Source organism: Protopterus annectens, chromosome 1.part2 (genome assembly GCF_019279795.1).
Source record: "Protopterus annectens isolate FY-2018-M chromosome 1.part2, PAN1.0, whole genome shotgun sequence".
Classification (NCBI taxonomy): Eukaryota; Metazoa; Chordata; order Ceratodontiformes; family Protopteridae; genus Protopterus; species Protopterus annectens.
The window spans coordinates 643,957,427-644,029,515 of record NC_056727.1 but is presented as its reverse complement, the minus strand read 5'-3'; positions in this window follow the sequence as shown (position 1 = coordinate 644,029,515).

Sequence of the window (72,089 nt, the reverse complement as noted above, 5' to 3'; positions counted from 1 at the left end):
CTGTACTGAGTACATCAAATACGTTGATCATGGTTCATGGCCTTACAGACCAGACTCAGCAGGGTAGTTGTGCACTATTTTCCATTATCAATGGTGTCTCCCCCTTTGTGGGGTGTGATAACTGTTGCTGTGCACTATTCCGAGTGTACACAGCCTGACATGGAGCTATGATTGAACATGATGTGTATGTGGATAGCTGACTGTTCTTACATTTGTGTAGGATACACCCTGGGATGTTGACAGGTCCCATGAAAGCTGTATGTATAGCTTTAGAGAGTGCAACTTGTACCTGCATAGTTGTTATTACAGGGGCCCTGTAGTGCACATGGATATATTACTAAGTGTACCTGTTGGGGGTTGGGAGTGGGTTTAGGTTCTCCAAGACCTTATCTGGATGAACAGGTGCTATTTCTGTAGGTACGGTACTTCCCATGCCATAGTGCTGTGCAGCACAGCAGGTCTTGTCATTGCCATTACAATTAATGACACAGCTATAAAATGCTCTGTGCTTGACCTCGTAATATGTGGCTGATTAGTTTCACAGTAGCTTTGTGTGGTTTTATATGGTGTATCTGCATCTTATTGAGGCTGACCAGGGATCACCTACACTCATGTGTGTTCACTCTTGCAACAGTTACTACCTTCTGTGGTACAGTTTAAAGCATGGTACCACCAGTTTGCCTTCTTGTTTGTGTTTGGTTGAATCTTGGTTCTGTTTCAATGGCACAATCACTGCACATATGTGACTGCTTAAGGTTAATTTGTGTAGGATTCAGCATTTGCACATGTATTGTCCATCTGCATGGGTGCCATGACAGTCACCACTTTGCTCTTAGGAAACATAACATTGTCATTGGAGACTGACTATGTGTAGCATACTGTTAGCCCTGTTTGTATGACTACAGTGATCCAGGTCATTGGGGTTGATGGAATCAAACATGCATTAAACATAGGTGTTGGTACATGAGGAGTCTTCCTAGTTCATAATGGAATAGTTGAGAGTAGCCATTATTATGGTTTTCTGTCTCAGACCTAATCTTCCCTATTACAGCACATTATGACAATTGGTATATCCACAGCATGGTGGGTGATCTGTTGCAAGGTGCAATTTGAATTCCACTTTGGCACAAAGGTAGTTACTCAGCATAATGCATCTGAAGTTATGCAAGTGCAACTAGAGTGGGTGTGTATATATCCTTTAGGAATATGTATATACTTGCGGCCCGTGTGTTCCAGTAAAGGATAATGGGCAAGAGGTGAGGTATGTGTTATAACATGGTCATGCAGATGTGCTCTCTGGAATGTTGAAACATGTCTCAGCCACCGCACAGATATGTTCTCCATGTTAGGGATTGACATTTGTGTGTCCATATAGTGTTTCTGACATGTATCATTGTGTAGCGAGACCCGCAGTTTATTGCTTGGCTGTCCCTATAACAGCAGTGGACTTTCACTTGAACTGTGCATGATGAAGGCACTATAGGGGAAGCATGAGCCCTAGGCAGTATCCAGATTCCCAGTGGTGACAGGTGCAGGCCCTGTCTGGCAAAGCATTATGGTCTATCAACCATGTTATCCCAGGCAGAGAGATATTGGATACCCTTTGACTTGCACCACTACACTAGACAATTGTGGAATACAATCCTTTTGTCCCAGTACTGCAGTATCATTCTGGCCAATGGCAGAATGCTACCCAGGCCTTGGGACATACCTGTATGGGCTACAAGACCTGACAGTTCCTACATGTGTTTCCATGCAGTCCAGGCTACTGCATCACAGGTCCTGCACAACAACATGGAATATGCCAGAGCCATGTGTATAGTTCAAAAAATAGTCTGAGTGTATGGGTATGTGGCTAATCATGGCAGACAGGCAGCTGACAGTATGTATGCCCTCATATAAGTTGGTGTGTAACATAGTAATAGAGTTTGCATTCAGAAATGAGTACTGTTGGGCATGTTTCCAGCCACATGTTCTGAGGTGTGGCACAACTATGCAAACTATGTCATACAGTTTGTGTTTGTCTTTGTCTGTCTATTCAAGCTTGGAAGGTCACTTGTTTGGCCAGATACTTAATAAGCATCTGTGAATGTGTGCAATGTCTGGTAGTGTGTGTGGGTGTCCTTATTGTGTTCTGTTAAGGGTATGTGTTGGTTGTGATGATGAGATGCATGTGTTAACCTACACCTCATGACTGTCCAGTCCAGTCATGGCTGTAGACTGGGCTGCCTTCCAGCTTACCCCTGGCTGCATCCCAAACAATGTGTGGGGTGTGGTGTTAGGTGGGTTTGGCAGTGTACTTTGCATAGAGATTACATTCCCCAGGATGGCCACATACACAAAGCTGACATTGGAAAACACCAGTAGCTGACTAGTGGACATGCCTGTATGAGCATTCAGTACTACAAGTACCAAGTACTGTATTTAGTTTACTTATTGCTTATGAAGATGTTTTAGACAGTGATACTCACATGTAAATATTTGTGTTATGAATGTGACAATACTGGCTATTATGGAAACATTGTAGCTACCTTTAGCAGCAATCCTCCTTTGAGGAGCACATCACATCCTGTTAGTTGATTACAGATGATGCAAGTGTCTACAGGTCTGTTTCCTTCTCTGGGTATATACTCACATATCCACCAGGACCATGAGCTCTGTTGGGCACAGACACCCTCTCTCTCCAAACAGAGTCATGTATCAATAGACTCTGATGCCACTATCAACAGGATCAGGATATAATCAGATAGTGTAAGCCATCACCTCTTAAGTGGCTATTACACATGGGCAGCAGTCTCCTACATCTTACACTCCTACTGCAGATGTTACACTGGAGTTAAAGATGATATGCAACCTGTTTCATTACCAGTACTGTGCACTACCTTACATACAGTATGTGCAAGTGGCTGTTAAGTTGGCGATGAGAGGTTAGGCTGCACAAACCTGGTAATTCAACCAGTGTGTCTCTATTCTCAATATCCACTCTATGTAGATGTGCACAAAGCCATGTGGCCTAGCCCTGTAACAAGGTTCACTACACATTTGCATAACATGTACACATACACAGCTGTTATTGCTTGCAAATGATACTAGAGAGGACCAGCCCTGTACCAAGGGTCACTACACATTTGCATAACATGTGCACATGCACAGCTATTATTGCTAGCAAACGATACTAGAGAGGTGGATATTACATGTGTTATGTGCATGGACAGTTACCTAGCTCTTCCAATTATCTTTGCTATCAGGCTGCTAAACTGTCAGATGAATACAAATTATATGTATCCTGTTATTGAGTATTGTAATTGCCAATAGACCTAACTACTGTTTGCATAACATAACAGAACTGCTGTGTAGAATGGAATACAGATCTGCCTAAAATACTGTACATTACATAGTTATTGGCACAATATCCCACAATGCACACCATATTTGCACAGTAAGCCCACCTTTGACATGTTCATCTTACTTATACACCCATGTTACAATATATCGACATATACTATCCCCTGTTATAGCACATACTTATTGGACCAGTCCTGACACTGACAGTGGCTGGAAGTGAATTGGTGAGTTCCAAGCCCATATCATCCCTTGTGATGTATGCGGAGTTTGCCTTCTGACCTACAGCAGTACGCACATAGAATACTACAAGCATTACTACTGCTCAACAATACATCACTACAAGATAGCTATTTCCACTATATGCATTGATTACACTGTAATTCTTACAGAACAGGTACTTCATACACAGACATACTACATGTTATACATACCTTCTTAGTAATTGGAGGTGTTATTGACTAGTATAATACTCATTTTTGGTTCATCTTTCATTGTTTTGTACTGTCCTACAGGTAGATACAGATGGTTTGAATGTGTGACAAGGCAACCTTTTATAGTTACGGATCAGTAACATGTGCTATCCCGATAACCAGTTGGTGTTCCTAAGTAGCTAATTACATGCACATCAGATGTGCTGCTACTGCCTTAGCCAATACCATGGCAACAGTGGAGTATAACTGAGCACTCAACTTGGCCATTGTCCCTTTGCCTTACTTGTGAGGCAGACAGCCTGGAAGTGTTGTTTGCAATCTATTGCAACAACTGTATGGAGAAAAACAATAATATATATTGTGTGTAATGCCTAGAGGATTTGGTCTAAATGTGAATACTGCAGTTATATTTCTGAACATTGCTACTTGTGCAGGGTTTGTCTGTACCTAATACTTCTGCATATGTTTCAGTCTGGCCAGGTTGTCTGAGCAGCTCAAGGCTGCATAGCTATGCATATAATGTTAGGGGGTTTACAGTGTGTTTACCAGACATATTTAGTTTGGTGTTACTGTGTATCATACTGTGCTAATAATCAGTACTCGGTAACACTTCCTGGTGTACGAACCTTTCAACCCTCTGAAACAGGATTAGTTCATACAAATCCTGTTACATCAGCAGCTGTTAAATTGTATAGCAGCAACTATTTCACATAAGGCCATGCTAGTGTCCAGGTATGTTAAGGTTTCAGCAGATGTTGTACAGTAGTTGAATAATTGGTTATGGTATGACAGGATGTACTGATGTACTTATTCTGGTTGTGGGGTAGATGTTGGTGGGTGTACATAGCACATGCAGGTGTGTAGGAACCCCTTTTATAAAATGTCTATATGTGTGTGGGTGTTCTTTCCCTATGTGAACACCTATCCCTTAGTGGACTAATACTATGGTAATTGCAGACTGATTCATTAAAGCACTGTTAAATGCTTCCTGTATAGCATGCAGGTACTGTTAGTCCTTAAATCTTTTAGTCAATACATCGGAATGTAATAAAGTTTTACAAAATGAAAGCTGTCTGTGTATTTCTGTCATGGATATTTGCAGTCATTGCAGTTGTGTTGGTGACTGTGTCCATAGAACATATTTGTAATAGTGTATTGGCATATACTCTTCATATGTTATGTTCATATTGTTTGGGAGGGCGGAATGTGTGATTGCTATGGTCCATGTTATACACAGATAAGAACACTTTGGATGCTGTCGACACACATGTATGTATGTCTGTGTGTAGATATATATATATATATATATATATATATATATATATATATATATATATATAGATATATATATGTATATAGATATATATATTATTGCATACGTTTATCCGTACCTCCATAGATGTGTAGATGTTTTTAACTTATCTATATATCTACATATATATGTAGATCTGTATATATCGACATATATATATATATATATATATATATATATACATATATATATATATATATATGCACATACACCTTTCATTGGGTACATGGCGGATTGTCCTATTTCAACACATTCCTCCCTTTTGTGTTTTAACCTGTCAGCATACACAACTGGGTTAGGTTCATCCCATGTAGTTTAGTATTAGGTTACTCTGAGAATGGAGTACATGGTTGCGGGTTCTAATCCTGGAAGGTGTTATTACTTCACCTCTCAGAGTAGGCACTGGTAGAGAAAGTGTGAATCATGCACATTTAAGTGGTTGTAGGCAGGTTTGCCCATGGTCTGTGCAACGTTAAACAAAGGTTAAACCTGTGAAGTGCTTCTTCGTTTACCGTGTTTCAGCACCACTTACAGTCATGCATACCCGTGGAAACCCGCTTACAACTGCTTAAGAGTGCTTTAATCCACCTGCATCCAACAGCCCTTATTCTGGCCCTCATAATAACTTAACAGCCCTTCCAGGTCTTGAACCCGGGGCCATGAACACCACAGTTACTGACTTTACCACTAAGGCATCTGAAATATGTACAAATGCTATGGTGTTTAGAATATACATTTTACTACAGGCATTCCTCACAACTGAAAACAAATGTGACAGTCAGTTGGTGTGCATATGTCGGATACATGTTAATTTTCATATGTTTGTGAAATTAGGTGTTGCAATGTGACATGACAGGGTGTATTATGAATGAGAAAGGTTCTTGTTTTGTGTCCTTTTTATATTGTCCCCATACTCCATGTATACCCTTCCGGTTCACTTATTGAACATCCGACCCAGGCCCTCCTTGATGCATGATTTCATTACCTGTCATTCCTCCCCCACTGCAATCTTCACATACACAACATCCATCCCTTCTATGGTGAATTAGGTTAATATTAATAGTTATAATACCAGAGCAGCATGTGTTTTGTGTACACTCCAATTCCTTTGGAGTGCTTTTGTGTCATGAAGTGTGTTCATAGATGTTTATATATATGGCTATTGATGTAACTGTATAATATATATATATATATGTGTGTGTGTGTGTGTGTGTGTGTGTGTGTGTGTGTGTGTGTGTGTGTGTGTGTGCAGACATCACTGACATGTATATATATATATATATATATATATATATATATATATATATATATATATATTTCGTATTAATTTGTAACAGTAATACATATGTAGACTGGAATGTGTTGGCTCACAAACTACAGTATATTACAATGTACTGTACATACAAGCAACTGTCCCATTTGTGATCATTACAGTGGGATGCATATGGTATAAGGTGTAGTTTCAAGACCGTGAAACATGTATACACCTCAGATGACTTAGTGGTAAGTCCCATGACTATAGTGTGCATGGTCCAGGGTTCAAAATCTGCGATGCTTTACAAATGATTTTTACTCCAGAATAAGGCTCATTTAAGCAGTTGTAAGCATGTTTAAAACTGTTTGTGTGACATTATAGCAGTGGTTAAACTCAGTTAAACAAACTTTGTAAAGTATAACCTGTGCGCGCAAACATGGCCACATCCGCTAACTACTCAGGATATATACATGTCAGGGAATTAACATCTCACTATGTGCTTACATAACATTACATTCTCTGTTGACTGTACTCTCCAGCACACATGGGTTTATATGGGCATTTTGAATGTTTATTATACAGACGATTACTACCTATATATGCAAGTTGTGGTTAAGGTATACTTTTGAATATGATAAACATCCCTGCCTTTATCAGGATTGGGACTTTGAATGCACAGATACTGTGCAGATGCTGTAAACATTACACTGTTGACATTAACATTGCTTCCACCCATTTCCTATTTAGATGATTTCTATGTGTAAGCTAGGCTAAGCAAAGGGCAGAGGCCCCCAAACCCACTGAGCTTCACTTACTCTTGAAATAACATATAACAAATGCACTGTGAGACAATACATTACATTCCTAACTACATTACGCATAGCCCCTCACTGACATACTTCAAGGGAGACCTTGTTGTGTGAATGGGTAACAGAATATACACCCCTGGGATCATGTGTCCCAGAGCCATACAGCCAGGGGGTGGGGGAGCCTATCCAGTTTGAAGGCTGCGAGACCTGCTGGGTAAATTGAATGGTGTTGAATTGTCACATTAGCATGCCCTCTTAGATCACTAAGTGCCCCTATCACCCTCCACAACCCCAGTCTTCAACAGCTTCCAGTAACTCTGCCTGGAATTGCTTCATTGGCTATGCTTGACAGAGGCTCAGTTACTTCATCAATGGTGCGGAGAAAGCCAATAAACTGTAGCTATGCTTCTAATTGCCCTTGGGCAGATAGGAAGTAGGCTATCTGTGAACCTTTAAAGTGCAGGCCATCACAGCCATAATATGTGAATAAAACAGACCTTCAGATCACAATATACAGTGAGAAATCACCATGTAGTCAGGAAACAGTTAAGTACAGCAAGAACATACAGAACACTGATACTTAGTCACTCCAAAAGCCTATCTTGGAAGCTAGAAGACTTGTATAAGTTTAAAGCTTTCTATTGCTTACCAGTAGGTTACCTACAGGAGAGATGAAAAACAAGCACAGATGGGGAACATGCATGCAACAATACCATACCGGCCTATGTGTCAGCCTTAGGAATTGGGATACTGGCCAAGGCTATTGGCGCCCCCGTGGTGCCTTATTTTGGAGAGTCTTGAAGGTGAATACCAGCTCTGTAAACAGCACAATAGCAGAATTATTGAGAGTTATGCTACTCAACACCAGGGGTTGTGATCACAACATGCATGCACTCACAGCACTCCTCAGGATGGACAACATCAACATCTGTGCAGTAAATGAGATCTGTCTTAAGGCTTCTGAGAGCACACCAGCACTACCAGACTACAACCCATACCACACATTTCAGCCACACAACATAGACTGACACAGACATGGAGGGGGTATATCCATATTCATCAGGGATACCTACACCTCCAGGTTAGTGGGGTAGCATGATACCTCTGGGATCATCCATGTGCAGCTATCATCAGCCACAACTGCATTGTAAACTGTGGCCTGCTATGGATCACCTTCTATGACCCAGGACCACCACTCCACCTACCTGGAGACAGTGGAGAACATGACAGTATTAAAGCAAACCCTGGCATTGGTTGATGTCAACTACCATATCATTAACTGGGAACTTACTGCAGTACTCACTTCCAGGCCCAGCGCTTCCTGGAATGTATCATCTCTTATGCCCTGTATCAGGTCGTAACCTCCCTAACGAGGGGTGGAAACATACTAGAAGTGGTCATCACCAACATGGGCAACAGGTGCACCACACTGGAGGTTAACCGGTCACTGGTTAGATCTGACCATGAACTATTCACTGTTTCCACACCCAAGCATCTCCCCCACCCACGGATACCACAGTGTATACTTTTCCTACAGCTAAATTTACACTACTAGTGACAGGGGTGGGGTGTTTCACAGCTCCCACGCTAAGGGGAAACACTGCTCAAGATACAGACAGATTTACAAATGCAATCTATAAGTACATACACGGATGTATGGATCATGCCATCACTGGTAAGCCAAGACTCACTCCTCCTAGACAAGGACACCAGTCTGGTGGACCTCTGCAATAAACAGGCTATATTACAGAAGTAGGACAGTGTTCCAGACAAACAGCAGATCCCACGAAGGGCAGACATCTGTGACCACTATTAGTATGATACGTAGATCCCACATGACATCATCCAAGGCTAACATCAGCAGGAGAATACACAAGGATTCGAAAGATAACCACAAAGCCTTCTTTGGCTATGTCAAGGATCTAAGTGTTGACACACAGATTTGCACTGTGCTGGCGAAATATAGCACAAAATATGCTGACCCTACTGATATTGCCAACATTTTTGCAGATACATTCAGTGCATACTTCACCCCCTAAAGAGCCAACAACACTACCCGAAAAGTACAGTATCTTTCGCATCAGAGACACACAGGTGGAAATGGCCCTCTCTAACAGCAGAACACAGCATCAGTGCAGACAGATGTTGTCCCAGACTGCATCTTGCAAACTGTACAAGACAACCTGACCCCCACCTAATTAAGCTTTCCATCCTCAGCCTCTCCACAGGCTACATGCCCATACAATGGTGTGTGGCAATGGTTATTCCACTCCATCAAGGTGGAATCATAACTGACCATGGTAACTACTACCCCATAAGCTTGACTAGCCTGGTCTGCAATGGTATGGATTGCATCTTCATGGCACTCATGAACAAAGACATTGGTAACCTCCGAGCACATGACCCAACCCAGGTCAGCTTGGATGAGTGCAGTTCATGCCTACTGAACCTGTTTGACATCTTACGTACAGTTACCAAGACATTAGATGATGGGGGAGGTGGTTTACACATACTACCTGGACCTCACCAAGGCTTTTGACACCATGCACCACTCAGGTATTATTGATAAACACACCAGCCTGTACATACACCCATACATCACAGGTTGGGTTGTCAACGGGCTTACACACAGAAACCACATGGTACGACTAGCGTTCTCCAGGTACAACTATTGACCAGTCATGACTGGTGTCCCACAGGACTCAGTCCTGGGAGTGCTACTGTTTGGCATATACTTCTCAGAGGTGCAGGCAAACACAGGTGGACTACGGCAGACCATGTTTGGCAATGACTGCGAACTGGGAGCCATGATTGATAGTCCAGCTGACAAAAAACATCCCTCAAGGGCTCTCACAGAGACCGTCACAGGGTGGCAACATCATGGCCTCCAGCCAATTGCCACTAACTGCATGGTCATTACATTATGGAATATTAAGCATCCACATATTAACACATAAGTGGCAGCCACTTTAAAACGGACAAGGTAATGGGGTATCTGGGGACTAAGGTAGATAGTGATCTCCCCTTTGACAATCATATCTCCACAATAGTTAGAACATCCTTCTATGTAGGCCATCTGATTACTAAAGGATTGCCATCTAGACATACTGGGGATATAGAGCCCCTTTACTCATCACTCATCAGTCCCATCATAGGGTATAATAACCCATTTAGGATGTACCTCAAAAGACACTTCCAACAGCTGGGAGGACCACGAATGTACCTCACCAAGGGGAATACTGGCCTCCAACATATGGCCTATGCAGCCAGACTGAATAAACTCCTTCTTTACTCAGTGGCATCTTGTTTACCCAGAAATGATCTGCACTGGCCAACACAGCCATGTTGAACTCAGGCTTAATGGATATGCTCCACTTATAGGAATCGATGTCACAGTGAGCCACACACTGTAGTGAGCTGAACCTTGCCACAACAATAACCAGAAGTTGCTGGAGGGACAGATTCCTGTCACAGACGCATCCCCATACTTTGGAACAACATCCTAACTACATTATACAGAGCCCCTCACTAACACTCTGTAAGAGAAACCTTGAAGAGTAGATGGGGAACAGTAGATCACCATAGGGATCCCACCATTGCCTCTGCTCCACAGAGGGACAGTTAATGAATCAATGGGGTGGCAAAAGCTGACACATTTTGGCTGGGCTATTAATGGCCTCTGGCAGTTGGCCAAGTACCTACCTATGAAACTAAACATACAGTATCAGCACGTGCTGATAGCTTAATTTACTGTTCAGGTGTTGACTTACCTTGTGCCAATGGCAGTTGTGTGTGCAATAGTTGAGGGCTGCCTATGTTGGATGCACACAGTAGACTACCTATACATGACAATTTACAGGTAGTCTTGTGTGTGCCATCCATTTTTTCTGTGTGTGCAGGTGGAGAAAGGTGTCAACCCCTAGGTGCCTACACTGTCAGTGTATGTGCTTTACATTCCCTCTGTGCCAAGGCATGGGCATACTGGGCACGCCTTTGTCTGCCTACTGGGGCTGGCTCAGGGTGCATGTGGTCTGAGTACCTCTTTGACTGTGGGGCCATTGGCAATGGTGGTGGGCTGTGAGGGCCTTCACCATTCTGCCCCTGCTGCAGCTGTTTCCGCAGGACCATATTGTGTAGCATGGCACATACTATGAAGATGTGTGCACACATGCCTGGAGAGTACTGCAAGGCTCCACCAGATATGTCAAAGTAAAGGAACTGTGATTTCAGCATCCCAAACACAGGGTCTATGATGATTCTGGTTTGTGCGTGTGCCTCATTATGGCATTCCTGCATGGGTGTGTGTGCATTTCTGATGGGAGTCATCATCCACGGTTCCAGTGCATAGCCAGCATTCCCCACCAGGTGGCCATTTGGGATGTCCCCCCTGGAAAATAACTGATACAGCTGTGAGGCATGCCAGATGTGGGAGTCGTGATAGATTCCAGAGCTGCCAGCACACACATCCTTTATAATGCCCTGGGCATTGCACATGACCTGGCAGTTGATGGAGGGGTATCCCTTGCAGTTTATATAGTGCCTACCCTGCTTACCGGGTGGTGACCTGATGTGTATGTGCATGCAGTCTATTGCACCCAGTACCTCCAGGTATTCTGCCACATGGTGTAAGAGACACATATTGCTGCCAACTCCTCCTGCATTCGGGCGAAGTATATGTGCTCATTGGCATCTGGTAACATGGCATCCAGGAACTGTTGTAGTGCCCTGGATGCTGATGCCTGTGAGATCCCCATAATATCCCCAGTTGGTCTTAGAAAGGTACCTGTAGCTAGTATTCCCAGGCTTACACATACCTTCATATCCACTGGGATGGGTTCCCCTATGTTCTGGCTCTGATGTATGGCCAGCATAGCTCCACAAGTTGCTGTAGGATGTCCCTGTCCACCCTGTAATGCTGTACTTTCTCCAGATCATGTAGCCCCTGGTAGATTACCCTGGGTTTGAACACTCTCCTTCTCCTCTGGTGCCTGAGGTGGTCATGTGCATCATCCTCCACACCACCTTCAGTCTCCAACACATGCTGGTGGATCAAAGCTATGGCAGCCCCTAACATGTACATACTAAAAGTTTCCTGTCTGTATACACTACTGGTACAGAGTGTATGGGAATACACTAATATGTGTGAGGTGCTTTCACACTTTATACTATTGTGCTATGGATGCTGCTGATGTCAGTGGGTGTGTATGAGCTATTCCAGCTGCAGCGTCTCTTAATTATGGGTTTTGCAATGAGTACTGCAAGTGTGGGGGCTTTACTGTGGAGATATGCTTGCCTGCCTTGATTAATCTGTTGCCCTTTAATTCGCTTTTAAACCTGGATCCCCTCCCATTATCAGGCATGCATCCACCTGCCATCTTTCTTGTTTTGTACTTTCCCTACCCAGTCATGGCAAAATGTGTCTTGTAGCTGATATACTGCAAATCAGCTTTGTTCTGCTTTGACACTTTACTGTTTTCTTTGCAGTACAGACCCTCCCCTTTCCTGTTCTGCAGGTAGCTGCTTGCAGCTTTGTTAGCTGTTGTCAATGGCCCACTGTAGGCTCCTAGGTGTTAATTAGTCATTTGTACTCCAATTTCACTGCTGCAGCATTTCCTTATTTCTTTCCTATATCCTTCCTGTTTCAGCTGCAGTGTGTGCCGCGCAAACCCATTTACCGAGTTTGCGCACATTTTCATCTCCATTCACATGCATACTCTGTTACCTTGTGTACTCTGAGCTAAGCATAGCTATGGCCAGTTCAACACACCCCTATCCTGCAGCTTTGCCTAGCTAGGGGCAAACTGGTTTAGCAATGCTCCAATGTGCTTACAACAATGGTGACACACCCCTCTCTTGATATCATCTTTATCTCAAGGGCACACCTCAGTGTTATAACGCTATGCTGTGAGGTGCATCCTTACACCAGCGGGGAATCTGTGATTCCCTATTACTCCTCTCATTTGCATGGCATTGCCTACTAATTACTAGCTACTACTCATAACACTGTCACAGCCCCTTAGCAACCCTTGCACCATAGTATGGTGTAGCATGCCTGCCCTTGACTATTATGGGGAAATCGTGATATGTGTTTCATTGCAGTTTTTTTCTATATTTTTATATTTTCCTTGCCATCCCTTTTGTGCACAGCTGCCCTGCGCTTCCACGTCGCAGTAGTGTGACTATATATATATTAAATGTTAATTTTATATTTTGTACATTTTTTTATGCCAGTGGCTATATATTTAGCCATTGGCATATATTAACAATATAATACATGTGTCTGGTCAACTGTCATGGCTCCGATTTTATGTTTGCAAAAATGTAAACCGTTTTCTATGGTTTACATTTCACCATGCTTACACTACGCTTGCACCACTTCCTGGATCACTACATACCTTCATTTGCATGCTACACTGCTGCACATGGGGTAATTAGCATACAGGGCCCAGGAGTTGTGTGGGTGCAGCATATGCAGGTAGTGCACGTGGGAGCAGCTTATACCTGGATCGCTCGGTGGCCATATTTGGTGTTAGAACACCAACGCTACACCTGCACCTGGCACAAGCTTCATGACTCCCGGGGACAGACTTTATATATATGTTCTTATATATGTTTTTTTTACTTATGCTGCTTTTTTATATATGCTGCTTTTATATTTGTCACTATTTGTTATATATGTTATTTTTTATATATGTTATTATTTTGTGCACTGTTGTTGTTTGTACAGACCATTGATGTATTAGATCCATTTACAATCTGTAACTTTAAGGCTGAATTGGTCAAGTGATCTCATAGGCTGATTTGTATTTTAAAAATGGTGTCTTTTGGTTCTTTCTGTAATGTCTGATGAAGCAGCAAAGGTCCTGTGAAAGCACTCACTATCATTACAACTTTATGCCTTGTGTTGCCGTGGCTTGGTCTTTAGCGATTTTTTACTGTGTATTTTGCTATTAATGCCTTAGCAGGTATACTTCTACATGTTGCTGATAAAAGGACTCATTTACTTGTTATCACAGGCCTCACCAACATGCACTATTATGTCTTTGGCATTCTAGTAGTGTACTACTACACCAGAGTCCAAGGTACACTCCCATTTTTTCCATTACTTTGTTTAGCTCCACTGAAACATGCTTAATGAATGTAACTGGCAATTACTATGTTTGGTTTAAACCACCTGTTTTAATTAAAAGTTTTGTGGTGTGGCAGGTTAATGCAGTGGTCTGCAGGTGAAATGGTCTTGGGTTCAAAATAGGGTACAGGTGTTTATTATGCAAGTGCATATTACAATTTTAAATTAATGCCTTTCGACTTTTCCTGGTTAGGGGTCACCACAGTGGAACTCTGGTCTGCTAATGATTGACAATGGATATTTACAGTGCCAAGGTGCCAGCCCAATGCCCAATCTTCAAAGAAGGCATACCCATTCACACACGCACTGACATGTCTTTAAACATTACTCGACCATGGGGAGGACATGCAGACTCCACACAAAAGGCACTCCAGCTGACAATTGAACTGGAGAACCTCTTGCTTTGAGGCAACAATTCTAACCGCTGCACCACCGTGACCTTGACACATATAGTCAATATAGCTGTATTTAACTCAGCTTAGCGAAGGTACATGACACAGCGCATTGTGCAGTGCCACACTAAAAAATATAAAGAAAAGAAAAATAGAGAGATAGGAAAGTGGTGAAATGGAGTGCAAGCGGGAGGAAATGCATAGTGAAAAGCAGGTAGGGATGTGCAGGAAGGGTGTAGGAAAAAAAACAGCTATCAATTTCTTGTACAGCAACAACTGTGCACTTTGACAGAATTTGTACATGACTTTGAACTCTCTTCCCTAGAGAGAGGGGTGAGGACAACATAACTGTATTGTCAAGCCAATTGGACCAAATAGCATGTATCCAGTAGACACATGTGTGAAATGGAGAGCTATGCATGGGATGATATTTTTAGGGGGGGATAGGTGCCCATTTTTTTAAGTGGGGAGTGCAATGTTGAGGAAGGTACATAGGTACATCTGAGGGAGGTACGTTCCATAGGTAAGGATGCATTTGCAGATAGACAAAACAAACAAGACAGCAGACAGGGGCAGTGTGTGACACATGAGGTGGGGTGAACACCTTGGATAGTGAATGTGTTGTGGAATCTAAGCCCCATATGCCTCCACAAGGCAGCAGCATGACTCACATCCCCACCCATAGGACTGTCTGCACTGCTCCTTCACTGCCCCAGGGGTGCCAGTGGTGGAGGCTGGGCAGCAGGACAAAGCTACCATACCAGGTTGGCCAGCATGTCCTCAATCCAGTACAGGTGGTGGTCAAACCCATGGTAGACTATCCTGTGCACCATGACCGGCAGCTCTCCCCTGGTGACAACTCCCACTCCGCCACTCCTGCCAGAGTGGGAACCAGCCCCATCCTGTGGGGTTGAACTACCTGACGTCACAGGTAGTGCAGGTGCAGCAAAGGGGGCACCACCAGTCTGAGTTCCAGATGTGCTGGGACCCGGTGACATGGCTGGATTAGGCAAGGTAGGTGGATCAGCTGGATCTGGCCTACCTTGACGTGCTGTGGTAAATGAGGTATAGCAATAAGTTAAGGTTAGTAATAACAAACCATTGATAGTATTAACAGAATGGAACATTGTATTTATCAATCCAAATACATATTAATGTATATTATGCGTAACACATTTAGTAACATAACAGTCATTATGTTAACAGCATGCCAGTATGAAGTAAACCATAAGGCCAGCAAAACAGTTATTTTAACAAAATATGTTAATATTGAATTATAATAAAACATAACAATAATTAATCACATTTTACAAAAATATAGTTTGTTTAACAAAATGTTACTATTAAATCATAATAATAAATAAATGAAGATAAGGAGTGGGGAGAGAGAGAAAAACTTTCCATTACTGACAATGCAGACTATATCCCTGAAAACACTTATAATACATACTCTTCAGGTGTGTAATGTCAGTTTTATGTACTGCGACTACAATTCTCCTATTGCTGATGTAGTGCGTACATACCTCTCAATCTGTTAGCATGGATCAGTATGGGCCAAGCAATAACAAATGCAGGTACACAACTACACAGGACACTTTCACATATGGACTTATATAACTAACAAGGTGTTCTGTGAGTGGATTTGGTAATACATTGCATTCCAGGTAATCATTTTTCTGCTAATCCTGAGATAGAAAGGATTAGGCAGTTTTAATTACATTACAAGAAAGCATGACACTTGAGAGGTATGTTTGTGTACAGTACATAAACTAGACATTGGTTATGCCTTAGTTGGCAGGCATGGGAATAAAACTCCAATAGCTGTGACTGCAGTGGACATCTGCAAAAGATGTAACTATTGACTGCAGCAGCTTAGTACAGACATACAAGGAATACAGCCATACTGGAAATATTTAGGCAGATTTATTTAGGAATCAACTATGCTGCTTAACACTTTATTGGCATTGCTGATAAGTGTCTGTGAAATGTAAACACAATCATATGTGCTCATAACATGGGCTACCTCAACCATATACCTTTTGTTGATGGGAGTGGCAGAAAAAGAGAGCATTATGTGGCTGAATTCATTTTGCATTCTCGAACTATTACAGTGTTATACTTGAATGCAGTGACAGTAGAACACCCATGCATGGAGTACAGCCATACTGCATTTATTAAAACAGATTTCTTTAGGAATCAACAATGCTGCTTAACACTTTATTGGTATTGCTGATAAATGTTTGTGAAGTCCACACACAATATGTGCCCATAGAGTAGGCTACCTCACCCATATACCTTTATTACCTGGAGTAGGAGGAACAGAGAGCATTATGTGACTGATATTGGCCTGGACACTGTATTACACTTGACTGCAGCAACCTTACCATAGACAAGCAATGACTACAGCTCTACTGAAATATTTATGACAACACAATCCTGCTGTACACCATATTACTTACTGTTATTGGTATTGTTTATTGCAATACAGTTGTTACTGTTAATTTATCACACTACAGCTCTAATTGCCCATTTAATGCACTACAGTTCTACTTGCCCATTTATTGCACTGCAGATTTTATTGTGTATACATTATTGCAGTAAATGCTTTACTCTTTTTTGCTTATTTCAATGCAGTTAACATAATAAAGCCATACTTATCACACTCACTGTGCAACCTGGCAAGATGGCTAGCATGGGACTCAACATTGCGAGCCCTCTCAGCTGCAGCTGCTGGAAAAGAAGCACACTATTATGCAAACCAGTTTTGCAGACATTCAGCTTGCAGTTTGATAAAACAGTGGAGACATACTTACATATTTGTAGGGCATTCCCAGCTCATACCTCTTGGACCCAGGTGTCTAAGGTTACCCTCATTCAAGTCATCAAAATGCTGGCAACACTGCTCACCTGTGTGGGAGATACCAGTAGCACTTGTGAGTTCCCAGGTCAACCATTCCCAGGCCTTTGCCTTACATTCTGAGCCCTGGAAACTACCCTGCATCAGCCTGGGTTTATATTTTTTTACCAGGAGCCCAACAAAGACCCTGGGCTCTTGAACACCCCAACTCAGCTCTCAAAAGTGCACACATTCACCAGCACTGCCTGCCATATCAACAGATGATTAGACTCCAATGACTGGTGCAGAATTCCAACCTATTGGCCTTAATTGGCTGTTTTCCCATCCTTACATGTCATTGAACAACATTCAAAAAAGTGCCATGTTACTTAGCATCACGCAAACTGGCTAAGTAGAGCTAAGCAGCACAAAAACTCGTGCAACTAAGGTTTTAGCTAAGCTTAGCACTGCGCAAACAGCAGTAGCCATTAGCATGTTTAAGCAGTGCTCATCATAGTGCAGCTGTACCATATTTCACAAACTTGTTTTTAAAATTTAACATACATAATAAATTAAATTGGCTTGGCTGCTTTGGATTTTTTACATAATAAATTAAATTACAGACAAGTTATGATCGCGACTGAATCAAACCCAGGACCTACTAAGCATTAAGATGTAGCTCTACACATTTAGCTACTTGAATATTATGAAAACTAGTATACCTTCACATATACTACTGGGCTTCCTGTTAGTATTGCTAAATACTGCAGCGTACCTCACACACATGCTTAAATAGACCCAGAAATAAATAATTACATCCAGTTTCAATTTTTAAATGTCTAGCAACTGTCGGCTATGTATGTATGAACACTGCTCAGCTCTAAGGCACTCTGCACTACACCATGCAATCAACAATTAAAATAATAAACTTTCATAATTATGATAATTAATTACATCTGTTTTCTATTTTTAGATGTGAAGCAGGTGTCAGCTGTCTATATGTCAGCACAGCTTAGCATTGCTGAGCTCCACACCACACTGTGCAAACATACAGTAAGAAAAATAATTCATAACAATAAAATATTATACATTTCAGCCAGTTCACAGCATTTCAACAGTAGTGGGTAGCATTACAGGGAGCCTCACCCTGTACTTACCATCTGACCAGGCATCCACATCTACAGGTGGCCTCTACACTTCTCCCTATGTGCATTGAAAATCCCAGTTCCTATGCACTCCCTCGGCAGCGCGCCATGATTAATATGCATGATGCACTGCTGTGGGAGAACCATGGTCTTGTACACAGATTCAATATAGGCTTTACAAAGTGCCTACATGGATTTTATTCAATCCTTGGGAAACATTTTCCAAAAGGGTACTAATGTATGAGGAAGGCTTGGTATCAGGTTCTTCGCTTCACAACACATATAAAGCTGCTGTGAAGCACAGATTGAAAACGAAGAAGGTTGCCAACTTGTCGATGTCCTCTGATCAGTTTTGCAAGTGTTAAATAAACAAAAAATGATTAACTAAAAAGAAAAAGAAAATAAATAACTCAAGTAACAAAAACAGCAGCAATAGCAGTTACTATGACTTGCCATTTTACTTTCCAATAGCTAACATTGGCTTTAATATCAGAGTTTAGTGAGTGCAGGAAAAGTAATAAAAAATGCAAAAGTAATGCAGTTGCATGTGTGTGTGTGTGTGTGTGTGTGTGTGTGTGTGTGTGTGTGTGTGTGTGTGTGTGTGAGAGTGTGTGTGTGTGCATGAAGGAGAGAGAGAGAGACAAAGACAATGCAAACAATTATGGGCAAACAAAGACCAAAAACGTCAGGGATTTTTTTGTATGTATTACCCTGATTGACTTAAAAAGTTAACAGAGTAAGAGATTTTGTATCAACATGCTTTTTCTGAACATTATTAAATATAAAACTATAATGTCTGGATTTATTGCCTGGCTGTAATCCTCAGAGATTTACCAGAAAATCAAACATTTTTCAAGGCATAAAGCAAAGCTTTGAGGCAAATCAGGGTCAGCTGAAAACTATATGTAGGGAAGAGCAGTTGCAAAACTTAGCATTGGATGCATTTTTTCATTCAGCTGATCACAGTGAGACTTCTGAGGTGTACACAGCCAAGAAAGTGAATTAAATTACTGGGCATGTGTGTGTGTGTGTGTGTGTGTGTGTGTGTGTGTGTGTGTGTGTGTGTGTGTGTGTGGCTATTATTAAATACTTAACTATTGTATATTCTGGACATAAAACATGCCCTGTAGCATTTACATACCCTACATCAACTTTGAAATATTAACCAGAAGAGCTATTTTAAATTGGAAATGTTAAAAGTGTTTATTAATAATGAAGCACATATAACTGGATAGCCCATTTTCTAAGTGCAGTAATGCCCTCTGAAGTGGGGGCAGGTAATATGGAAATAAGGAACCATCAGGTGTGTGGAGGTCTGACACTGCCTGCACAATCTGTTTTCCTGTAACACTAACCTTGATGGGCATTCTTGCCTGCATATTGTTTTTCTCCCATGGTGCCAAATATCAAACCTTCCACAGTAGAACTAGAGCTAATCAATTCCCTCATAGTGGGTATTATCCCTGGGAACTTAGGGTCAATTATTCAGGCAACCATGACTGTTGCTTGAGCCCTTGCCAATATCATGGCAATGACAGCGTTTTTTTTTTTTTTTGTTATATTGCTGAATGGCTGTGTGCCCTATATTACTACTGAGGCCACAACACCTTATCATACTCCAAGGTTAAGACTTAAGAAATGCTTTAAATTTCTGGAATTATTCAGTCATTATACTTCTAGCATGCTCAATGAGTGTATATAAACCAGAGAAATATGTTTCTGGAATTATTTATTCATTATACTTCTAGCATGCTCAATGAGTGTGTATAATACCAGAGCAATACGTTTCTGGAATTATTCATTCATTATACTTCCAGCATGCTCAATGAGTGTATATAATATCAGACCAATAATGTGATATTGTAAGCCTTCCTCCGTCTGGGCAAGGTTCAAAGAGGCATTGGCAGTAATGTTAAGGGCTGTCTGGGCATGTGCGATTTTTGGGAATATGCTCAAAATCAAGTGTCTCAATCACTGGATTTTTTCAAAGCATCTTCACATATTTTCTAACTTCATGGTTTGCTAAGAAAATTGCAACATACCTACTGCTGCCTTACAAATGGAATATTAGGCAAGCTGTTTTTTTTTTTTTTCCACAGAAACTGGACAGATTAGTTTTCAATGACAATGAGTGAACAGCATGAAGGTTTGTTCATCTGTATGACTGAAACTCTGCTTGACACACTACTAAGAGATAAAGAGTGGTGTAGAAAGCTATGTACATATATTTTACCTGGATCATATGAATAATCTAGGAACTGATACTTTGTCCCCAACCAAACCGTTCCAGATTTCATACTTTAAGATTATTTCACCTGATGTATTTTCTGGTAAGGTTGCTGCCAATTCAACAACCTTATCTATTTCATTGCTTTTGTGTACTTATCTGTTGTTATTCCATCTGATATTGTTTTCCTTTTATGGTCAGTGTTTTGACACTGTTAGTAAAAATTAACAGTAATGTTTCAAGTTCTTTGATTGGCATCTTCTCTCTACTACTGACATCCAGCCAAGATTATGACATGTTTGCTGGATTCCACTGGAAGTATGCTGAATACAGCACAGAGTGCATTTCTTAGTATAACAGAAAATTGTTTAGACAAAAAAATAAAAATATAGTGCACTTTATTAATTTAATATCGCTATCACTAGCATCAAAATATAGGAAGTGCTTTCTGGCACCCAAGGAATATGAAGGGAGATCTGTACTATAACCATTTGTACTGCAAATTAATTTGCCATATAAGACACTCTTTTGCAATGTAATACTAGGATAACTTAGTTTAACCAGCTAATGCCCAGCTTTTTAATATAACAGAGCCAGTATGTGAAAGAAAAAAAATGATTACATAGTCAAAGGAATTCCTGAGCTTAAAGATAAAGGGCCGGATTCAAGAAGGCTTGCACGGAGTCTAAGAGAAGTGTAAGACTCCAGACAGCCAATATGTCTGCCGAGTGATCCAGGAACAGCCGGCAGGGGCGTGCATGACAGCTCCTAAAACGACTCTTGCACGGACAGTGTTAGGTTATGCAAATTACCTCATTTGCTGCTGAAAGCTATGCAAATGAGGTAAATTTGCGATCCAGGAAACACTAACCTGTCCGAGTAAGAGTAGTGTTATTTGCAGAAATGTACTTGGTTGGTAACTGAGTACCATTCTGCAAATAGCAAAACGGAGCAATGACAGCTCCAAATAAAGGATGCATCCAGTTGAGGAAGCATGCCAATAGCCAAGTATAAGGCCATTGGCATTTATATGTGTTGCAAAATAATAAAAAATATTTTTTTCCCCGATCCCTGATGTTTAAGCGTAGTGCAGCGTTGCGTAAACGTGCGGTGCTCTAAAAACCAAAAATAAATAAATAAAAGCCAAAAATAGGCATTTTATTACAAATATCCATCAGAGATGCAAGTGAATGGCAGGCTGAAGACAACATGGCTACTGAGTAGTGGTTGCTAAGGGGTGAAGCTCAGTGTGAGACATATAACCAAGCATTAGTAGGCAATCCTATGCAAATGAGTATAAGGATAGTGAATCCCAATTTTCCTGCCATGTGAACCATGTCCCTAGAGCATAAGAGTAGGATTAGGGGAGTATCAGAGTAGTAGATAGGTGACATCATGAGGGGGGTATGTATCAAAGACTATAAGCTTATTGGAGCAGAGTGGCATGTGTTTGCTGTGACTTACACAGGACTGGAAGAGGTGTGTCTACAGGTGTCTGAACTGAAACCAAGAAACTGAAGGCTTACGCTGTGGCTACATCCAAAGTTTCTTGCAAAGATGCTTACACTGTGTGCGTGCGTGTGTGCGCCTGTACACCCGTCTAAGCCTGTGTGCACGTGTGTGCCCATGTAAGCCTGTGTAAGCCTGTGTGCATGGATGTGCACCCATCTAAGCCTGTGTAAGGCTGTATGCAGTCATGTGCACTCATGTGCGCGTGTTTGCGCTTGTTTGCTTGGCGCCGCCCCCTGTGGAAACAGAAAAGGGAAAAGAAAGGAAAAGTAGTACTAGGAAGTTAACCAAGGAGAACTAGTAGAGCTGCCAGGTGAAATCAATCAGAATCAGCCAATTACACAGGCAGTACACTAGCCCAGCCAAGCACTTAAAACTCTGCAAACAACATTCTCCCATGTTTTACTCAGAAACACTACAACACTGCAGTATACAAAGTGAAAACTTAAAAAGCTTAACTGAGAAAAAAAATGTTAGGGACTGCCATTGCTATTATAAGGCAACATGTGCAAGATGCTGAGGGTGGTTCCACTGCGGATGTTGCAGAGCTACCCACAGTGAGGAGATGGAGAAGAGTGTACAGACCTAGGGTAACCTACCAGGGGCTACATGAGCTGGACATTGTGGAGCGCTATAGAGTGGACAGAGAGCTCCTGCAGCAAATTGTTGAGCTGTGCAGGCCATGCCTCACACACAGAAACAACAGAGGGGAACCCATCCCATTGGAAACCAAGGTATGTGTTGGCCTAAAAATACTAGCAACAGGTACCTTCTAGAGACCAACTGGTGATATGATGCGGATTTCACAGGCATCAGCATCCAGGTTACTGCACCAGTTCCTGAATGCCATGTCAGCACATGTCGGTGATCATGTATATTTCCCCAATTCCCGTGAGGTATTGGCCAGCAATATGCATCTCTTCCAGCAAATAGCAGAATACCCTGAGGTAGTGGGTGCAACTGACTGCATGCACATAAACATCAAAGCACCAGCCGGTGAGCAGGGTAGGGCCTACATCAACCGCAAGGGCTTCCACTCCATCAACTGCCAGGTCGTGTGTGATGCCCAGGGCATAATACTGAATGTGTGTGCTGGCTGCCCTGGAAGCTACCACGATTCCCATATCTGGCATCTGACGCAGCTGTATCAGACATTTGCCAATGGGGACATCCCTGGCAGTCACCTACTGGAGGATGCTGGATACGCACTGGAGCCGTAGTTGATGACACCCATCAGAAATGCACACACACCTGAACAAGAACTCCATAATGAGGCACATGCACAAACACGAAATGCAATCGAGTGTGTGTTTGGGATGCTCAAGTCACGGTTCTGGTGCCTGGACACATCCGGTGGAGCCTTGCAGTACTCCCCAACTACATGTACCCAAATTGTTATGGTATGTGTCATGCTACACAATATGATCCTGCAAAAACAGCTGCAGCAGAAACAGCATGGGGCAGGGCCAAACAGCCCCCCACCATTGCCAAGGCCTGCACAGGCACAGTGTGACTTGGAGGAGGAACAATCTGAGCCTGCCCCAGTAGGCAGAAGGAGGCGTGCTCGGTATGCCTTGGCCTTGGCAAAGAGGCAACGCATAGCACATACACTGGCTCAGTAGGAATCCTGGAAATTATACCTCTCTCTGACTCACACATAAAATAAAAGGGATGCCTAACTTGACACTACCTGTTTCCAAACATGTATAGGGAGTGTAGTATGTGCATCCGACATAGGCAGCCCTGCAGCACCACCGGAGGCATGATTGCCATGTTTTAAGCAATATAAAGCAGTGCTAAGCAGCATTTACCAATATTTTGTATATGTAAAGAAAATTGCCCGTGCTAACTAGTGCAATGTTGGGCAACGTTGAGCAATGTTGGCCAAGGTTGGGCAAAGTCATGCAAAGTTGAGCAAAGTCAGGTAAACATGCTCATATTTGCTTTAATGTTCCTTAAGCAGTCTGCTCTGCCCAGCATGAAAATGAAAAGCAGTGACAGGGCTCAAACCCAGGATACTGTGCACTATAGTCGCAGTACTGAACCACTAAGCCATGATAGCATTTCAGTGGCACAGACACAGCAGGACAATTGTACAGTAATGCAAACACAAAGAAATGCTGTATCATGTCCCTAAAGAGACATATGGGTAACCTCCCCTACAGGCCTATGCAGACAGAGAACATCAGGCCAGGTGGTGTGATGTGGGTAGTGTAGGCTATGAAGTTGCAATCTAATATACATGACATTGGACGTAGGATCTGTAGCACACTAGTATGCCTCAAGCCAGTATGATAGGCAACAGTACAGACTGAAATGGTGTACCGTACATAGCAGTGCAGGCATAGCAAATGTGTATAAGTGTTAGGTGAAACCCTCATCCTATGTACACCCACAGTAACAATCAAGTGTGCCCCTGGATAGAAATGTACAAAGAATAGCTGCCCCCCCCCCCGTATGTAGTAATGTTGATAAGTCTATGCAAAGTGTCTTGTGGAAGCCCTGCAGGCACAGCATGATCCCTGTTGATCTATGACACAAAGGTGAGCCCTGCTGTAAAGATACAGCTTGACTTTCCATACACATATAGTATAAATGTCTATACTGGGCGTGCTCACACACTCCAACAAATGTAGTGGATTTCATTCAGCATCACACTGAAAGGTCATACTGGGCATGCTCACACACTTATGCCAAATACGGAGGTGATAATAAGGGATCTATGGACAAATGGGGATAGACATCTCTACTTCCAGAAACACATTCACAAAGTTGTCAGAAAAATCATGCTATGTGTTCACATAAACAGCTAAGGTCTGTGCATGTAGGTCAAAGGAGGTTCCCAGTACTCAGCAGTCATAAGACCCGTCAGAGAGCACTGCAACACACTTGCGATGAATCAGACTAGGCACGTTCAACAGCCAGAAAGACCACTGAAATACCCTAACAAGAGGATTACTGGCCTCAAACAGTTGCCCCATGCAACAAGACTGAATGTAACCCAATCTGTACTCTGTTGCATACTGTCTACTCAAGAGATCTCTGCCCAACAGACAGGTCCATGTCATGGCTACACTCAGATCTGTACTGAGTTACAGCTCAATGGCACTAAATATACAGACCCAACTGATATTGCCAACATCTTGGCAGATAGGATCGCTATTAACTGTACCCCCCTCTCACCCATGAAAGAGCACACCTCTATAATGGAAGACTGCAAAGTTGCTGTCATCACGGCTGCACAGGTAAAAAATACTCTCCAAAGCCAGTATCACAGCAGCCATGGGACCAGATAACTTCACAGGCTGTGTTCCACACAAACCACACAACAAACAGGCACCACACTGGTGTACCATGTGCAGTCATAGCCTCACCTCATGCTTTGTGCCCATTGAATGGTGCACAGTGACGGTTATCCCACTACACAAAGGTGGAGACACCATGGACCCCAGGAAATAATGTACCTTTAGCCTGACGAGCCCGCTCTCCAAGGCCATGGAATGTATCATCATACAACATATAAACAATTACATTTGTAATCCCCAAACCCTGGACCACAACCATCGTTGGGTTTGTAAAATGCAGATCATGTGACCTAAACCTGATAGATAACATTGAAGCAGTCAACAGAACTGTCGACAAGGATAAGGTGGTTCACACAACCTATGTTGATCCTGCCATGGCTTACAACACCACCTCACACTCTGGAAATATAGATAAACCCACTAAACTAGGTATAAATTACTATGTCACAAGATGGGTTGCCAACAGGCGTACTGACAGAACACACACTGTGAAAGTAGCAGACTCCAAGTATGACTTTGGACCAGTGATGAGTGCAGTACCACAAGGTCCAGTCCTGTGTCTTGTCCTGTTTAGTATCTGTTTCCCTGAAGTAAACTTTAACATGGAAGGTCTGTGGCTACAGAAGTTACCAGAGGACTGCAAACTTGGAGCCATTATTGTAAACACTAAAGATGTGGACATCCTACAAAAGGGCCTCACTGAGAGTGATGGCTGTTGTCAAAGCCATGGGCTCTAGTTCAATGCCAAAAGGTGCATTATCAACCCCTTTGTTAAAATCTCTGTAGCCAAGAACTACAACATAGGCAGTAGCATACTTAACACTGAAAGTGTGACAAGGGACCTTGGGTCACAGGTGTACACTGGACACAAGTGTGATAATCACATCCCCACAGTAGTCAGGAAACCCTGCTATGTGGCACACCTCATCACAAAATGTGTCTCATGCAGGATAGAAGAGGACATTGTTCCTCACTACTCATCACTCATTAGAACTATAATAGAGTACAACGCCACTTTTGCTATGTACCTCACAAGACAACTACAACAACTGTAAAGCCTGCAGCAATACCTCATGAAGAGCATTAGCAGCCAGAAATACATACCATACACAGACCATCTCAAAATGCTCCATCTGTACTCCCTTGCATATCACCTACTCAGATGTGTTCACTGCCTAACATACAAAGTTATGTCAAACGCAGAGCTGTTGGACATGCTCCACGTAAAACACACACAATCCCCCTGACCTTCGGATCCAAAACCATGAGTGAAATACAAAAGGAAGGGGTGTACCCATTTACCATATGGATACCCACACCTTCAGGTTAGTGGCACAGCATGAGGCCTTGGAGACCATGCAAGTGCAACTAACATTGGGCAAAGATGCTCATCAGATTGTAGCCTGCTACAAATCACCTACCTTGTCACAGGAACCTCGCTCAGTATTCCTGAGAACAGTGGAAAATATAGAGGTCCTATCAAACAACATTATATGAGGTGATTACAACTACCCAAAAAGTGAGTGTGAGAATTACGTGTGTACAACTTCCTTTGCCCAATGTTTCCTAGAGTTTAAAAGCTCTAACACCCTGGAACAGCTGGTCACCATGCCCACTAGAGGTGACACCATACTGGACATGATGATCACCAACATGGGGTACCAGTGTTCCACAACAGAGATAAAGCCCTTGCTGGTAATATCAGATCATAAAGTAATCACACTGGACATCCACATCCCGCCCCCTCACCCAGTCAATGAAACCATCATGAAGACATTTTCAAAAGCAAACTGCACACGTCCCAAGACAAAAGTGAAAAGTTCAAAAGACCTCTTGCTGTAGGATAATGGTATAGAATCTGCCAAATCAGTTACAAGTGAATCCTATGAGCATCTACAGGGATGCATGGATTGAGACATCACAAATAAAACCAAGATGCACTTCTCCAAAAATAAGAAAACAATCTGGTGGTCATCGCCCATAAATAAGCTAGACAACAGAAGGAGGAAACTAGCACCTGATAGAGCCAACTCCACTAAAGGAAAGGAATCACTGATCATTATTAGGAAGAAGCAATGATCGCTCATAAAATAATTCAAGGACACTTTCAAAAGACAAATTGCCAAGGACTGTAAGAATGACAACCACAAAGCCTGCGGTAGCTATACCACACATGCAGGTGTCAACTTCCAAATATGCTGTCAGCTACTGACAAATGGCAAGGAATACACTGAACCAACTTTCATTGTCCACATCCTGGGGGACAAGTTCAGTGCAAATTTCCCCCCATCACCCCCAAAAGAGCCTGTGTCCATCACAGAAGGATGCAGAGCCCCAGACGTCATGGACATGCAGGTAAGGACAGCCCTCTCCAAAGCCAAGAACACAGCATCAATGGGACTGGATGGTGTCCCAGGCTGCGTCTTACACTAGGCCCAAAAGGAACCACACCCTCACCTACATTCACTGGCTAGACTCAATCGTACCACAGGGTATGTACCCAAGGAATGGCATACACCAACAGTCATCCAGCCCCACAAAAGGGGTGCCACAACAGAACCTGGAAACCATTGCCCTATACATCTACTCAGCCTGGTCTACAAAGCTATTGAGCAAATTGTCATGGAACCCATAAACAGTGACATTAGGGACCTCCAGACACTGGACTCTACACAACCCCGCCTTGTTAAAGGCAGACCCTGCCTCCTAAACATAGTTGACTTACTACAAACAGTTAGCAAGGACATAGATGGAAGTGAAAGTAGTCCACACAGCCCACCTGGACATCACTAAGGACTTTTTACACTATTCCCCACTCTGTCATCATGGACATGCTTACCAGCCTGAACATCAACATCTATGTCACAGGATGTGTGGCCAAGTGGCTCACAAATCAAACACACATGTTCAGAGTTGCGGGTGCCATGTCCGACTCTAAGACAGTCACAAATGGCATCCTACAGGTCCTGGCCCTGGGACCCCACCTGTTCAGTAGACACTGCTCAGAGGTACAGGCAAGCATGGGAGGAGTATGTCTGAACAGGTTTGCAGATGACTGCCAACTGTGATCTATAATCGACTCTATGGCTGACACACACATCCTCCAGAAGGGGCTTACAGAGACAGATACCTGGTGTCAAAACAATGCCCCAAGAAGAATGGCAAAGAATGCATAGTCACCCCCTTTGGCTAAAAAAAGTGCAAACAAATTACCACATAGGTGGTACTCCAGTATGCATGGAGAAAGTCATGAAGGCCCTGGGGACACAGTTAGATAGTACACTCTTCTTTGATGATCACATGGTCAAAGTGTTTAGACACTCCTTCTATGTAGCCCACCCAATGTCACCTAATGTAACCCACTTTGTCTAGTCTGATGATGTCACCAACCTACAAATATACCTGTGGAAAGTAGAACTCACAGTAATGTGTATAGCGCATCATGTAAATGCGTACTCCTGTAGTATCATAAACTAGTTAAGTAGGGATTTGAATCCTGCACTTGACAAGTGTGTGTGTGTGTGTGTGTCTGTGTGTAATCTCCTTGGAGAGGAACAACCTTTTTGGAGAGTACTCATACACCTTAAAAGTGGTATACTAATCTTTGTCAGTTCTGATGATGTCACCATCCTTCAAACATACCTGTGGAAAAAAACTCGCACAGGAATGTGTATAGCACTTTGTGTAAATACGTACTTCTGTAGTATCATAAACCAGTTAGGTAGGGGTGTGAATCCTGCACTTGACAAGGGTGTGTGTGTGTGTGTGTGTGTGTGTGTGTGTGTGTGTGTGTGTGTGTGTGTGTGTGTGTGTGTGTGTGTGATCTCCTTGGAGAGGTGCAACCTTTTTGGAGAGTACTCATACACCTTAAAAGTGGTATACTAATCTTTGTCAGGTCTGATGATGTCACCATCCTTCAAACATACCTGTGGAAAAGAGAGCTCATAGTAATGTGTATAGCACATTATGTAAATGCGTACTCCTGTAGTATCATAAACCAGTTAGATAGGAGTTTGAATCCTGCACTTGACAAGTGTGTGTGTGTGTGTGTGTGTGTGTGTGTGTGTGTCTGTGTGTGATCTCCTTGGAGAAGCGCAACCTTTTTGTAGAGTACTCATACACCTTAAAAGTGGTATACTAATCTTTGTCAGGTCTGATGATGTCACCATCCTTCAAACATACCTGTGGAAAAAAGAACTCACATTAATGTGTATAGAACATCGTGTAAATGCATACTCCTGTAGTATCATAACCCAGTTAGGTAGGGGGTTGAATCCTCCACATGACACCTGTGTGTTTGTGTGTAATAACCTTGGAGAGGAGAAACCTTTTTGTAGAGTAGTAGAACACCTTACAAGTGGTATACTTATCTTTGTCAAGTCTGATGATGTCACCATCTTACAAATATACCTGTGGAAAAGAGACATCCCAGTAATGTGTATAGCATGCCGAGTTAATGCATACTGCTCTAGTTTCACAAAATAGTTAGGTAGGGTTTGAAGCCTGCACTCAGTGAGTGTGTGTGGCACTGTTGGTCAATGTGTAGTGGGTTTTGGTTTTACTACTGTATGACATGTCAGTATGCATTGCACGTGAGGTAGCTGTGTGGCAAATAAATATACGTACATGTTACCTCAATTATTGCATGTGTGTGAACCCTGCTGTCTCCAAGGACACAACTGTCATCTTTGCCAGACTGTGCTGCTGCTTCCCAGATATTGGTCACATCTGTATGCTTGTGACAAGGCCAGCCACTGCAGTGATCCCTCACCTAGGTCATCCGTGTCACACACATTCATTACGGTTACTATTGAATTGTGTGAGTGAGGGTTTATGGCCGAGGTATATGTTAGACTGGTTCTAATGCAGCAAAGTCTGTCAATGATGGCTATTCATTATAGGTGTACAACAACTATTTTGGATATGCATGCAAACCCCTCATTGCTTATGTGATCCACCGAGGTATTTCAGAAAACCTTAGGAAATGTGATTATCAAAGGAGAGATGACGTAACACTTGGTTGCATGTACACGTCGGTAACTGTTCATCATGTTGGTGGCTACTACCTATGTGGTACTGTGGGGATACTATGTTCTGTAAAGGTGGATGACTATGCTTAATTTGGATAATAGCTTTACAGCATGGGTTTGACAACAGTTATCTGTCTGTATGGTACCCTTGTGGAGGGAGTGTGTGTCATCTGGAGAATGCATTATAGATAAACAGTATGCATTACCAGATGTGGGTGGACATATCCCTACTGTGATTGCTTGTACCTAAGAGAGTTACATGCCAGGCAGGAGTGGTCTCAGTAATGGGTGCAGGTGAATACCACTGGTTACTGGCATAGTATAGTACCTGAAGTATGCAAATTTTGCTGTGTGTCTTACAGCTGTGTGCCAGTCATGAAGACATCATCTAATGATTGGTTATGGTCAGGCTGTTGAAGTTATGTATACTACCAAAATGCAGAACAATGACAGATAGTAACAGTATCACCCACAGCACAGTGTCAAACCATGTCATACACACATATGTAGCCAGGTTCCGAAATGTGTGTAGTACAATGCATACTGGCCACCAATAGAAACTATGTAGTGTTACTGTGTAATACAGGGCATGTCACCCTGCCCATGTGTCCACTATGCACGTACATGCAGACAGTGCACCTCCACCATGTTCACAGATGTACACCTGCAAATCTGTGCTACACACATCCCACACATACTGTCCACTCTCTAACACATGCTACCAATACTACACACATCAGCCAAGTGGCACGTGGGCGGACAATACACTATTTTAACTAACACTGGTGTATACAATACTACAATGACAATCATAGCTTTAATGCATCATGCCTGCTCAGCTACCCCTTCAAGCATATCATTACACTCTACTGCTGACAACATGGTAACATTGCTGTACTGCTATAAAGTCACGCTGTGCATCAGCACCATGGTAGCCTGTTCCTGCATCAATGTTACAGATGACAGGAGGTGGCACAGGTTTCATCATATGCACAGCGTGTGTTGTTGGTTTGCCAGAGGCCTACAGTGAGCCATCCAATCGACATGTATGTGTGCGTGTGTGTGTGTGTGTGTGTGTGTGTGTGTGTGTGTGTGCGAGGGGCAAGAGTACTGCTATGGGCCAATGTTGATGTAATGTATGCAGGTATGTGTTAGCCCTAGGTGTCTGGTTCCTGTGTGTGTGTGTGTGTGTGTGTGTGTGTGTGTGTGTGTGTGTGTCTGCATGCACACAGTTCCACCATGTGGCTGCCATATATGGGTATTTGTGGGACAGCCACAGACTGTACCTGCCAGGCTTTACAGGTCACAGTCTCTGGCCACGGATACGGTACCTGTGCCTGGCAGGGGTGCTACTGACACTATCAGGTACTAAGCCAGACTGGGTACTATCCCAAGAGGTAGATGGATGTACACTGGACCCAGGTCCCTGCTGGGACTGTCCAGAGCCATGTGTATGTGGTCTTCTAGGACGTTCTATCGACAGCCCACCCCCAACATTGCTGGGGCTTGTACTGGCACTACGGGAGTGGCTGTGACTTGTAGGACGTCTGTGGCGACTGCCAGCTGCTGATGTTGCTGGCATACATCCATGTCGATGACTCAACTGTCCCGCACTGTCCTGACACATGGACATGACATTCCGGAGGACATCTAATGTCTCTCCCCAACGTCTATCTGTGACCTCAGTGTAATGAAGGATGGCACCAGCTAGGTCATGGATACTGTCAATTACAGTGGTATGTGCCCTCTGTGCCCTTAGTCCCTGTCTGGTGTACCGTTCCATATGTGCCTGTGCCTGCATGACAGCCTGGAACATGCGTGACATTGTCAGACCTGTGGCACGTCTGCCAGTGGCATGATGAGCAGCAGTGCTCCGTTGAGAACCCCTGGACATCTGTCAATGTGGTACACTTCCAGACATCTGGGTATGGCTGCTGTGTTGGGATGCATTTGCCATGGATACCACCCTGTCCTGGCCAATGCTGACTGTATGCTGTCCCTCTGCTAAGGGCATTGGTGATGGATGTATTGGCAGTATGACTGTGTGCATGGATGGGGTGGACACTTGTGTACTGTCGATTGGTGGCCTAACGACAGACCCTGGCAAACATGCCTGTGCCTCAACACACCTATCATCATCATCACTATTTTGCTCAGTGACATTTGTTTCCCCGCTGCATTGAACCAGCCCAAAGTCAGCACCTGTGAGAGGAAGACAGGAAACGCACTTTATGACCTGTACATGATGTCAGCACACATGAACACATGCACACATGAACACATGAACAAATGCACACATGCACACATGAACACATGCACACATGAACACATGAACACATGCACACATGAACAAATGCACACATTCACACATGAACACATGCACACATGAACACATGAACACATGCATACATGCACACATGAAAACATGAACACATGAACACATGCACACATGCACACATGAACACATGCACACATGCACACATGAACACATGCACCCATGCACACATGAACACATGCACACATGCACACATGTACATATGCACACATGCACACATGCACACATGAACACATGCACACATGAACACATGCACACGTGCACACATGCACACAAATGCACTCCTCCCTAAAACAGACACACATACACACACACACACACACACACACACACACACACACACACCACCAGCAATCCAGAACATACTCAATAGCGGTTTATGGTGGGGTACAGTATCACAAGACAAACAGTCATATCACACGTGTCAGCATGCAGGACGTGTGTTGCTCAACAGCATGCAGTAGGGGTGTAGACAGACCTTGCTAATAACAGTATACATGGCTTTGATGCATGTGAGTTGTTGTTCATTGATCGGCCTCACCCTGGAACGCAATGTGTACATGGACACAACATTGCTGTGCAAGTCTTAAAAGCTCTGCAATGTCTTGTGCACCATCACTCACAGGTATACATACCATGGATGGATGTGTATCTGTGTGTCACATAGAAATCTATTTCTGATTAGTGCATCTGTGTCTTTAGCAGATGATTGTGGACACAGGTTTAGCATATACATGCTATGTATACGCACAGGATGAGTGGTGCATGTATACCTGATGGAATACCATTGCTCAACATAGCCATTGTACAGTGGTTATGGTGAGTGTAGGACATATTGTGGACATGCCAGTGCCAGCCATGAAATGGCATGCTACAACACAACTGCAACGTTAAACTTCACACATACACAGTGTATGTCATGTGACCTATACACTCAATAGCATTACATGACATATATGTGTCACTTTGTACAAATGGTGATTGCTATGCATAATGTGTATTGGTGCATATGTTTGCACACACACAACATTGAGGTGCATAGCAGTTAATGCTATGTGTGGTACTGTGGTCACTGTAACTGGATGGGGTGTAGTACCATGAGCCATCATCCTGCAGCATCATGTGGTCACTCAAAGCTAGTAATGTGTGCCAGACCAGCACATACCATGCTATACTGAAACTACACTACCATGGCTAAATTCACCATTTCACAGCCACTTGTTACATGGGTTTGTAAGGTGCACAATAGGGAGCATTGCCTAACATTAATGTGTTGCATGTTGGAGAGTGTCGCACTGTCCCATGATAGACTTCTACCCCTTAGGTATATTATGTGAGCTGTGTGGATGACATTTGGGATACTGGAGTGTGACCTTACAGCGTGTGTCTGAATATGCCATGTGTAGCATATTAACATGTATGGCATATGATGGAGTTGTGTATGTCGTGTGCATGTGTATCGACTGTCTATCCAATGTCCACTATAGTGTAGCCACAATTGTTTGGGATGCTCTGTGTATTGCATGTGTTTGAGGCAGCCACTCATGTTACTGATATGTGCATAGTCTCACAGCAAACATGCACAGCATGCATTATGCGTAGGTGTGTTACATGTGTACATGGCCTACACCTCACCTATGACATGCCCATTTTATTAGCAATATTAAATGTAGAACATACCCACCAGCATGGGTCTGCTGCCTTGCTGTCACACCAGAGGGACCTACAAGGATATGAAACAGTTTGTCAGTGGCAACAACTGTGGCATTGCTACTGTGGCTTTGCAATCTTACAGTAGCACAAAGGTTGTCGGTCACAGGCCTACACATCATGTTCCAAATTATCAGTATTGAACAACACCAGGCTCCACATCTTCTAACTACACAGTACACATCTCACATATGCATGATCTAACAATAGAGGCAACAGTAGTCTACAGATATGTCAACTTACCTGCATGCTCCATGTGAACTTGCTGGGGGGCTCTGGCCTCCATGATGATGCATGTGTGCTGTTGTTGGACGGGAGACCCCAGGCTCAGGAGCAGTTCCTCCACTCTGGTGAGGGGGGGATGGGTGGCAACGCCGCCACCTGTGGCAAGCTGTTGCCTACGGACATCAGACGCACACTGCCAGACATGTCTAAGTAAATCACTGCAGTGATGTCGTACCTGCTCATAAGTCCGGTTATGCATGCCTATCTCATTTATCCTACGGACAACATCTTGCCACAGTGCAGTCCGCTCATGCTGGTCCTGGCTGGTTCTTGAAAATAGCAGGTTGTACTGTCCGATGAGACAGTTGGTTAGTATCTCATCCTCTACACGGCTGTATGCAGGATTGTGATGGTGGGACATGGCCCTGGAAGACAAGAAAACAATATGTGTGAGCAGGTCATGTGGCACACTTAACATTCTAAAGTACAGATATCACTGAACTGCCATAAATAGCAAACTATTGCCTGTCAGAGGATACACACTTTCAATACCACATATCAGTGCTCAACCCACAACTGCCTGACACTGCCTGACATGCTCTATATATTAAAACATTTTCTGCAAAGCAACAAAGATAAACCACCATGTAAGACTATGCAACAGTACATGGCACACTGTATGCAACACAATGCACCACCTAGCTACAGTAGGTATATATCCAGCTAATGCATAACAAAATATGTAATCCATTGTAATGATTGTAAAGTCCAGTTAGAGTATTACCAGTATACCATACTAGTTGTTGATGGAAAACCCCTGCCTACAATATGTGCACATTCGTGAATATAGGAGGCATACTGCTGTACTAGACTATACATGTTGCTAGATATCCACTTATATCCTGTTAAACACATATGACCAGGGCATGTTACAGGCATACCCACACACACCTCAGACATACATACAGGACAGAGAGGTATGGCAACCCAGATGAACTTTACGTGTGTACCATACAGTACTGTGTGTCAGTGCTTACAAACCCTTATGCCTGAGGTATGTAATCTGTGAGGACTACAGGGAACACACAGAACAGTGTTTCCAAGCAATGTGGACATACACCATACTGTGCTGTTTAGGCCTACAGCTTCATGTAGTACTACAGTTCATACAGGGGTTTGATTCTACAGCAGTATCCATCAATGAGCATGCATGTACTGCTTTATCCTCCAATGGCACACCCCAGTTAACACAAAGGGACTACATCGGACCGTATGCCATACTGCTTTTCTGGCTAGCAATAGCATACACATCTTTTGCTGGGATCAGAGCTAGGACACATAATACCATGACAGAAACAATTTCCCACTAAGCTATCCCACATATACACAACTGTGACACATTCATCAACACATTCACCATCACACGCAGTCAACCTCACATAGCAATTATTGCAGCAAGTAATGTGGATGTGTATTGGTTCATAGGTAGGTTATAGGCAATTGGCCCTAGGGACTATAGAAGCCTAGCCAGACGGTACCCTGGCCTTTGACACCCAAGTAATTTAGTTCCATGTATCCCTGTCAAGCAGAGCCACAGAGGGGATTCCCGGGGTGTAATTCCTATCTCACATCCAATCATCAAGACTATTCATGACGGGTGCTACTGAGGAGCTTTGTTTGCTATTGCTAGGTAGTTTGTTCCACAGTATGGGATGTCTCTGAGATAGGAATGTATCCCTCCAGCATGTTCTGTCTGTTGTGGTGACAAGGTTTAGGTCCCTAGAGCATGTAGCTCATAGGGATAGTGATCTGTTTACATGGAGCATGTCCAACAGCTCTGGGTTTGACATAGCTTTGTATATTAGGCAGGGGTCACCTCTGGGTTGCTGGTATTCAACACAGTGTAACTGTGGTTTGGTGAGACGGTATGCATAGGGCAACTGTTTGAGGACAGTATTACTCTTTGTGAGATATGTATGTGTCCTTTCCAGTTGCTGTAGATGTCTTGTGGGGTACATACCAGAAGGGGCATTGTACTCTATAATGGGTTTTGTGAGTGATGAGTAGAGGGGAACACTGACCTCTTTTTCCCTGGATGACACAGCTTTTGTGACGAGGTGTGCCATGTAGACAGATTACATGACAAATGTGGCACTGTGATTATCAAGGGTGAGACTTCTGTCCACCTATGTCCCATGGTCTCTTATCACACTGTCGGTGTTAAGTTGACTACCACCTATGTGGTAGTTCATGGGTACAGAGTTTTCAGCAAAAGGGATGCAAATGTATTTCAGACATTGAGCTTGAGGCCATGGCTTTGTCACCAGGCATCTGTCGCAGTAAATGTGAATATATATATATATATATATATATATATATATATATATATATATATATATATATATATATATATATCATGGTGGGAATATCAATTATGCAATGTATGGGAGGTATACAGTTATGTAATGATATTGCACAAAATGCATTAAAGGTGTTCTCAGCCCATGTGGCTTTAGCAGGCCTCACTGGCTGCGACACTTCAAACCTGACAAATCACACCCACAGCGTTTAACCGCCTCATTTCATATACCAGCAAACAGCCATTGTCCATACTACTGTACAGAACACAGATGACATGGTTCAGATGTTTGACATTTAATGCTGAACTACATATATCACAGTTATGTCCCAGTGCACACAGCTACACACTGATTTGTCCATGGCAGTAGTTATGCAGGGCATCTGTGCATAGATACGTACTGCTGCCACATATTGATGTTTCAAAGTATGTAAAGTAGTCTTCAAATACATCTACTACATGCCAGTAAATACATATCTGTTGCATACCTTATTTTATTATTATTTATTTTTATTTTACATTTGTTAACTGGGATGGTCCAACTGGATACATGTCCTTTTTCAGCAGAGGCCCGGGGAGAAAAGCTCCAACAGAGTTACATTGATAATTAGGTACAGTAAATGAGCTGAAAGAACTTAACAAAAACATAGGCTATTTACATACAAGTACAAGACTGCCATTACTATTTCTGAGATTACTACAAATGTAACATTAATAACATATTAGCAAGGACGGTAGGCAGTATAATGACATAGAGTTAGACAGGATACATATTTCTTTATCACAGTATACAAAGTACTTATCATCTTAGCTAGTTGTTTATGTTTTAGTTAATGGCACAGAGCTAGTCTGGGTTTGAGCAAGGTCATAGCCAGTGTGACTTGAAGTGGAGTTTTAGACTATTTTTGAATTGACTTAGAGAAGTTGCAAGCGTGATGTTATTTGGGAGAGAGTTCCATATTTTACCAGTGGTGTTGGCAAATAGCGTCACCACCTAGGTTGAGAGATTTAGTTGTTTGGACAAGGAGTCTGTTTGCTGAGCGAAGGCAGCTTAGATTGGAGTAGGGAGTCATTACGTTTTTAGTGCTGGGGTATTCTCAGGTTGTTTAAGGATTTTGAAGGCCTCTATGAGTTGGGACTGGTGAAGAAGGTGTGGGAATTCTATCCATCCAAGCTTTTCAGGTTAGTACAGTGGTGTGTTCTGTAGGGTAGGCCTGTAACTAACCTGGCAATGTGATTATAGCAGGATGAGAGCTTGGCCAGATCAGATTTGTTAAGGTGAGTGAGGACAGGAGAGGCATATAGTAGGGTAGAGAAGGTGTGAACGGCTGTGGCTGCCCTGACATTCGGGGTAAGGAAGGCTTTAATTCTATATAGGGTCCCAAGTTTCTTGTTGACTGACTTAATGGCTTGGTTGATATGTATATCAAATCTGAGTTTATTGTCAATGTTTACTCCTAATAGCTTTGTATAGGTGTCTGGGGAGATGATGGTCCCATTATTGGATTTTATAGTGAAGTTTTCAGTCAGAGATATATTGGTTGGGTAGAAGACAAGTAACTTGGTTTTGTTTGGATTTAAGATCAGGAGATGGTTGGCAAGCCAGTTTTCGACTTTGGTGAAGCTATGTTGGGTGGTAGTTAGTAGATTTGCAAGAGAGGCATTGGAACATATTATAGTCGAGTCATCTGCATATTGAATGCAGGTGGCTTCAGAGATGACTGTTTGGATGTCGTTTATGAAGACTGAAAAGAGGAGAGGTCCTAATATGGAACCTTGAGGAACTCCTATGGTATTTGGTAGTAGGCAGGAGAGCTTGTTTTGCCACATTACTGCTTGCTGTCTTCCAGTGAGGTAAGCTTGAAACCAGTCAAGGGCTGGAGTATCTAGATACAGGGTGTTTAAAGTATATAGAAGTAACTGATGGTTTACCATATCGAAGGCTTTCAATAGGTCCAGGAAGAGAGCGGAGGATATTTTTTTATTATTCCGGTTAAGATTAATGTTTTCAGTAAAAGAGAGGAGGGCAGTGGTTGTACTATGATGGGGTCTGAATCCATGTTGAGAGTCTGTGAGTAGTTTATTTTGGGTTAGATAGAGCATTAGTTGGTTGTGCATGCACTTTTCCATAATTTTGGCAAGTGGTGATAGTATGGCTATAGGTCTATAGTTGGATAGTTCTGTGGATGAACCTCCTTTGTGTAGTGGAATAACATAGGATATTTTCCAAATTGAGGGGATTGAGGCCTCGGTTATGGTTCTGTTAATTAGGATTGTGATAGGGTAGGCTACGACATCTGCAGCAATTTGCAGGTATTCAGCCAGCAGAAGATCGGCTGAAAGGGTGGTTGGCTTCAGTTTTTTCAAAAGGGATCTGATAAAGGATGTGGACACTAGCTGGAAGTTAAAAGAGAGTGGTGAGTCGGGTATAGTGTTTATAGAAGTGTGGGGAGGAGAAAGTTGGTTAGCTAATGACTGGATGGTTTCTGTGAAGAAAGTATTGAATGAATTGGCTATATCTTCTTGGCTCTTGTCAGATAATGTTCCTGGGGTCAGAGTAGTGGATTTGCCTGGTTGGAGAAGTTTATTTATGCCTGCCCAGTACTTTTGAGGGTTATTCTGATGTTTATGTTGCAGATTGTAGAAGTAATTTTTCTTATCTAGTATGATGGCTTTTTTAGTCTCATTTCTAAGTTGTTGGAATTTGATACGATCTAGGGGTAGTTTGGTAGTGCCATTTATCCCACGCTTTGTCTCTAGTTGTTATTTTGGTTTTGGTGTCTGTTGTTAGCCAGGGTGCTAGTTGAGTTTTAATTCTTATTGAGCGTTTAGGGGCATGCGAGTCAAGTATAGTAAGGAATGAATTGTTAAATGATGACACTGCCTCATCAAGGGGAAGGAACTTTAGTTTTGTCCAGTTACATGATTTGAGTTCAAGATGAAATGTAGTTGGGTCAAAGTTTTTCTTGGATCTGATAGACCTATAAATAGGTAAGCTTGTACAATTAATTTTGTCTTTCATGATGTATGTGAGCAGGTGATCACTAAGATCATTAAGGAGAGTTCCAGACATATAGTGCTGGGGATGACTGTTGGTGAGTATCCATTCTAGTATACTCTCTTTTTGGTTATTGTTGCCTGTACGTGTGGTAGATGATATTATCTGAGAGAATCCATGTAGGTTAACAGGGATGGGGTTGGACTGTGCTGTGCATTGGTTCCAGTCAATATTAACATCGCCCAGGACAATGGTTTCTTGAGGGTAGTTGTTGGCTATCCAATGTAGAATGACCTCTAGTGTTTCTACATTGTTCCCAGGGGGAATATAGGTGACAATTAGGTTAATGCCCTTATGATTATTTAGTAGAATTTTTAGAGCTAGTATTTCAGCGTTAGAGACCTGGGGTGGTTGTATAGGGTTAGTTATGATGTTAAGTGTGCTATTATATAAGAAGGCTATTCCACCTCCTCTTTTCTTTACTCTATCTGCCCTAAGTATATTGTAACCAGGAGGCAGGATCTCATTGTCTTTGGTTGATGGCCGGAGCCATGTTTCAGATAGACACATTATGTTGGGGAGGTATGTGGCTAGTACAGCATGCAGGCTATGTATCTTATTGTTTAGGTTTCTAATGTTTAAGTGGCATATTAGGAGGGAGTTGACCAGTCGGTGGGAGAGTGGTGGGCTGGTAGGATTTTGAGTTAAGGTTGGGCCTGGATTAGAATGGATGTCCCCATCTTTGGTTATGTTTTTTCTTAGATACGCTAGTAGTCTAATAACTATGAATAGTAGTTTTAGTTCATATTTGGATTTTGGTGTTGATTGGAGTGGTTTTTTTAGAAGCAAGTGGTTGGAATTTATAATTTTTGGGGTAGTGTAGTAGTGGGCAAGTTCCGCAGTCAGTGGAGGTAGGGGGTCTTGGTTTGGCATTTTGGATAAGAGAAACCTACAAATGTGAGATTTTCATAGCTAGTAAGAAAGTATGGCAGAATTAAGAGTGATAAGATAAGAGGAAGGAGTTTATAATTATTTATAGACATGTTATATGTCATCAATGGGTGGTGTCAATGTGCTTCAGAGGAATAGTAGTGGTTAAACAGTAAAGTGGTGGGGGGGAGGAAATTGGAGAGGAAGTTGTGTAGGTTGGAGAGGAAGTAGGGGTGTGGCCTAGTGGCTATAAATGTAGACACAGTTGGGCGGGTGGGATAAGGGGCAGGGAGAGTAGCAGAGCATAGCGAGGGTGAAGCTGAGCTAACCAGTCCCAGTCTTTGGTCCTATGAGTGGGGTAAATAGTCTGATAGTGTAAGTAAGCAGATTGGAGTACAGGCTTGAAATTCAACATAAACATATACAGTTGTAAAATGTCTAATACAATTCAACATAAATAGGCATTTACAGTTGTAAAACACTTACTGGAGAGACACTGAGCCTTCATGGGGCCTGTAGCAGAGTGGATTGTAGTTTTACAAATGGTGCCTGCCACAGGTAATATTTATTAGCTCTGGGATTGTCTTAAGGTAATAAACAGGGAAGGGGAGGGGAGAACAAGAGTGTGAGCAGGCACTTCTTTGTACTGCTGCTAATGAGCCAAGGCAAGACAAGTATGTGTTAAGAACAATCACAATTGACCAAGGACTGCTCTGAAACTGTAAGTCTTGTCTTAATTTCTCAGGTGGAAAACCAGGATAACCTTGTATCAGTAGGCTACTGTGGTATAGTTTAAATAAACAAACACACAGTATTGATCAGTTATTGATACTATTTGCTAACAGAAGGGAATAAGAGAAAGTGGAAGATGTGTGTGTGTGTGGTGGTGGTGGTGGTGGTGGGGGGTGCTGCTTACAGCCAAAGCACAGTGCTCTCCAGGGGAAAATGAAGATTGGCTCAAACAGTTAGACACATACTCAAAGTTAACTGTAGCTGTTTGCAGACAGTTCAGACCCGGACTGCACTTATTGGTATGTGTTTGTAGGTTTCACTTTGCTGTATCTTTGGCTTTATTTTAGATTTTTATTGTTTTTATTTTTTATTTTTATTTTTTCCACTGGTGTGGGTAGGGGTGTGCATCTCTATCTCTCTCTCTCTCTCTCTCTCTCTCTCTCTCTCTGTGCATCTATCTCTCTCTCTCTCTCTCTCTCTCTCTCAGCGTCTGCAATGGGATGATTGCATGTGTGGCCAGCAGGTACAGCCTGCTTTTTATAGGTATCTGCACATGTGCATGTGAAGGCCTCTGCACCAATTGGTGGCCACCATTTGGTAATTGCATGCAGCCTGCTGTGTGGTAATTGCAGTACTCACTGTCATAGCAACCTAATGCTATAAATTGCTATGTCAGGTAGGTGTAGCCCTTTCAGATTTCCAAAGTGGGGCCCATTCTTGTTTGCTGTGGACACCGTTGTGTAAGTCAGAAGGTTGGTATACTTCTTATATGTGAAGCTAGGGGTGTAGCCAGAGATTTAAATGTTGTACTCAGACCTGGATGTTGCCACTTCCACTACACAGTTGTCAGTGTAGATTTGTAATCACCCCTACAAATACTAACGCAAGATACATGGGTGTATGTAGTTTCTTTTCTACTTATACAATTAACTGTCATACAAAAGTAGTTATTGAGATGTATTCATTTGGCACATGAACTGTTTGTGAACTGCTGTACTGTGAATATTAATTTACCCACTTTTGAACAGTTTCTGCTTTTTTAGTGTTGACATTAGAACAGGCTGCTCAAGAAAATTGGACACATTTCAGTATTTGAGTATGCTTACCTACATCCTTGGTAGACCCTGAACACACAGGTTTATTGTACATTTGGGTAGTGGTGCAGAAGGGCAGAGAGCATTATGTATTAATGTGTGAACTTTATCTTGCTGGACTTAAAGGGTTGCTGTTTACCTGTTAGTTTAACAAGGCAAGTAGTCTGTCTGAGTAGCTCCCAACTGTGGACCTATTCAGATGGTAGCCAGAGGTTAGCCTGTTATTCTTTGTCTGTGCACCACACCGGTCTTTTCAGCACTGGAACAATGGCATTGCCACAGTTGGTTGCTACCAGTACATGGCTACATCCCTTGGTATTCCGCTGCTGTACTCCTACATAAGGGTATGCTTCTGGAAATCCTTCCAAAGCTATTTGCACAGTGTGTAACAGCAGTATAGCTGATATGCCTGTGTGTTTCTGCCTCTGCCAGGCCTCTCAAACACTCAGGTACATATTTGAACAGACTCAGGGAAAAGTAGGTAGAAGTGAGGTACACCTTTACAATATTAGAGACATTAAGTTGAGACTTTGAGAGAACCAGAGCATATGGATTAATGCACATTTCCTGAAATACACACGATGTCCAACTCTTACTTATTATCATTATTCATTAAGTGTAATTCACCACCTTTCTGCCTAACGTCAGTAGCTTTCAGAGGGATTCAGGGACATAGCTAAAACCTGTCTCAAAATCAGGGACATGCCTGAAATGTAGTCACAGTTGCGAAGTATGCCCTAATCAGATATGCCAGTGTTTGTCCTACTATGATACTGTGCGGGGGTTGTAAAGTGCTGCTGTAACATTATTTCCTGCTAGTATGGCTGGTTCTCTTTTCACAGTCATGTAATGCAATTCCACAAGAACTGCTGGTAAGGATCCACAGAACAGGATTTGTGTTATGGCATTCCTATTTGTCCTTTACATTCACTCATTCTGATGCATGATATATTGATTGCAGCACCAATTTGTTGAATGTTTACCATGGCTCAGTGGTACTTCATGCAGTCTAGTGTGTACAATGTCCGGGGTTCGAGACTGACAGAGGTATTTTATTTTGCTGCTGAGCAGAACAAGGGCCCTGACATACAGAGTAACTAAGGCACTTTTAAGCAGTCATAAGCAGGTTTGCGTGGGTTTGCATGATGCTTAGCTATGTGAACACAAGCGCACACAGGCACACACTCGCGCAAACCCGCTAACTACTGCTTAAAAGGCTTACTCCCGCTAACCCCCACGCTCATTTCTTTGAAAGAAAAGAAAATGGGGAGATAGGAAAGTGGTAAAAAAGGGGCACAAAGAGGGAAAGACAGTAGGGAAAACAGCTCCGGATGTGCAGGACGGGTGTAGGGAAGGTCCATAGCTGCCCATTTCTTTAACAGCAACAGCTGTACATATACTAATAATTTGGATGGAAATTTGAAACCTTCCACCCCTGAGAGAGGGGTGAGGACAATGAAGTATGTTGTACTGCCAATTAAATTTCAGTTTATGTGTCCAGCGGACATGTGTGCAAAATGAGCAGCTATGTATGGGGTGTAACTTTTTGTGGGAGCAGATTGCCCATTTTTTTTCAGGTGAGAGTGGAATATGGGGTAGGGGAAGTAGGTATATTTGGGGAGGTAGGTTGGGGAGGTAAACAGACAAGACAAACAAGATGCATACAGGGCTGAATATGACACATGGGGTGGGTAAACACCATTGACGGGGAAGGGTGTTTGGAAATTGCAAGCCCATGAGCCCACAGATGGCAACAGTGGAACTGAGATCCCCACCCATGGGCAGTCACTACTGCACCTTCACAGCCTGGAGGGTGGCTGTGCTGGGGGCTGTGTAGGAGGGACAGGCTCACCCGTGACTCGCACTACTCTTGCCTCGAGCTGGTGTAGAGGATCAGTGACTGAATGCTCAATCTCCCTACATACCACAGCCCGGACCATTCAGAGGGTGATAGGTGGCCCTCCTCCGGCCACGCTTGTATGGGGGGTGAGCCCCATCCCCTGCAGTGCTTCCACCTGAAGGTGGCACAGGACCAATGGAGGAGGTGGTCCTGGGCTGCGCACCAGACCTGCTGGGGCCAGGTGCCATCGTCAGCTGAGGTGGGAGAGGTGGGTCTGCTGGGACCGGCCTTCCCATACGTTCTATGTTTAGGAGGATTTAATGACAATATGGGTTAGTAATAGCCAACAGCATTCCAATTTAGTTGTAACAGCACACAGTAGTATTCCCATTAACCCAACACACCAGAGTTCCAACAGTTGAACAGCAAGCATAACACATGCATATATAGAACAACAGTGGACATTCCAACAGCATGCAGGATTGATTGGTGGCAACAGGCCACCAAGATTGTGGTATGTGAACAGGGCACATGCATCAAAGTAAATGCAGATATTTATAAACCAATAGGACATGTGTCCCAACAAATGTTATGAGATTAGACATACCCTTTGAGGTGTAGAATTGCATTGTTTAGGCACATACAGTAGGGTGTAAAAAGATACCTCCATTAACAATGTATATATACTTGTAGTTTACACTACATTCCAATTGACTGCAGTTATATATCTCCTACATGTATTACTACACTGGGCAATGTCTGTTAAATTGTAAAACAGGTTTTGCTCGTTCTTGATATACCTGACCTGTATCTGACATACAAACTGTCCTGGATGCAGATGTTACTGCTACATATTAATATATTTCATTTATATTTAAATATCTACATGTCTGTATGTGTTCAGGTGACATTATCAGGTATATGTTGACAGCTCCCTACATTTCTAGCAGCACACTGACATTTCTGGGGAACAGAATAACAAGCGACTCATGTGCCAGATTAACCTGTACATGCCGGCCATGAACCGACAGTTGGGGACTGTATATATGCTTAACAGCTACTGGCACTCCCATCATCCACTTTATATGGGCCTACCCATGTGTGGGTTGACTGAGCTTACTACAACAGTACTATTTCTATAATGCAAGGGTACAACAACATATCGAAGAAAGTGACACGGACACACTCCAGGAATTATACCTTTATTTATTACATTACACACTTTTCTAGTGACTCTCTCATTTATTTGATATATCAGTGCATGCAGAGGTCTTTTATTCAAGACATATTATACCTTTATTAATGGGTTACAACACCTTTTCATGCTGTCTCACTTATTTTATATAACAGTACATGCAGAGAAGTTATTCAACAGTCATTATACCTTTATTAATGGGTTACAACACTCTTTTTCAGGCTCTCTCACTTCTTTTACATGACAATACATGCAGAATAATTACTAACCTGCCTGGTGGCACAGCGTTAGCAGCCTATCTGCATAGGCTTGCTGATTCGCAGCATGGACACCTGCAGCTGTGAAGTAAATGAAGGGATATTGAGACATACCTATCCATAACATGGACTACTATAGCAATTCTTACATACTTCATTCAATGGCTACATACTCAGTAGTGGGGCATTTTCCATTTGACAGGCCTCCTGTATCCACTGGTTCAGTTAGTCCTCCTTGCGTCTCTTCATGTCTGAGAAGTGGTGTCTGACCAGCTCACCAGTCCGAGGGATGCCTGTGGCACTGGTGAGATCATGTTCTAGATGGTTCCAGGCTTACGCTTTGTATTCAGTGCCCTGAAACTGGCCCTGCAGGAGTCTTCCATCATGATGATGGATGAGGAGCCAAACCATTACTTCTGACTCCTCAATGCCCCACCGTTGCACTCGAAAATGAGAGCCCTCTCCAACACTGGCCATACTGTCTGCAGATGGGAGCTACAACCAGTTATGGCAATTATTCCCGCCTATGGAGCTTAAATATGCCTCATTTCCCGCACTTATTTGTGATTGGCCGGTTTTGAAAATTCTCAGCTAAGAGCAGACCTGCTTAGCAATGGCTCAGCTTCCATTTATATATATGAGTGTGTTGGAAATGCATCCATATTTAAAACTGTCATGGTGTAGTGGTTTAGTACTGTGATTATGGTGCACAGTATCCCGGGTTCGAGGCCTGCCATTGCTTTTTATTTTACTACTGGCCAGACTGGCTTGGAGGTGTGGCTTTGTTTAGCCAACTTTGCTCAACTTTGCCCAATGTTGCTCGATGTTGCTCTATGCTGCCCGACGTTGCCCAACATTGCCCGACGTTGCACTAGTTAGTGCGGTGTGCAGCTCCATGCGAACATGTTTTGTTTGCACTAGTTGGCGCGATGCGCAGATCCGCGCAAAACTATTGCGCTAGTTAAAGTAGTGCTCAGCTATGAGCAATTGTACTTAACTGTGCTTAATATTAGTAAACTTTGCTTAGTAGTGCTTCACATTGCTTAAGATACGTTACTTATGCATTTATCAGTATGCATGACCATTCCACATGCTTATATATATATATATATATATATATATATATATATATATATATATATATATATATATATATAAAATATCGTTCACTACCACATAGGCCATTTCAATGCATTTTACTGAGATTTAAAAGGTAAATGTCAGGAATTCTATTTATGGACACATTTCCGACAGAAAATAGGTAGGGGAGTGGCGGGACCCGAACCGGGAATGCCTCCTCTTTGTGCGAGGGCTCTACCACTACGCTATTGCTATTTGGCTTAATTTGCATATAAATGGTTTATTATCCTCTTCGATGTCTACACTGCTAACTGTAGCTAAGCAATGGGCAAACCCGCGCATACATGCGCAAATACGAGCAGCTATATCATGAATGATAAAAAAAGGAACCTTTACATTTTAAACTTGTACAGGGATTTAGAATGTGGGGGAGTGTAGTGTTGGGTATGTGGACATTTGAGCGGACTCGCTCATTTCAGTTGACATTTGCAGTTTAGGCACTTGCAGGGGATTGGATATTTAGACTGCTCGCAGTCTGACACACCCCCTGCACTCATGCATGCTCCGTGTAAGCCTTAGAGTTGAGTCAGTGCACCCTCATGAATATGCATGACGCGCTGACATCATACCCTTACACTGCAATTTCCGTGTAAGACTTAGTCTTACACGGAGGATTAGTGAATCCTGGCCAAATTGTAGATGCAACACTGTGGCTCAACTGATGAAAAGTTAGATGACCTAAAAATTCTGGTCACTAAGATGCTTACAGACACTTCAGAGGTTATGTTTCTGGGCCTGGTCTCACAAAATAAAGAGGAAATATTAAGATTAGTAGCCAAGATGGAGATCTTCAAAGCAGCACTATCCATGCATGGAATACTGACCCCAACATTTCAGGCAGTAACATGTGATTGATACAAAGTATTATGGAAGTTGAAGACGAAATTAGATGACCTTGAAAATCATCAGAGAAGAAATAATCATTCATTGTTCAGTTTGACTGAAAGAGCAGATGAGCAAATGGTTGCAATGTTTGCAACAGAGACTGTCCCCAAAGCACTTTTAACTAAATTTTGTTCATCCATTGATCATCAAATGATCATACAGAGCATAAATGCCACAGCTAAGGCTTCTGTGTGACCAGAAAAATTATTCTCAAAGTACTGAACAGCTCAGATAAAGAAAACATGTTGTAATTGACAAGGAGATAGAAATGATTAACCTTACTCAGATACCAGTTACATCTTTTATTCTGATTGTTCAGCTGATATAGGTAATATCCATAAGAAAGGTTTTGCTAAGGTTAAGCATCTTTTTTTGGTCCCTTTAGACCACAAGAAAATGGCCAGACTCCCCAGTGCTTCATGCCCACACCTTGTCTACCAATTATTCACCCCCCAAAAAACTATTCCAGTATTTTCTGGGGCTAAATGTTTTTTTATATGTCCTATGTACTGTCCTTTTCCCTGTTCCCCACTTTCATTGACTATGTCTGAGGGCATCTCCCCTCTAATCACCATGCCTCCCCTTAGAGAGCATCATTGATTGGTACACTCTCAGAAAGGACATACCAAGCCCATCCCTCACTGCTATTCCATCAGTCACTTGAGACACTACTTGAACTGAAACTGGCTGAGCTGTAGTTAGGGCTTTATCTCTCTATGCCACTGGAGTGGCCCATTGTTAAGCAACTTTGATATAAAAAAGCCTTCTGACTGCATTAAAATTGCCAGGAATTACAGAACTCTTCCTGCCTGCTCAGCACACTGACAGTAGCCTTAACATTTCTGCATATTAAAGGAATAGCATGTGTTAATGAAGCAAGATTACAAGTAGCCATATAAAAGATGTAGGGTAGCTGCAGTACATTAGCAGTGAGATCCACAAAGGCTACCCTCTGTGGCAAGTTTGCAGCCATCCCCAGATATTATTCCATGATGCATCTAGCCAGCTTTAACTCTTCAGACCATCAAGAAACTGAAATTAAGGCTCTACTTCTCTTCCCTCAGAAAACAACCAGACATTTATTCCATCTACCAATGAAAAATGGATATAAGGGGTGGCACCAGAGGTATCGGAAATGAATAGACATGTTAATAGACTGTCACAGTGGAAGTGAAGAGCAGAACAATGAGTCATTAAAGAAGGCATTTACAGAGAAGGGTCCTCAGCTAAGGCTGCAGCTTCCAAAGAACATTTGGCTAAATTCTATCAGATTAGAAATCTTCCCTGGCTATGACTATTTGCTTTTCTGGGCTCTTCCGTCTAGCTATATTATACATTTCTTGCTTTTCTATACTTTGCCTTACTTTTTAGCCATTCCCCAAGCTTCTAACACACCATAACTGGCCATGACTCTACTGTAATTATGATGGGGGAGTAATTGAACTAAGCTGGAGGTCTGGGGGCAACTATTGCCCCAGAAGTCAGAGCATTCTTGATAACCTGAGGTGAACCTTAGAGGTTTTTTTTTTTTTTTTTTTTTTTTTTGCAGCCTTTTGATTTAATGATAGCCTGAACAAAAAAATGTAAGGAAAAATATTTGAGGAAAATTGCGTTGTGTCTAAAGCTTAAACCCCAAAGTTAAGAAAATTCTATCTCCCAAATAAACAGAAAAGATAAATGCAAAGATGCATAAATCCTATCTGGGAACAGTACCTGTCTTCCTATCTCTCCAAAAAAGAAATAATCATCTTCTGTGCACCACTCTATTGCTAGCGTGGGATGAAAGTAAAAGCACAGATGGACAGACGCAAATATTATACAGCTGATTCACACTGAGACAAAGGGTACATGCAGATTTCACAAAGAAGGAATTAAGAGACCAGAAAGCCATTAAGAAAACATTAGGTTAGATTCAATAAAGCCTAAACTAAGTTTACATAACACGTATTCAATAAAATTCATATCACATTTTTTGTGCTTTTTAGTCACTCAGAAAAATTTCACTAATTGTACATGTAGTCTACACTTTGTGGGAACCTTTATGAATCTCTGTCAATATTTAAATCTGCAAGAATATCAGAAGGAAAACTAAAAATAGGAGGAAGAAGGTGTAAATTATGTCTGTGTTGTCTGTTTACTCAGAACAGTGTACACTTAGTGTACACTTAGTAGAGACTTTACTGAATCTGGCCCATTGTCTTTAGTAAAATTACTCCTTCCATTTGTTGGAGATGTAGTAAAGATATAAAAGCTGACTGGACACGTTTATGGATTTTGAAAAATGAAATGTATAGTGGGAAAAGCTAAGTATGTTTTTTAAGGGGTGATGGTCTGATAATTGTTCTTTAACTAGATCAGTAATACCATGAATGTTCCACTTCCTCGTTCTTAAAACCGAAACAGCAGAAAATGATTTGGGCTCTCTTGGCAGTTGTTACAAAAGTTATTACAAAAAATTGGAAATCAAACTCAGATCCTACATTCTAATCATTTTTAAATTTAACAGCAATGCCATGTAAAAGTGAAAAAGATGTGATCATGTAAAAGTGAAAAAGATGTGATCAGAATTTATAAATCATACTAACACTTTTGGTAGTTGAGATAACCTTGACATTTTGCTATTGAAATACCAAGACTCTTAGTGTGTTAATTGTATAAGATTACCTTGATGATTCAAATTATTCCTATCGTATAACAATATGTGATTTTGAATTTCTTCCTTTCTATGTATATGTTGTTAATGTTAAATAAATCATTTTCTTAAAGAAAGGAAGCAAGCATTGTATCTTCTAACATATTCCTACCCTCAAAAAGTTGGAAAAATAAAAACTCTTTATACTGCAAGATCATGAGATTGAAGCATTTTAAATAAAAATGTATCTTGCTATCTGCTGCTGAATTCTGTGAGGTCTGCTATATCTGTAACAGTGGGATAATTGTAATATAAAAATGCAGGCTTGTTACAATGCTGCTAATGCAATATTATTAGAACACCTATGGATGACAAAGTTTCCATTCAAAATGTGAGGTGCTAGATGTTTACACACAGCTTTCACATATAAGAAGGATCTGCAGGTTAATAAGAGGGACAAATACATGTTGTACTATCTATTAAAGAGGTTGTTAATTGATACCAGGAGTGTGCTGTAAGTGCCTCATGGGTACTGTAATACAAACTAAGTCAAATTATTGGCCCTTCCATTAAATAAAAGAAGTGAGTGAACTATGAATTGATTGCACAGTAAAAAAAAAGACATAATATTAAGTCTAATAAAAATGAGGAAATAATGGAAATATTTTATGGTTAATGTATATAATATATATTTGAAGAAGGAATATTGGGGAAGCACACTCTGGAATCATTAAAAATTGTCATAAGAATGCTGTTCAGATATCGTATCTTCTAAAAATGCCATACATAATGAGGAAGAGACCAGTGCTTTTGCTGAGACTGAACATATTGACTGATATTGAGTGGACCTTTATGATTGAAATTTTCTGAAATGGGCAGTTTTATCATTATTGGTTCATACATTTTGTTTCATTTTGTTTCATTGCTTAACGGAAAAATGTTTAAAACTACACATTTAAAACACACTTTAGCAAGTGGTGCTGTATTATACAAGGAATATAATTTAATACAATCAGGAAGGTGAATCAAAGGACACATGCATGTCTGCATTTTCCTAAAAGTGTGTGCAAGGGGCCTATTGTTTGAAAATAGTCCAAAGGTAAACTTCATCTGCCACTGGCCACATGCATTTTCTTTAAATGAGGATTTCAATGCCATTTCAATGAATGTGAGTTTCAAAGGCAGATAAGTTTACTGTTAATCCAATGGAGTATTTCCAAGCTTACTGTTAATGCTAAGTCTGTTTTCATTGTGAGACTGTATTGTTTTGTTTAGCAAATGTCTATCAGTGTTTGCGCTATAAAAAATTGAAATATAAGTTTTAAATTAAATCCAAATATCTGTTGATAGAATTATATAAAGTAAAACTGGTTTCCCTTTGACAATTTTGGATTTGCATACATTTATGGGAATCATGAACTACAATAGGGAATTTATAGAGGACTACGCTGAAGCAACAGCTTTTCTCTATAAAATGTTGGCAGATCAAAAAGAAGAGTTGACTCCACAATGGAGTCGCATTGAGGAAGAGGCATTTAAAATGTTAAAGCAGAAGTTGGCACAGGCAATGGAGCTAATAGCTTATACCAGTAAGTTACTTTTTATCTTGCAAGCAGCAGGAGCAGGAAAGACACATTCTCAGTGGTGTTATTACAGTCTTGGCCACAAGAGGCATCTCAGGGAATGGACACTAAATTAAGACTGGTTACTTTTTGTAGCAGGAGAATGACTCCAGTAGAAAAAGGATATTATCCTTGCATTAAACACCTTTTGGCCATTTACTGGGGAATAAGACAGACAGAGTATTTGACAATGTTCTCAGGATTTATATTTCAAAATCCACATTTGACAATCAAGACTTTGCTAAATGATAGTAAAATAAACAAAATCACTAAAGGGGTTTGTCAGATTTTTTTCTCAAACTGAATAACTACTTTCAGTACAAAGAATGCACAAATATAAATAGGGGACAAGTAGCACTTATCCAATTTTTTGGATAGGAAGGGAAAGTGCATGACTGCATGGCAGATTTGGAGAAACCGGATAAGTCACTATTAAAGGCAGATTATGACTGCCACATTCCTACAGTGTATGTAGATGGTGCATGTTTCTGGAAGGATAGGAAGTACTACTCTGGGTTTCAATAGTGGCATTGCAAAAAAGAGACAAGCCACTTATGGTTAAGTTACCAGGATACATGTTTGCACAAATGGCAAAGCTAGAGGTTGTAAAATAAGTGTTGCAGCATTTACATCCAGTAAATACTTACAGTGATAGTGTTTATGTAGTAAATTCTCTGCAACTACATGTGGCAATGTGGGCTAGAAGAGGGTTCACTGATAATGCAGGAAAACCTTTGAAGCATGCTTCTGTTTTACAGGATATGTGGAAACTGATTCAAAAGTACAAGTTGCAGGGACAGTTCAGTATTTTAAAGTTAAAAGCTCATCAAAGGACAAATAATAAAAATGCAAATGAAAATGATTTGGCAGATGCTAAAGTAAAGGAAGCAGCTGAGAAGGGTAAGCCTTTATAGCTTGAAGAAACTGGAAGGAATGTTTGTGAACTTCAAGTTTCTGAAGTATGATTTTTGGAGGAAGGAAAACAAGTAGATGATGATTTGAAAAAGATTCAAAAGGAAAAGAGAAAGCCAGAAGAATTGGAAAATGTTTATTACAGAATGATGGAGTAGGTGAATATTTCTAAGTTTCTGAGACAGAGAAAGGGCTAAAATTGCCACACATTCCAAATCAGCTGGCAAAACAATGAGTGAAGTTTAATCACCAAATTTTGGGACATGTAGCAACATTAATGTTATGACTAGTAGTGAAAAACAAGTATTGGAATCAACATTTGCAAAAAAATAACTGTGTTAGATAGTGCAAGATGAATGCTTGATTTGTCTGCAGACAAATGTAAAGTGCAAGAAGCCACACCTGCAAAGGGCACCTGTAGCAGATGGACCATGGTACTCTATACAGATTGACTATGCAGGACCATTGCCTCCTACAAAGGGTGGGTATCGCTGCTTGCTGGTAGTGGTGGATGTTTTTTCAAAATGAGTGGAAGCAATTCTAACCAAAGGAATGACAGCTAAAGTGACAGCAGATGCACTTTGGAAAACATTTTTTGCCATTGGGGATGGCCCAGGGTTATAGAATCAGACAATGGACCAAAATTTGTCAGTAAGATGATGAAAGTACTTTGTGACATCCTGGGAATTCAGCAAAAGTTTCATGTTCCATATCATCTACAATCAAATGTGATGGTAGAAAGAATGAATAAAACCTTATAGCACGGGCTCCCAAAGTGTGTGCCACGGCACCCTGGGGAGCCACAGTTTCCTCATAGGGGTACCGCAAACTAATAAGCTTAGCTGCAAAATAAACCATGAACTAATAAGCTTAGTTACTAAGCTTATTAGTTTGCAGTTTATTTTGTGGCTGCTCAACAGTTTACTTTAAACCATCCATTCCTAAAGTCCTAACTTATTGTGATTCTACGTTGACGCAGCCTGCTAACTGCATGCATGTGCTTACTGTCTAAAGTGGGTATGCCCCAACAAAAGTATTATTTACAGCCCAAGCTGAGTTCTCCCTGGCTCTGGCATGCATCTTTGCCCACTGAATATCATAATAAAGTCAGTAGATGCTACTCTGTCTGCTTTTTCAGTGTTTAGATACACTGTTGTCCTGCTCTCTGGTCTTGTTTCCTGGAATTACTCACTCAAATTCCTTTCATTCATTAAAACACACTCATTGCTTGATGTCATCCCCACTTACATGAGGGGAGGAGGTGTGTTACTGCCTTAAAGGGAACATAAGTAATGTCTGGTTACGTGAGCCTGGTAGTACTTGCGCTATTACCACATTAAAAAAAACATCTTTACAGTATTGGGTGAGGATTATTTCCTTCATGATCTTTACCACACAAAAATAAATTTGCTTATTAATAAAACAATACATCCAGAGTTTTTTGCTACTGTTTACCTTTGTCATGTGGGCTTCCATGGCAAAGTAACGTGGGAACATCCAAAATATCTTTGTTACTTGACCAATCAATACTGTTAATGTTTCATTAAATACACCGAGAGTCTCAGCTAGATTTATAAATCACTGGCAACATTTAAGTTGTATAAGAAATTGACACTACTGCAATTTTCCAGTTTCCAAGGAACTTCTTTAGCAGTTAATAACAACAAAGCAATAACAATTCTATAAACATGCAATGAATATATATGAGAAAATGCACTATTATTATCCATGGCGATGGCCGTGGCTTCAGACTATAGAGGTCTTTCGGAACGGTTAACATTTCACATTAACATGTAGTCCTCTTAAACATTTTTCCCATAATTCCATCTGCTGCTCTCAAAGGTGTCTGTTACCCAGAATTCTGTAGGACTATGGGCTAATGTAGTTGTTTAACCGTCGCAGCCAGAAAACCTTTATTTTCACAAAAATTGAAAAATCACATTCATCGGGATATTGTTGTATGATTCCCAGAATCTTCTTTTGCCTTCCTACCCCATGAAAGTACCACTACACTTGCCCATCAAGTAGTCATATTGTCTCATCTTTACTACTGATTACTCCTGTCACGGAGTTTGCAACAACTTCCACTATAATTCACTAAACGTCCACTAGATGGAGGGGGGGCAGTGCTTAATTTTTTCCTCAAGTACCCAATAACATAAAATGTAATAAATTTCCAGGCATATAGAGAAAGCTTGGTTTCTTTTGTGCTATTCGAAAGTTTCATAAAGAAATGTACATTTTCTTTGCAGAGAATTTAATAAAGTACCTGAGTGACCCAAATGGACAACCAACAACGTTTCATACAATATCACCTCATGGTTAGCCTAACAACAGAGTTTTCTCCAGTTGCCCTGAACACAAGGCTGGACTCTCTGGTTATGCTAATTAACTAACATCTTAGTGGCTACCTCCAAAATAAATGTTATCTCAAAATAGAATTTAGAAGACATTGTGAACCTGGTTGCAAGACAGCATTTCTAGAATCTACATCATGTCATGACAGAAATCACATAAAGAAGCTGCAGTGTAAGGTCTCAGAACAACAAAAGAAAATCAATCTATTAATGGAGAAGGTAGGTGATCTAGAAAACCATCATCAGAGGAATAACCTGGGATTGCTTGGTCTGCCAAAGGGCACTGAAAACATCAATGTCTGTATTTTCTTAGATCACAGCTTCCCACTGCCTTATAATTTCCAAATGGCTTGTAATAGCATGGATGTCCAGAGCATTATAATGTAGCTGTAAGGCAGTCTAATACCAGTGGCAGATAATGTTCAAGTTAATAAATTATGCCGAGAAAGAAGCTCTACTAGAAGTCACCAAAGAAGGGGTCGGACATTCAATTCAATGATCAGAAAGTGAAACTTCCCCAAGACTTCTCTAGAGAGGTGTTGCTGAAACAGAAGGCTTTTTCTGAGGTCCACTCCCTATGCTTCCATGATTTAATTAAGTTATTTTTTCAAGTACTTTGCAATCTCAGGCATTAGATGAAAGAAGAGAGGCAAGGGCATGTTAATGCAGTGTCAATATTCTGAGCTCTATCAGAGAATCTACCCAGAAGACTTGCCAAACCTAGCCCTTACATAGCAGGTGTCCATAGGATCACAATCAGGGCAAAGTCAACCCTTTCCTGCCTGTACCATTAACATGGGACACCAAACTAAGGTACCATCAATGTGCAGCAGAGAACTAAGGTACTTTTGATCAGGGACAGCAGACTTAGTCACCATTAATATGCTGCACAAATTTTAAAACTGGCAATAACTGTGCAATTGCATGATCAGAAATTGATAGGAAAGTCACACAGCCTGGCAGCATAGATTAGAGAACTGTATGAAGGATTCACTATAATTAATATCTGCCTATATATCTACCTCTGTTTCTCTCTATATATACATAATATATCCATCTCTTTCTCTCTATATGTGTGTATATATATATATATATATATATATATATATATATATATATATATATATATATATATATTTTTTTTTTTTTATAAAAAGCATATGTATATTTTCACTTTTTCTTCTTTGACAAAATAATGTAATTTTTATTTGTTTAGTCCTTTTTCGACTGCCTCACAGAGAGAATTATTGTATTTGAGATTGCATTTGTGATTATGCTATGCATTTTCTCATCAGGAAGCCAGTGTGTTTAAGAGTCTTTCTAATTTTCATCATTCAAACAGATGTTAGTCTCTAGGCTAATCCATAGCATCCACTACTGTGCTGGAGGAATTGTCTATTGTCATAATTCAATTGTAATTATCAGCAGAGAAGGGCAACAGAAGCAAATGTGATAGTTAAGCTCATTTATTTTCCTGACATTCAGGAAAGGTTTATTCCTGTTGTAGTAAATACTATTTTGTGGTTTATGCAGTGTCAGCTTGTAACATTTCTGGCTTATAACATCCTTTGTGTTATGTCACTAAATAATGATATTCTGTTATTTGTCTATATGGAGCAATTACTGTCTTCAGATGTATTCAACAATAAAATAATTAATGAGCACAGCAGAGTCATTAAAACCAATTTTTACTTAATTCTAAGTCACATGATCGTCCATTGTATCAGCTATAAGAGCTGCATTTGTTGTGCTCTAATTCTAGCCATTTTCAAGAAGTTTACAATAAACTTCTGAAAGAACATGTACACAAATCATGTTACAATTATGTTAAATTTAATGTTTCAGAATGATATTAAGTCACTTCTATTGTAGCTATGTCAAAATGGTTAATAAATGTGTTCTGCTGTTCATTCCAAATGGCAGAAAACTCATTTGCATTTAATGTGATAGTGAAATGTAAATTACGTGCAGTAAGTTTTTTCTTTAGCTATTAATGCAATATATCAAAATGATGTTTTTATATCCTTTTGCTAATGTGACATTTAGATGATAATGGCACGCTGAAGAACTGGACATGTTTGTAAGGTTTGAAATTATTTATTTATTATTATTTATTTGTCAAGTTAATTCTCACCTACTGAATAAAACTGGACATACCTACAAATAATATACATGCTATTTAAATAATAAAACAGAGATGTATGCTGTTCTCAGTTGTTCCTCCTCCATACACACACACACGCACACACACACACACACACACACACACACACACACACACACACACACACACACACACACACACACACACACACACACACACACACACACAAACACACACACACACACGGACGGACGTGCATGCAGGATCACACATATAGTGCATGTACTTTGGAGTATTGGGGATCTGGAGTGTGATGCATAAAATACTTTGTCCTGTAAGTTTAAGCATGAGATTCTTACAATTTGTAAAGACATTGCTCAATAAACTAGGTTCTTTAATCTTACAGTCTGAGATACTTCATTCATTATTATTTATTTATTATTTGCATGAATTACCATTTCTAAGTCTTTTTATGTACTAATGATCCTTTTTATATATGTTGTACATCATACAAGACCATGTAGTTTCTATAAATGTTATTTTTGCATGTAGTTTCTACATATTTTATGAATTATTTCATGCAGGTTCTGTGTATTTGTATGAATAATGTAATGCTGTTTCTGCATATTTTATGAATTATTTCATGTAGTTTCTGAAGGATGTTATGACTGAGCTGTCACATCAGTAGTTTTCTACTTCAGTTCTGAGCTCATATTTAACTTTATATGATTTCAGATTATATTCTTGATGATATTTTGCTTTAATTTCTCCAAGTGTTTTGGGTTTCTAATACCATGATGGAAATGGATCTTATTCCTAAGTCAGGGTACAGTTAGAGTTTTTGAAATTAGTATTGTTTCAGTATTTGATGTTAGCCAAGAATGCCCTTTTCAGCACCTACAATGTGCCCAGAATGGCCTCCTCCTGCAGTTCATACAGGGTTACATGTATTGGTAGCATATCTAAGTATGAATCTGAATTCTTTTATTTTTCCTGTCTCTCCTACTACTATTGGAACTGTCTTGGTATCTTTCTTCCACATTTCTCTTGGTATTGTTTGCAAATCTTGATATATTATGACTTTGTTTCTATCTGTGCATGAAACAGTGTAATTGTTGAGTGTAGCAATCACAGTGATCAGTGTTACTTTTGTCTTTTTTTCTTGAGCTGCTACACCTGTTTTTCTTGTATCTATTTTTTTAACGGTTGGTAATGGGTGATTCCCATGTGATATAAACTCTCTGAAATTCCTTGTAGTTCACATTTCCAATGCTTGTCAACTACTACTTTGAGTTGTTTGCTCAATCCCTAGTGCAACAGTCTTGCCACATTATTGTGTCTTTCTGTGTACACACCCTCAGCCATGAGTATATTGTACATAGCAGCTTGGCCCATAGCTGTTCCTAGTTCTGTTTTGCACAACCTACATTTGTCTGTTTCTTCCACTTGTTCTTTTGTTTTCGTATACCAGCATCTACTTACTTTTCATAAATACTTCCCTAAAATGTAACTATTTCTTCTGTTTTGGTGGTGTTTGTATTCCTTTTGTTTTATTTACCAATTCCCTATAAAACCTTTTTCGGTCATTATTGAATTGCTTATTTGGTACTTTTCCTTTATATGTATCTGCATACCTTTTAAGTTTATTTCTGCTTATATTTTTTAGTGTATTATTAGATATAGCACATGGTAAATACTGGTCTGTTTTTATGTTATACACTGTTTTTAAAATAGCTATCTTTCTAAGGATTCTGAAAATCTGTTCCCTTTTCTGTGGCCTTCCAAAAGTAATATTCTTGGCTTAATTGTTTTATTGTTTTCTCTATTCTGTGCTATCATGTTGACATTCTGCTTGCTTACTTCTTTTGCCTTCTTAGTCTACTGTTTTTTTGGCAACAATTTTTCTTTTATTAGTTTAGATGCACAATAGTATATCATATTTATTTCTTTTATATCACATGAATTTCTCTTAAAAGGTCTTATTACTGTGTTAATTTATTTTATCAGTCTTCTAACATTTTGTGTCTTACTTGCTTTCTATAATATGTTGCTTTCATCTAAATTAATATGCCTATCCATCTCTGTTAAATCATGCATGTCTTCTTTTACATAATTTTCTTGTTGAGTGAGAGCATCTTCCTTGGTTCTGTTTCCCCTGAGTCTTCTAAAACAGGTTCCAGAACATTATCCTGGGACATATTCTCTTCAAATGCATCCTGCTTCATCTGTTGCTCCTCCATATCTGGACCATTGTCCCATCATTACACAAAATTACCTATGTCAAGGTTGCCATTGTTTCCTGCTCCTTCCCTTGCTGTGCAACTTCAAGTGGACTTTCATATGAATCTCCTAGTGAAGGCTGCAGAACATTCCCTTGTGGAAAATCCTCTGCAGATGTATCCTGTTCCACTTGCTACTCCTTCATCTGGAGACACATTGTTTCATCATGATACAACATTGTTTCTTCTGGAGTTTCCATACTAAACTCTTCACTCCGTAGATGGTCTATCACTGCAGTTTCTGTTTGTTTAACTTCTGCCTTACTAATCTTCTTTTCTATATGCTCTCTTTGTGATCTTACTTTTTCTACACGGAAATTTTCTGTAGCTGAGTGTCTTTGCCTGTATTTCTCTTCAAATTTCTTTAGAGCTGCATTAGTCTGTTATCTCCTTTGTGTATGTATTGCAGCATATCAGATCTCTGTTTTTATACTTTTCAAAGCATCTGCTTTTTTTCTTTATATTTTCTCATTTCCTTGGATGCATCTTTTTCCTGGTGGCCCAATATTTCTTTGTCTATATAGTTTTCATTAATCTTTTTTATTAATGGACATACATTTTTCTGTAGTTTATGACAATTTCTCTTGTGGAAGTATTTTTCTTTCCTCTAATTTCTGCCTTACTCTTGCTAAATATTCTCTGCCTTGAAATTCATCCATTTTATCCTATGTACGCTTCTTTATTGGCCTACCAGTTTATGTGGGTTTTGTGGAATACTTTTTGCTTCTAACAAGGGTGGGGGGGGCCCTAGCCCTGCGTCTGGCCTAACTATGTGGTAGGAATGTTTCCATGAACTGATGATTCTGCATTACCTTTTTTCCAGTCCAGGCACCAATGCATACACCAGGAGTGGGCACGTCTTTATCCTGTAATCTGTGTACCCAGTCTTGTTTTCTATTTTTATTTTGTGACGTGATATATAAAATGCATTCTATGTCTCACTATCATCTTGGTGAGGCCTACCATGTGAAAATGCTCATCAATACTTGAGGATACATTCAGTTCCAGCAGTACATTGATACTACTCTCCTTTTTTAGCTGATTTCATCTCTCCCTTTGGACCCCTTACTCCTTTTTCAGTAGTGTTATGAAACTTACATTCAGATACATTTTATAGACTAGTTATACTTTTTGGTAGGTTAATAATATATAGTTTAATTATTTAGCTCAAGACCATTTTTAACAGCAATGTATTTTTGTGACTTTCTGTTTGCAGTTTGTTTTTCTTTTATTTTTATTGTGATTAATGTTTTGTTAAACCAGTGTTAGATGTGGACAGTAGGGGGCTGACGTAGGTGGGGCAATTACTTTATGAAAAATGAGTTCTCATTTTTAGTGGGTGGCGTGTGTGTACTTTAAGTATTTACTTCTCCTTCTTCTTAGCAATGACAGAGAATGAGTTTTAATGTTGTATATCTGGCTGGTTGTAGGCCTGATAATATTCAACAGTTCTACATAAAGTGCAGAGAATGTGATCCCACTATTAGATGTCAAATCCCAATACACAAAGGTGACAACTTGCCATACATAAATGTCAAGAAAAAACTATAGGAGGAAACAATTACATTGTATGTATTTTTTACAGGGGGGGCAAGATCCCCTATACTTTATGTGTTGGAAGGCAAGTCCCTCACCCCCAAAGCTTTTGCTTACCAATTACATGATAACACAAAATGAGTAAGGAAGAAATCTCCCAAAATGAAGGAATCAGTCCAAGTGCACATATACAAACTGCGTGCACTATGATTTGCTATGGAATACAGCTCTTGAGGTTTCGTATTTAGGGTGTCTTATGACTTTGGCGACTTGACATTCCGAGAATTTATTCTCGTCATACTGTACACATACTGCAGGATGTAAATAAATGAAAAAGTGACTTATGAATGAGATATGTGATATCATTAGAAAAGAAGAAGATGTACAGAGAAGGGTCAGAGACCGCACTTGTCATTTTCCCTTACATTTAGCAGGAGTTGACCATTGTCATTCAATGGCTAGATGGCAAGCCAGACTAGCCACTGCCAGATCTCTACTTCTATCTTCTTCTTCTTCTTCTTTCGGCTGCTCCCTTTAGGGGTTGCCACAGCAGATCAACTGTTTCCATTTATTCCTGTCCTCTGCATCTTGCTCTGTCACACCAACCACCTGCATGTCCTCTCTCACCACATCCATAAACCTTATCTTAGGCCTTCCTCTTTTCCTGTTACCTGGCAGCTTCATCCTTAGCATCTTTTTCCCAATATACTCTGCATCCCTCCTCAGCACATGTCCAAACTAACGTAATCTTGCCTCTCTGGCTTTGTCTCCAAACCTTCCAACCTGGGCTGACCCTCTAATATACTTATTCCTAATCCTGTCCATCCTCGTCACACCCAGTGCAAATCTTAACATGTTCAACTCTGCCACGTCAAGCTCTGACTCCTGCCTGTTTGTCAGTCTATCTGCTCTATTATATTGCTCACACAATTTCACCAACTTACGCAAAACCGACCTCCAGAACCTTGAGTCGTGCTACAACAAAATAGCTAAGTTTGCAGCAAATTTCCCTCATAAAGCTCACCACTGTACTGCTCTTAAACAAATAAATTGGCTTGAACTCCCAAACCTCTTAACACTAAACCAACTTAGCCTCACCCACAAAATTATTCAAAACCCAAATGACTGCCCTGCAATTGCAACCCTGGTCCAACTACATGTCAGCAGCAGACCCCTCAGATCTACCCGCAGACCTCTGCTCAAAACTTATACATTCTCATAACACCCATGGAGACTCCTTCTACTCAAACAAAATTGCTAAGTACTGGAATTCCCTTCCACTAAAAATTCAAAGCACTCTCTCCTATTCTGCTTTTAAATCAATACTAAAAGAACATTTTACACATAACTGGATTTGCCACTCTTGCTTTCCTGGTTAAATCCTAATGTTTTTTTCTACACCGCCTTGCCCTTCCCATACATACAGACCATAGCTTTTTTTTTTTCTCTCTTCATTCAGTGTCGGTCTATTCCTGCTTAAAAAAAATCCTTTATTTTACTTCCACTTTTTCATTCTTTTTTGTCTTGGCCTCTTTTACTCACCAATATTTTTTTTCACAATTCTATCTAATAATCATCTATCTGTCTTCTCTCACTTCTTAATCAATCTCTATTCTTTGATAAGCCTCTGATTTACTCGTGTATTTTAATTTATTAACTAGCTTCAATATTATATCTTATACACCAGTGTGCTCTCCAATGTTGTAAATGCTGTTCTGTACTGTTAAATCTGCTTAATATGATTATTTTTAGTCCACTGTTTAATTTTTGTTTAATTTTGTTATGTATGTTGATAAGCTTATCTCCCTGGGTCTACACTGAAAACGGGCTCCCAGCCCAGTCAGACACTACCTGGTAAACAAATGTAAAATAAATAAATAAAATAATACATGTTACATCCTTCCAAACATAACTATTTAATTACATGTTGTCAGTCATCTGTCACAACACAGATGATGAGTGGCATAATAAAGCTAAATAAACAAGTTGTAAAACTTTTTTGCTATCTGTAGGTTTTATGCTCATGAGATTAAATCTCAAGATGAGAGCAATTATGTTTTTAACAAGCATTATTAAATATTTTTGAATTTGTCTAGTGAACTACAGCAATATTTTTAATCCTATAGACCTGATCTCCACTAACCAAAAGGGATGTATAAATACTTGCATAAGTAACGTAGCTTGGGAATTTATTTCTTGCTGAATCAGACTCTACTTTTAGAAGCAACGATAACAGTGACAGAATTTTAGAAATGTGAGATTTATGAAAGCATTTTCTTTAAATAAGGCAGCAAATTAATCAGTAAAAACACTGGGTGTGAAGGTTGTACAGCATTTGTTCATGAGTCTTAAAGAAGTACCACGTGGAAAAAGCATTAACCATTTAATGAAAGCTCAGTTAGACAAATATTACATAACCCACACCAATAACACAATTATTGTTGCAATACTTTGGAAGTAATTTTATTTCCATCTGTCTGTTTATCTATCTGTCAATCTATCTACTTAATTTCATTTTTCTTTCCCTGTAATAACATAATTGGTAAGCAACTTTATAATAAAATGTATAAATATGTAACTTTACAACTAGATCATTTTTGTTTCTGCATTGTCGTTGTTATTGTTATTACTATTATTTTGTCATCTTCATCATTTTTAATTATAAGAGTAAGCATTTATTTGATTTTCTTCTGTGAATCATAGCATGCATGCTCATTTTACCTCCTCACAGAATGCATTTGCAGCAGATAAATCATGTCAGACTGGTAGAAATCTAATAAATCAGATGGTATAATTTTTCAGCCTTGGGCATTTTAAATTCTAAATACAGTTGTGAATGCTATCTTCTCAATACACATATCACTAATTGCACACCTGCAAAAGGGGGTTGAAAGCAAAGCTAGAGTTTAGTCTAATTTCATTTACTGCCAACATGCTCCTTCGGATACAAAGTCAAACAACTTAGTGCACTTATAACCTACTACACTGACCAGGTACATGGTTTCTGTCACAGAAAAAAAAAATAACTGCATATATTCATTTAGATCATGCAAATGCACTACCATTGTGTGCTGATATTTTGTTTTGTGATTAAAGTAAATGTAAGCATGAGGATAGCATATCTATGTTTGAAAAATATTGGTTTATTTCTGTGAAATTAGCTTTTCTATAAGCTTTTTTTGGAGCGTAAAATGAGCAGGCCTTCTTGTTCTTTTCAGTGAGTAGAGAAAGTGTGTGCAATTGTATACTGTGATACATTTAGGTCAATGTCCTTGTAACTTGTATATAGCTATAATATATATATATATATATATATATATATATATATATATATATACAGGAGCGCTACAGAATACTGAAAGCCCAAAATCCTGAAGACCAAAATCCTGAGACCAAAATCCTGCAAGTTCAAAATACTGAAACCTCAAAATCCTGAAAACACACAGGATGCCAAACACTTACTATATTCCAGCACAAGTACATACAGAAACATATTACCCTTCAACTATATGCAGGGGGGCAAGCCCCCCTATACCCGCCACACCCCCTGCTACTTAAATATATCAACTCCGAGATTGCACTTGCACTAAGTGTAGTCTTGGAGTGGATTTATTTAAGTAGAAGGGGGTGTGGGGGAGCAGCCCCCCAAATGGGGAGTGCAGGGGGGCTTGCCCGCTGCTTATACTTGGAAAACAGTAATATAGTTTGTGTTTTAGTTGTTTCTGTATGTACTTATGCTGGAATATAGTGAGTGTTAGTATCCTGTGTGTTTTCAGGATTTTGAGTTTTCAGTATTTTGAACTTTCAGGATTTTGGTCTCAGGAATTTGGGCTTCAGGATTTTGGGCTTTCAGGATTCTGAAGCGCTCCCATACATATATATATATATATCTATATATATATATATATATATATATATATATATATATATATATATATATATGGGTCTATGTTACATAACTGAACCACACTTCCCCAAAACTCTTTTCTTACAGATGAAAAGACTGAATGTTCAGTAAAGGTAACATTCAAATTAGTGAAAAATACCATAGGGGAAGGAAGCACCTGAGCACCTTATGAATGCCATACACACTGCACTACTTCAAACCCACCCAAGTGGGGGGTTGCACCTCCTCACTCCCCCTGACTAAATATACCAACTCTGTGATCGTACTACAGTGGGGAAAATGGCAGTTTCCTAATACTGGTCAGCTTCTTCCTTTCCCTGTGGAATTTTTCACTGATCTGAACAGTCACTTTATTAAACATTCACTCTTTTTCCTCACTATGAAAAGAGTTTCAGTGAAGTGTGGGTCGATTATGTGAAGTAGACCCATGTATATATATATATATATATATATATATATATATATATATATATATATATATATATATATATATATATATATTTATATGTCAGAATATAATATATATATATATATATATATATATATACATATATATATATATATATATATATATGTATGTCTGTGTCAGAATATATATATGGGTCTGTGTCAAAAGCTAGAGTTTCCAAAAACTCGAACTTCAGAGAACAACAAAAATCTACCTTTTTTCTACATTTTTGCAGGGGGCAAGTTCCCCTTTACCCCGCATATGGGGACCTTCAGCTCCCAGACCCCTTGCATACTAGCTATACCAGCTCCGAGATCACACTACAGTGGGGAAAAGTGTAAATTCCCTGATCCTCACTGTACCACATTCTCCGTTCAAAAGCTTCAAGATTTCTGAAAATCAGTCAGACATGTAAACACAGTAGAGGAAGCAGCTATTTAAGGTTTAGACATGAACTCTGGTTTAAGGTTTACTACATGTTTTGTAATGCAGATTGGGTAGAATGTGTAAAAATAAGTACAATTTTTTTATAACAAATTTATTTGGCCAAATCTCTTCAAATGAATCCAGAACACTGTCAGATCTTCTCCTCTGTGGGCCTTGGGGTCTTTGTTATATTTACAAATCTTCTGATCTAGAATGAATTCAGTGAAAATCATATTAGCAGCAGCAATTCACTGGCCCTCATTTTGTGACTTCAAACATTAGTGGTAGAACTTTGCTCCACAACCCATTTTTTATAGATTAATGTGTCAGTGAATTGTGCATTTTTCATAAAGAACAGCTTGTTCAATCAGGTGTATGGAGGGCCATCCTAAAAAAACTGTAGTAGTTATTTTGTATTATACAATTCTTCCTCTAAAACGTGCACGCTGATTGGCCAGCCCAACCAGCGTGCCCGTTGTAAATCCCTCAATATACTAACGGAAAAAGGTCCGGTCGCCCGGACTTTTTCCGTTAGTATAAAACACTGTCTCGCTATGTTAAAAGAGTTTAACATAGCAATACAGGTTTAAAAAAAGCAACGCAGATCTCCGTTGCTTTTTAAAGCTGTCTCGCTATGTTAAACTCCTTTAACATAGCGACACATGTAAAAGCAACGGAGATCTTGCGATCTCCGTTGCTTTAAACCTGTCTCGCTATATTAAATGGGTTTAACATAGCGAGACAGCTTTAAAATAAGTAGCGGAGATCTCCGTTGCTTATTTTAAAGCTGTCTCGCCATGTTAAACCCATTTAACATAGCGAACAGTAAAAGCAACAGAGATCTTGCGTTCTCCGTAGCTTTTGCCCACAGCTCTGATGTACTGCATAGGCATGCAGTACATCAGAACTGCTGCAGAATACCAGACAGCTGCTGAAGGGCAGCAAAGAGGCATTATACAATGCCATTATTTAAGAAAAGTAATTATTTCTTTTCTTAAATAATGTCATTGTATAATAGCAATAACCCACTTCTGGGTGTGGGTAATGCGGGATTTAACCACGGTTGTCTTTGTTTGGTCCCTCGGGCTTCGCCCTCGGGACCAAACCATGCCAACCATGGTTAAATCCCGCATTACCCACACCCAGGCGTGGGTTATTGCTATAAGAGAATGTTAATTGTTGCAATTTTCTGAGTGTCTGGGCACCATTGCCTCTGCCAGAGTTGTTGTCCAGTTGTTACTTTTATTTTTGTTGAATTGCTATTTATTGTATGACCATGATTTGTGCTGCAGTAAGCACAGTATTGTCATATTTGTAGCTGAAGAGTAGGTAATGAGAACATGTTCATTTTTTCCCTTCATACAGTAAACCCAAATGACCATTTGCTACCCTAGCTGACAGTTGGCTGAATTGAACCCAGGACTGCATTAGTTAATACTTATCATCACATGGCTGCTCTGTCATACTTCTAGCTGTGCTGGAATAATCAGCATATTACATGTCGTTTTGCTGACATCACTGCTACTGTTGTGGTACTACTCCCACACCGACCCTTAACTTTCTTCTGAATTTAGCCAGCTAACATTCAAAATGCTAAATAATATGGAGGGCCAGCAAACGTGTTCACCTTCTGTCACATGCCTCCTAACAATTGTTATTGTAGTAACTGCCTTACTAATACAGATAATGAACCCCTACTTAACACAGGAAAACTCATTGTGTGGAAGGTGTAAATGCCTAGCTAATTCAGAGGCATCTCTCTCTCTCATGATTAACAATATGCTGTGAGCATCATATAATCTCACCCTCAAATCAGCCTCTACTGCATTCTCAAACAGAACATGGAACATTTTCATATATTGATAATGCAAAGAAATCTTTACCATATACTTCTGTAACCTGCTAGAACAGCCTTTAGTGGAAGTCCCCCAGTTCACTTACTCCATGCACTCCTAGATCATTAAGTCAATTTGTCCCCATTTCAAGCATTCAAAAACTAGCTGCCAATGAAAGTGCTTTAGTGACTGGTTATTCCACTGTTAGGCACACAGATTACCCACTTACCCAGCTGGATAAGGACAAGGTTACTGTCAGCTGCTTTTCATGTGCCAAGATCACAGACATTTCAAGGGCCCTCAAAAGCCTATCCCTTGACGAGTATGGATATGACATGGCAGTGATTTATTATGGTGTGACTGACCTAGGGCACAAAACCCTGAGAGACACACAGAGAGAAATGCTGGAACTTTCTAGACATGTAACAAATGCAGGTAAGACTCTAGTCCTGGGTGAATCCCTTCCTTCACAAATAATGATGCCTAGGTATATTGAGAAAACAAGTAGCTTTAACAAATTACTTCAAAAATGGTGCCATTCCAGCAGGGTTTCAGAATGTATTCAGCTGGGGATGAAATAACCGATAGTCCTGTTTATTTTCCAAGGGATGGCCTACATCTTCTATTCTAAGCTTCTGCATAGTGGCAGAAGCCTTTTCTGCTTCTATATTGTCTTTTTAGGCAGGGTCCAAATAATGTACATCCCACCATTAAGGTGGGTTCTATCAGTAGTAAGAGTAAAATTAACAAGTTGCCCAGTCTTCAAGTGCTCTTGCATCTACAACATCTCCACACACATGTAATTACAGAGGCGTAATTTAAATAAAAAAGTACCTCATCCTTACCCAGATTTTGTGACAACCATGCCTTGAAGTTGATGGAAATGACAGTGATGTCTTCTACTTGTTAGACACCACATCACATCCAGACTGATACTCAGAGACTCAGAAACTGAGCTCCCAGAACTTCATTTTATCATGGAGATGACAAGCTATCAACTTATAGCATGCTACAGAATCACCTGGCTTTCAACAGATGATCATGTTAGACTCCTGGATGTTTCAGAAGAAATTCCTATAAGCAACAACTCTATAATAGCAACTGGAAATTTCAATTACCCACATACAGAATGAAGCACCTATAACTGTAGTGTGTGTTATGTCCATTGATTTGAGAGTTTGACTAAAAGGATTCCCTGGATCAGATAGTTATCAAGTCCCTAGAGGCCAGAATATTCCTGATCAGATTCTTAAACAACAAACTAAAACAATGAGTGAGAAGGTCATACAGAAAAAACAATTAGTAAAAACTAAATGAAAACTCCAGCCCAGCTGGAACTTCCAATGAGTGACCTCTCAAACCACTTGAATCAGAGGCAGATAGGATATATGCAAATGACACATATGAGCACCAGGTGTTTCAACTAATTGGTGTTTCTGAATACCCATGACTTGTTTCATCATTTTAATAGACAATTTCAGACCAATAAAGCCAAACCCCACTAGCAGTGGATATGCATAGCTCAGCCTTGTTATGACCTCATCAGCACAGCACAAGCAGAGTGTTTGACTAAGCATAAGAAACTCAGGGCTGTTATAACCAGCTAATATCCATTATCATTAGGGTGACTACAAAATATCCCAAACAACAAACTAAAACAATGACTGAGAAGGTCACACAGAAAAAAATAATCAGTAAAAAGTAAATGAAAACTCCAGCCAGGCTGGAACTTCCAAGTGACCTCTCAAACCCCTTGAATCAGAGGCAGATGGGATAAATGCAAATGACCCCTATGAACACCAGGTGTTTCAGCTAATTGGCAAATCTGAATACCCATGGCTTGTTTCATTGTTTTAATGGACAATTTCAGGCCAATAAAGCCAAACCCCACTAGCTGTAGATATGCATATTTCAGCCTTGTTATGACCTCATCAGCACAGCACAAGCAGAGTGTTTGACTAAGCATAAGAAACTTAGGGCTGTTATACCCAGCCAATGTCTATTATCATTAGCTTTATTGGCCTGAAATTGTCCATTAAAACAACAAAACAAGTCATAGGCATTCCGAATTGCCAATTAGCTGAATCATCTGGTGTTCATAGGGGTCATTTGCATATATCCCATCTGCCTCTGATTCAAGAGGTTTGAGAGGTCATTCATTAGAAGTTCCAGCTTGGCTGGAGTTTTCATTTAGTTTTTACTGATTGGCTTTTCTGTGTGACCTTCTCACTCATTGTTTTAGTTTGTTGTTTGCAATATTTTGCAGTCACCCTAATGATAATGGATATCAGCTGCATATAACAGCCCTGAGTTTCGTCTGCATAGGCAAATACTCTGCTTGTGCTGTGTTGATGAAATTCTAATAAGGCTACTGGAGTTTGGCTTTATTGTTCATTAAGATGACAAAACAATTTGTGGGTATTCAGAATTGCCAATTAGCTGGAGCACCTGGTGTTCATAGGGGTTATTTGCATATATCCCATTTACTGCTAATTCAAGGAGTTTGAGAGGTCATTTACTGGAAGTTCCGTTCCAGCTTGGCTTAAGTTTTCAGTTAGTTTTTACTGATCAGATTCTTAACAAATGTTTCCCCATCATCATGTCAGGGCTCCTATTCAGCTATGTTTAAAAATACAAAATAAAAGTCAAAATTACTCCAGACTTTTCCATAATATGCCCCCCATGCTAACCCCAATGACACTGCAAATATACTAGCAAATACGTTCACCACAAACTTTACTCCCTGAAACCCCTAATCAAACAACACTCATTCCAGAGTCCCTTGTACATACTATCGTTACAAAGGAACATGTTATTAAAGTGTTATCAAAAAGCAAAAATACTTTCTCTTTGGGTAATGATAAGTGCTAACTAAACTCTCCATCCATGGTGTCATTCCAAAAGGGTTCCAGAATGTGTTCATTCGGGGATGAGATAACTATCACTAAAGCACTTTTGTCAGAAGCTAGTTTTTGAATGCTTGAAAACATGCTCTCACTGAAACTCTCCTTAGATTGCATAATGTGAGCTTATGCACAAGCCTTATTCCCAAATCCTGGCACACTGTTGTGATGATGGTATTCCACAAGAGTGGCCTTATCACAGACCCTAAAAATTATATATCCATCAGCCTTATCATTTTGATCTGAAAAGCTATGGAGTGTATTCTAACCAATCTCATTAATTATGATATCACAAATGTCATCAGAGTTCACCCAAAACAATTTAACTTTGTCAAAGGAAAATCATGTAATTTAAATCTTAACTTTTTGAGAGGTTCACTTAAGCTGTCAGTAGCAATTATGCTGTTCATACAGCTTATCTCCATCTGGTCAAAGTATTTACTACAGTACCTCATACCAGAATGGCAAAGAAACCATCTGACTTAATCACAACACCTTCTGTGTTAAGATGGATAACCAGCAGGCTTAAAGACAAACCCCATATAGTCTGTGCATCATGTGCCTCTTCAAATAGTGCTAAGGTTACCAGCGGATCCCTATGGTTCTGTACTTGAACTTGTTTGGCATATACTTCTCTTATATCAAAACTAATATCTAAGACTTCTGGTTAACCAAATTTGCAGATGACTGCAAACTGTATAAC